Here is a 68,135-nt window from a genome sequence, read left to right as displayed (position 1 = left end):
GGCCGGAGAGTCTCACCTGCTGTGCGGAGCCCCTGGGCCCGGACGCTCGGGTCCCTTTATAGAGGAAGCGGCAGCGGCAGCGTGGCAGGCAGCGGGCGGGTTCTAGGTCGGGGCTGGGGCCTGGGGAAGCCCCCAGGGCTTAGACGATGCTGCTGTTTCAGTCAAAGGCAGGAAAGGCTGAGGCCTAGAAGAGAACCACAGGCTGGGGGTTCAGGCGACTGAATTCTGGGAAAGGGAGTCGGGTCAGGGGAATCGTGGGCTGGGAGGGCCAGGGAGTGGGGTCAGGCCTAGGAGTTCCAGAGAAGGGACGGTCAATTCGGGGAGGAGGAGGTTGAGCAGCTGGGGTGTGGGCTGGAGGCCCGGTTCCCTGAAGAGCAATCATATGTAACATCTCTGCACACTTGGCTGAGTACAGGCTTCTCTCTTTGCCCGTTTTCTTCTCTTGTCCCCTGTCCTTGTCCCAAACAACTGAAGTCATACTTGTTCCAGTATATGGACTTTCCAGCCCATCTGGCAGGTTTCACATCAAGAAGGTCCATTATATATCCCTTCATCGGGGACATTCTGGTGTTTGCCTCTTGTCCAGGTGAAAATATTAATGGAGCCCCTTCCATTCTTGAAACAGTCCTTGTTTGGAAGATAAATTTTTTGGTCCCCTTCCCCAGAGATGATGCTGGACACATCCTACTCCTGAAGGATACCCTCCATCTCGTCCTGACCTCAGGTGGCTTCCACAGATCAGATTTATATAACCCCAAATAAATACACACTCCAGGATCAATGCGGCGGACACCTTCCAAAGTTCTCTATAGGAGAAGTGTCAGAATTCCACTTGGGTGAGGCTTAAGGGTGGGGACTTGGGGTGGGGTGGACACAGCTAAGGGACTTGTCTTGAAGTTGCATTTGCAGAGCCAATACATTATTTTAAAGCTGCTCCAGGCTGGGTGTAGTGGCTCACACCGGTAATCCTAGCACTTTGGAGTCTGAGGTGGGCAGATTACTTGAGGTCAGAGGTCAGAATTTCGAGACCAGCCTGGCCAACATGGTGAAACTCTGTCTCTAAAAAAACACAAAAATTAGCCAGCGTGGTGGCGCACATCTGTAGTCCCAACTACTCGGGAGGCTGAGGCTGGAGAATCGTTTGAACTGGGGAGGCAGAGGCTGCAGTGAGCCAAGATCGCACCATTGCACTCCAGCCTGGGGAACAGAGCAAGATTCTGTCTCAAGAAAAAAAAAGTTCTGAATATTTTTTCCTTTTTATTGATATGTAACAGAGGTTTGAGGTGGACACCTCTTAAGTGTACAGCTGATGAATTTTTCCATCTGTTGGTAGCCATGTAGCCACCACCAAGCTCCACGTATTTTCAGGTCCCCAGTAGGTTCCCTCATACTCCTTCCCTGCTGATACCCTCCAAAGATAACCAACCACTCTCTGACCTTTATCCCCATAGATTAGTTCCTCCTGCTTTGGAGTATCATATAAATGAAATCATATAGAATCTACTCATTTCTCTTTGGCTTCTTTCAGTCAGCATTTTGTTTGTGAGATTCATCCATGTGGTTGCATGTATCAGTAGTGTTTTTTTTAAATTGTGATGTAAGATTCTATCATATCAATATACTCTAATATATTCTTCTGTTGATGGGCATTTGGTTTGTTTCTAGTTTTTGGCTAACACAAAAAACGTTGATACCAACATTCTCATACAGGAGCCCATTTTCACTTAGCTTGCAAACTACAAGGTTTAAAACAAAGCACAGTTTCTAAAGATGACTTTATTCACTTTTCCTAAGTTTGAGATAATACCAACTGGTCACCTCAAATATTATTACTGCTATAGGTGTGATTTTACTTGGACGGTGTTAGAGAGTTTGGAGCTGGGGCTGGTGGTGACCTGGGGTAAAGCCCACTGTTGCACGGGGCAGGCCGATTCTCTCCCCAGGCACAAGGTCCCTGAGGGGTCCTGGAGTAACATGGAAGGACAGGGAAGTAACATTCTGGGTGTGTATGAGCTATTTGTTCTGTTCTCCTTCTCTACTTGAAGCCCTGCACCTCTGCCTTTTATGCTTTACTAGTCTTAGCTATTATTTCTTTTTATTCTGTAGGGCAGAAAGGGGTGATTCCTTCCTGACTCATCACGAGGGTCATAGCCAATACTCCTGTAACAAAAGACAGGTTAACAGGAGAAAAGCATAATACATTTATTTAATCAAAGTTTTAAGTGACACGGGAGCCTTTGGAAATGAAGCCCTAAGGATCCAGGGAAAACTATTTTTATGCTTGGATTTGATGAAGAATGGACAACTGTACAGAAATGTAATTGAACAAAACAAGCATAATTTAATGGTAATAGACTGGGGTTGGGGGAACCCAACAAGGCCGGCCATACTCTTCTTGGTCTCTCTGTACGGCATTCCGTCCTTCCAGGTATAGGGCAGAACCTTTTCTGGAATGAGGGTTTTTTTTTTTTTTTTTTTTTGAGACAGAGTCTCGCTCGGTCACCCAGGCTGGAGTGCAGTGGCGAAATCTTGGCTTACCGCAACCTCCGCCTCCCGGGTTCAAGCGATTCTCCTGCCTCAGCCTTGAGTAGCTGGGATTACAGATGTGAGCCACTATGCCCTGCTGGAATGAGGCTCTTATAACCTACTATCAGGTGAGGTAGGTCAGAACATTTCTTTTCTTTTCTTTTTTTTTTTTTTTTTGAGACAGAATCTAGCTCTGTAGCCCAGGCTGGAGTGCAATGGCACGATCTCGGCTCACTGCAACGTCTGCCTCCCAGGTTCAAGCAATTCTCATGCCTCACCTCCTAAGTAGCTGGGACTACAGGCACCCACCACCTCTCTTCTCATTCTTTTAGCCTTATTATCTCTCGTGTCAGTGGTGATTTCCCTCTCAGCCCCTCCTCCTTTCTTTTTCTCTGCGTTGCCCTTTCTCTCAGGGGTCTTTTTGTTTCCTGTTGTCTCCTTCTGCTTCTCTAATGGTACGAGCTGATGGATTGAGACCCCAGCTGAGCTATATTAAAATATAAAGTGGTATTCCAAGGCTGGGTGTGGTGGCTGATACCTGTAATCCCAGCACTTTGGGAGGCCAAGGTGGGTGAATCATGAGGTCAGGAGATAGAGACTATCCTGGCTAACATGATGAAACCCCATCTCTACTAAAAATACAAAAAATGAGCTGGGCGTGGCTGCATGTTCCTGTTGTCCCAGCTACTGGGGAGGCTGAGGAGGGGAATCACTTGAACCCGGGAGGTGGAGGTTGCAGCTAGCCAAGGTCTCACCACTATACTCCAGCCTGGGTGACAGAGAGAGACTCCATCTAAAAAAAAAAAAAAAAAAAAAAAAAATTGCATTGCAATTGCAATTAATAGTGAGAGAGAGAAAGAGAGAAATTTAAATCAAAGTGGAAGAATGGGACATTGAGGGACAAAAAAGGGAAGCCAAGAAGGAGTGATGGGAGACATTAGAGACAGAGAGGAAGGAAGGGCAAGACTGGGCTGAGGCTCAGTGTCACGTGCATGTGAGATGTGCTGAAGGATGCTCCTTGAGATGGGCCAATCTTGGTTTCAATCTCAGTTTCGGAGGTTCTTTGAAATTTGGTTTCTTTCTTGGGCAGGCCAGCAGTTGGTTTGGGACTTTCCCTGGGTGGGAGAACTGATGACTGGAGACTTGTGCCCCAAACTCAGGAAAATACAGTCTTTATAGTGGTCTTTGTGGAGAAACTAGTGAAATCTCTGAGGCCTCCAGATGAGGCTGAAATGACATTAGCTTCAAACTTGAACTTAGCCTCAAAACCTAAATTGGGATTTAATACCAAATTCAACCCTAACCCAAATTTAACCTCAACCCAAATCACAACTCAAACCCAACTCCAACTGTAACTGTAACCTCAAATCTAAACACATCCCAATTAATAACCCCCCAAATAAAACTTCTCCTCTACACCAACCCAACCCTGTTTTTAGGGCTAATCTTGAAACCAGTTTACCACCACTGCTAACAGTAAACTTAAATCTGACTCTAAACATAAGTCCAATCTGAGCCACAAGCCTAAAGTTGAACTTTATCCTGCTTTATGAATTATTCATCCATCCCTCCATTTAATATCTGAGTGCCTACCACATGCTGGGCATTGTTCTAGGCAGGACGGACATAGAGGCAGAGGAATCAGAGAAGGTGCCGGCACCTGCGGGGCTTGAATTCCAGTGAGGCCAGACAGAAAAGAAAGAAACTGAAGAAGAAAGGAATAAGAATAAAAAATAATAATAATAAAAAGAAAAAAAAAGAAACTGAAGAAGAAATCGGTACATAGTGCTAAGAGAAAATAAAACAGGCTGATGTAATAAGAGTGGCAGGGAGCTACTTTTAAATACAGTAGTCAGCAAAATCTTCTTCGAGTGATTGCATGGTACTGGAGCTGAGACCCAAATGACAAGAAATTGACCAAGTAAAAGTTTGGGAGCCAAAAAAAAAAAGTCTGGGAGCAAAGCATTCCAGGTAAAGGGAGCAACTACTGCAAAGGCTGGAAGGCAGAACCAAGCTGGGGTGTTGAAGACAAACAGAAGGCCAGTGTGGCTGGAGCCGGTAAAAAGCTGGGAAAGGAGTGGGAGATGAGGTCAGAGAGGAGGGCAGGGGTCAGGTCCTGCAGGGCCATGCAAGGAGTGGGAAAGCCTCTGGATTTCATCCAGCCACAGGAAGCCTTCAGAGGTTGTCAGTATGTGCTTGTGTGTGTGTTTGCGGGGGAAAGAGAGGTGAGCCGAAATGACGGATTTGTTTTGTTTTGACATGGTGTCTTGATCTGTGGCCTAGGCTGGAGTACAGCGGCACCATCATAGCCCACTGCAACCTCAAAATCGTGGGCTCAAGTCATCCTTCCACCTCAGCTTCCCAGGCATTTAGGACTACGGGTGTGTCCCACTGTGCCTGGCTAAGAGACAGGGTCTCACTATGCTGCTCGGGCTGGTCTTGCACTCCTGAGCTGCTGTGTCAGCTTCCCAAAGTTTTTTTTTTTTTTTTTTTTTTGAGAGGGGGTTTCACTCTTGTTGCCCAGGTTGGAGTGCAATAGTGTTATCTTGGCTCACTGCAACCTCTACCTCCCGGGTTCAAGTGATTCTCCTGCCTCAGCCTCCCAAGTAGCTGGGATTAAAGGTGCAGGCCACCATGCCTGGCTATTTAGTAGAGATGGGGTTTCACCATGTTAGTCATGCCGGTCTCAAACTCCTGACCTCAGGTGATCCACCTGCCTTGGCCTCCCAAAGTGCTGGATTATGGGCATGAGCCACCGGCAGGCCGGCCTCCCTGGATTTTTCAGTTTTATTTTTTGATATGGAGCCTCACTCTGTCACCCAGGCTGGAGCACAATAGTGCGATCTCAGCTCACTGCAACCTCCGCTGCCTGGGTTGAAATGACTCTCCTGTCTGAGCCTCCTGAGTAGCTGGGGTTACATGTGCACACCACCATGCCTGGCTAATTTTTGTATTTTTAGTAGAGACAGGGTTTCACCATATTGGTCAGGCTGGTCTCAAACTCCTGACCTCAGGTAATCCACATGCCTCGGCCTTCCAAAGTGCTGAGATTACAGGCGTGAGCCACCATGCCTGGCCCTTTTTTTTTTTCTTTTAAGGCAGAGTCTTGCTCTGTCGCCCAGGCTGCAGTGCAGTGGCGCGATCTCGGCTCACTGCAAACTCCACCTCCTGGGTTCAAGTGATTCTTCCACCTCAGCCTCCCAAGTAGCTGGGACCACAGGTGAGTGCCACCACGCCTGGCTAATTTTTGTATTTTTAGTAGAAATGGGGTTTCATCATGTTGGCCAGGATGGTCTTGATCTCTTGACCTTGTGATCCGCCTGCCTCAGCCTCCCAAAGTGCTGGGATTACAGGCATGAGCCACCGCGCTTGGTCCCTTTTTTTGTGTTTTGAGACAAAGTCTTGCTCTGTCACCCAGGCTGGAATGCAGTGGTGTGATCTTGGCTCACTGAAGCTCGACCTCCTCCTGGGCTCAATTGATCCTCCCATGTCAGCCTCCTGAGTAGCTGGGACTATAAGTGCACGCCACCATGCCCAGCAAATTTTTTATTTTTATTTTGCAGAGATAGGGTTTTGCTATGTTGCTTAGGCAGGTCTTGAACTCCCGAGCTCAAGCGATCCGCCCCTCTTGGCCTCCCAAAGTGCTGGGATTACAGGCATGACCCACTGTGCCCAGCCTCCTACCACCATCTTCAATGACTTTAAAAGCCACACAGATCAGATCAATCTTACGGTCTGGCCTCTCAATTCTCCAACTTTCTCAAATCTACTGGTTTTACAGCCTCTTCCCTGCTCCACTTTAGCCACCCAGGAGTAAGGTTGTACCTTAAACCCCAGCATCACTTGGAAGAGTTATGCCTTCAAGATCTTGATCTCTGAATTACCCTTCTCATCACAGCCACTCACTTTTCATATCTCCCACTCTCTGCCTCCCTTTGAATCAGTTCTTTATTCTCACGAAGACTTCCAGCTGCTTCTGCTTTCCTGGTTTTCCTTGTTTATTTTACATGTACTGCATGGTCAACAACTTCAAATCCACTTTGTCTGCATTTTAGAATCTCTTACCACTGGGCACTGTGGCTCATGCCTGTAATCCCAGCACTTTGGGAAACTGAGGCAGGCAGATCACCTGAGGTCAGGAATTTGAGACCAGCCTGGCCAAACATGGTGAAACCCCATCTCTACTAAAAGTACAAAAATTAGCTGGGCATGGTGGCCGGCAGCTGTAATCCCAGCTACTTGGGGGGCTGAGGCAGGATAATTGCTTGAGCCCCGAGGTGAGGTTGCAGTGAACTGAGATTGTGCCATTGCACTCCAGCCTGGGCAACAAGAGCAAACTCCATCTCAAAAAACAAAACAAAACAAAACAAAAAACTCTTACCTACCTGATGTTCCACCAAGAAGACCCTGAAAAACTTCACTTGGGTAAACTAAGTGGTCTCATTCCTGGGGCTTTGTCTTAGCAGCCTAAGACAAAGCTGTCTCCAAGCATTGCAGGGACAGCTGAGTCACTATAAAAGGTTTACAACTAATCCTGGCCAGCTAATCTCAGAGAATCATCAGTGTTCCTGGACAACTTTTACTCAAGCTTTGTTGACTCCCCATTGTACTCCTGCGGGTGACGTTCTGAATCTCTGTGCCTCTGATGCCCTTCACGCTCATCTATTAATACTTCATCGAGCTTAAGGCCATCCAGTGTAGATCTCACTTCCCTCTTTTCCCTTCACTTCGTTATTTATATTTCATCTTTCCTTACATGTTGACTCACAGTATTTTTTGTTTCCAAGGCTGATCCTTTTATCTGTACTCTATCCCACTTCCTCTATCTTTACTATATTATCTCTCTACTTTTTTCTTCTTTTCACTATCTGTCTCTCTTTTTTTGAGACAGTCTTGCTCTGTTGCCCAGGCTGGAATGCAGTGGCGTGATCTCGGCTCATGAGACCACCACCTCCCAGGTTCAAGTGATTTTGTTGCCTCAGTCTCCTGAGTAGCTGGGATTACCGGCGTGTGCCACCACGCCCAGCTAATTTTTATATTTTTAGTAGAGACAGGGTATCACTATGTTGGCTAGGTTGGTCTTGAACTCCTGACATCTAGTGGTCTGCTTGCCTTGGCCTCCCAAAGCACTGGGATTACAAGCATGAGAACCTTTTTTCTTTTTTTTAAATTAATTTTTTTTTTTTAAAAGACGGGGTTTCACCATGTTGATCAGGTTGGTCTTGAACTCCTGACCTCAGGTGATCCGCCTGCCTTGGCTTCCAAAGTGCTTGGATTATAGGCGTGAGCCACCACGCCCGGCCTACCTTTTTTTTTTTTTTTTTTTTCTTGAGACTGAGTCTCGCTCTATCACCCAGACTGGAGTGCAGTGGTGTGATCTTGGCTAACTGCAACCTCTGCCTCCTGGGTTCAAGCGATTCTCCCACCTCAGTGCATAGCTGGAACCACAGGCACGTGCCAACACGCCTGGCTAATTTTTGTATTTTTCGTAGAGACGGGGTTTTGCCTTGTTGGCCAGGCTGGTCTTGAACCCCTGGCCCCAAGTGATCTGCCCACCTTGGCCTCTCACAGTGCTGGGATTATAGGTGTGGGCTACCGCACCTGGCTTATCTTTGTCTCTTTAAGCACCTTCATTTTACATTCGATTTTATTTCTTCAAAATAACACAAAAGATTCTTCCTTGAAATCTTTCACCCTCAAATGTCCAGTCCATCTCTCACCTTGCCTTTTCGTGTGATGTTTCAAAAGACTAGCCCCTTAACAAACCACTTTTTCAGGAACTGGTAAAATTTTCCTCATCTGTGAAATCTGTAGGTAGAACTAAGAGATGATTCTCAGTTATTCGGTGTTCACTTTGTGCCCACTACCTCCTTTTCCTCACCTCCCACTCGTTCCTCAACCTATGTAAAGTGATTTCTGCCCCTCTATTAAATGGAAACGGTTTTCTCAAAATTTGTAATCGTCTAGTTCCTGAACCCAACAATCTTCTCAACCCTCACTTACTAGATCTCTTTGAAGCCTCAGACATGGCTGCCCTGTCTCTGCCTGGCATCCCCCACCACCTGCTTCTCTGACTGCTCCCCAGTCTCTCCTTTATTGGTTCTCTTCCTTTGATCATCCTCAGGGCTCTTCTGGTCAACCCCCCTTGAAGATCCTCGAAGGCTCAACCTCTACTGGGAAAGGAATGATGCTCTCATCTATTCCTCCAGACCCAACTTCTCTTGAGCTCCAGACCTGCTAGCTGGAAAGCTCCACCTGAGTGTCATGCTGTTGCCTCCAACCTCCTTTGAGCACTTTATTACTGTTAAGCAGATACACCTCCCTTTACGTATATAACTATTTGTATATTGTCTCATTACACTGCAAGTTCTATGAAGACAGTGACTTTATCATTTATACCTATTGTCAGGCAGTGCCTTGCTCCTAACAGGTGTTTAATAATTTTTTTTTTTTTTTGAGATGGAGTTTCGCTCTTGTTGCCCAGGCTGGAGTGCAATGGTGGGATCTCAGCTTACCAAAACCTCCACCTCCCAGGTTCAAGCGATTCTCCTGCCTCAGCCTCCCGAGTAGCTCTCTAGAGCTGGCACCTGAGCAGAGCCTGACAAGCTAGAAAATGAAGTATGTTCAGGGAAAGGAGCGTCATGAGGCAGAAGCAGCACAGATGTGAGGGAACACGTGATGAAGAAAGGACCACAGAAAGTCAAGGTCAGAGGTTGTACTTCATCCTGTGGGCAGTGGCCCAGGTAACAATGGTGAAGAAGTGATGCTCTAGAGAGCAGAGATACACTTCCACCCACCCAGTGTTTCATGGCAGGCATTGTGTCACCCTTGGGAATCCCTGGCTCCCTCCCTGCCCCCTCCATGCTGGACAGGATGTCTGCTGCCTGCCCCAAGGGGTCAGAGGAAGCCAGGGCCTCTAGGGCTCAGTATTTTTATCAGCCTAGGAAACAGGAGACACAGAAGCGGAAACCATGTGGTCAGAGAAAGTGAACAGCCCTTATCTCAGGGGAACCCCCACCAGGGCTGGGGGCCAGACACCAGGGAGGGACGTTGAAAAGACAGTGGTCCGGGGGGCCCAGGTTTCAGGGCTTATTTTGCTTTGGTTTTATGTAACTCTTGCAGAAGGGGAAATGATGTGCTTAAAAACCAGTGAGACATCTCTTGGGTGGAGGAGCAAATTTGGTCAGCAGAGTTTTCCATGATTTCTCTCTCAACCCCCAGCTTGGGGATCCTAACCCCAACTCCCCCCAAGGCCAAACCTAGGCTCTTTGCATGCCACTTCCGAAAGCTCCGGCCTGTGAGAGGAACCGGACGCCAGGGTCACACACAGCTTGAAGTCTCTTCTCTGAATCACAGCAGCTTCCTCTCACAGGATCTTTCTCACCAGCCCTTCCCCCTCTTGCATCCTGAACATCTGCCTGGTCCTTTCAGAGGCCTTGGGACTCCTCCTAACATCGGGTTCTCTTCTTCAAGGATCTCACGCCTGCCCACCCATGTTCCCATGTTTCCAGAGGCTTGCCCTCCCTGCCCTCTACTGCCTTCCACTTCCACTCCTGGGGTTCTCCTGTAGAGACTGAAAAATAAGTTTCCGATTGATAAGATGCTGGCTCTGGTGTAGATATGCAGACTGCACTCACCAGCACATGCCTGTAATCTCCTTGCAGCCCTGTCCTTCCTTTCTGCTGAGTTCCCAGATGTGTCCTGAGTGATAGCAGTGGGGTCTGGTCTGCCATTTCCTATCCTAGTTTCCAGGGAGCCCCCCCCCACCTCTCTGTGGGCATCCCAGACTCTCTCCCTGCACCCCTCAGGACTTCAACCACTGGTTCTTGAAAAAGGAAATGTTTATAGGGAAGGCTATGCCTGGGCTGCCCAGAGATGAACTCAGGTTTAGGATGGGGCAGAAGCTGAATGGCGGAGATGAGGATTGGGGCCCTGGAGGAAGAGAGATACAACTGACAAGCTACAGGGCAGAGATAGATGGAGCCAGAAGCCTGGCTAGCCTTGGGTGTGGAGTTGCGGTTGCCCAAGAACAGACAACCCAGGTTACATAATTTTGCTCTTTCCACCTCCTTCCCCTGCTCCTAATTTTAGCAACTGAAATTCCACTCCCCCATAGGGCTTTTCCTCCAGCCATGCTGCTTGTATTCCCCATCCTCCCAGTCTCCTCATGGCCCCCCAGCCCTGGCTACCCCCAACTCGCTCATTCAGTGACTCAGCAAAGGGAAAGCCCTGTGTTGGGGGAAGGGGGTGTTAAGTGGGGAGGAGGATGTGGTTCAGCTTGGGGAGCCAGGGAGGGGAGGGAAACTGGTTTTGTTCCCCTTTTTGCCTCTGTTCACATCTATTTCTCCAGCCACAGACTGCAGGGTGAACAAGACCCCAGTGCAGGGAGCGGAGTGAGACTGGATGGCAAGCTGGGCCTTCTCAGGGCTGATCTGAGCGGGCATGCACAGGCTTCTCGCCTCCCACTGAGGGCCCGTGTTAGCGTGTGCGTGTGTTGCAGGTGTGTGGGAGCTGTGGGTTTCAGCAGGCGGGCGGGAAAGGAGATGTCATGGGTGATGAAAACCACAGCAATGGAAAAAGACAGAGGAGACACTGGGAGTGAGATGTGGAACCAGGTCTTATTAGGAAATGGAAGAGTCAAGGAGCAGTGGTGGCGGCCCGCACCCCCCACCCCCACTTGTTACAAGTTTCGCCCCCACCCATATCCTCTGCTGAGCAGCACCTGGCTCTTCCTTGTGGTCCCCATCCTCTCCCTTACCCTTCCTTCTGCCTCATCCTGAGGCTGCGGCCCCAAAGTTTCTTGCTTCTTCCCTAGGGTCACTTGAGGGCCTCTGCATGGCGATTCAGGGCCTGAGAAAGGGCTGTCACTGCTCCCATCACACGGCCCAGCTCCCAGGTCTCAATCTGGCTTCGGAATCGCTGCAGAAAGCGATCAGGGTGCCAGCGGACCTGCTGGACCCTCAAGTACCTCCTCAGAGCACCCTGCTCCTCCAAAGGGGGGGCCCCTGGCCACCAGGGCTGCAGCCATGGCCTCTGGGTCCCCTCCCCCAGGGCAGGGCCAGGGCACATCACCAAATCGCCAGAGGCTGCCCCTCCCTGCTCCTCTGGGGTGCTCTGCCCTAGGCCCAGCCCTGGCTGGTTTGGGCCCTCCGTCCCCTTGAGCCTCCTGCGCCCTCCTGGCTCGGCTCTCACGCAGTTCTTCCTCCTTGACCCGGGCTCGCTCTCTGAAGAGCCGCTGCTCTTCCTCCTGCTGTCGCCAGCTCTGACTGGAGCCCTCAGCCCGTGGGGGTCGACGGGATCCCTCTGCTTCTCGCTGCTGCTGCTGGCACTTCTGGGCATGTTCCCGGGCCAGGCGATCTGACCAGGCTGAGAAGGACTCAGGTTCCTGGGTCTCATGGGAGGCATCACCTGTTTGGGAGGGTGGGATGGGGGTAGTCGGAGAGAGACTGTGAGAAGGTGATGGGCCTCAAGAGGGAGGGAAGCACAGAGGAAGGGGCAGAGGAGCCTAGTATGATGCATTCATGCAGAAGGAAAGCAGCTAGCGGGGAAGGGCAGCTGTGGATGGCAGAGGGCTTCTCACCTTCAAATCTCCCCATGACTTCCTGCCACTCGTCCTCCAGCTCACCCTGGAGCTTCTGTCTCCATTCCCGCTCCTTGGAGGCATCATCTTCTTCCTCCTCTTCAGCAGAATCCCAGGGGGGTCCCCAGCCCAAAATTTGGCCAGGGGTCTCCCCATCCTTATTCTTTATTCCCATGGCAGAGGGACAGCGGCTCAGCAGTGGCAGGAAGAAATCGGTGTAGGCTGTTGGTGGGAGAGCAGGGAGCAGAAGTTAGCTGGGACTCCCACTCCTTGGCAGGGCTGCCATCTTGAATCCTGCTGCTCACCCACTCTCTTAGTCTTAGAGCAATGGAAGGGTGGCCCACATGGATGCCCCCTGGGTATCAGGAAATAACCATCACTGACAAATAGACTGATAGTTTACCACATGCATGATAAGTGTGGTAGTTTAAAATATTCTCACCTGTGTCTCTGCAAACTATTTCAGTGTCCTAGAAATTCTACTCTGCCAACAGACATTTTCTGACCTGCCTCCAGCCACCAAGGCAGTGCCAAAATTCTTTGACTATGTATTTCACTTTTGGCTTAAAAATACTGTCACTATATAAATCCCTTATTTTCTCACCTGAAACCATACACCAGACTGGTAAACAATCTGAACACTCTAGGCCATAAATACACAAATATATAATGCTTATCTTTTATTATCACTTATCAGTAAACTGAGTAAAGTAAATGTTTTCAGGGACATTTCTCTCAGCCATCCTTACTAGGGGATGATGGAAGAGGGGTGGGGAGGGGAACCAGCAACAAGTATGAGCCACAGAATGCGGGCAGCAGCAGAGCAAGCTCTTTCCAAATGACTGCTGACTGAGGGCAGGGGAAAGGGAGCAGAGTATGACAGAGGGTCTCACCCACGGGCTGAGAGAAAACAGGAGAGGAACTGACATTCCTCAACTCCCCTTTTCTTCAGTCCCAACCTCGCTGCATCCGGCCCAGGGTTAGTTGAGCGCCACACTACTTCCTTCACTGCCAACCCGGGCACCCTGTCCAGGGCCACGTGCTGTGGCTGCCAACCACCTCTTTCACTGGTGGGGAGGGTGGGGGGTAGAAGAAGGGGAGGGAGGCAGCCTTCCTTCCTGTGGACCTACTTTCTTTCCCCAGGGTTAGAGGAAATGGGCTAGCAGTCCTTAAATCTTTATTCGGTAGTGCTGGAAAGCACTGTTTACCTGGCAGAAAGCTCGAACAGGGGAAGGCACAGCCAGGAAGGCAGGAATACAGAATGACCCAGACTTGGCTGGCCAAGGACCACCATCCCTACCCAAACCACATCAGGGTGAGGGGAGGGGGACACTTCTCCCTAGTGCTGCTGTGACCTGTTATAGGCCCTCTGAACCTGTCCCACCCAGGGAGTACCTGGTCCTGTCTTTCAGTCACACATTCCCCATCTGAGCTCACTGCAGGTGTGAGCATGGTGGGTGCTAAGGCTTGCATGGGAGATTTATAGTCACAGGTTTTAAGGAGTAGGGCCTCCAACTATAAAAACATAAGTAAACTATGGCACAGAATATTAAACAGCCACTACAACTGAGGCATGTGTTTGAAAAATGCTAGCTACAAAACCGTAGAGAGGATGAGATCCTAACTGTCTGAAACAAGAGACCAAATCCTATGGCTAGAAAAAGAGGCCGGGTGTGGTGGCTCATACCTGTAATCCCAGCACCTTGGGAGGTCAAGGCAGGTGGATCACCTGAGGTCAGGAGTTCGAGACCAGCCTGGCCAACATGATGAAACCCTGTCTCTACTAAAAATACAAAACTTAGCCAGGAGTGGTGGCATGTGCCTGTAATCCCAGCTACTTGGGAGGCTGAGTCAGGAGAATCACTTGAACTGGAAGGCGGAGGTTGCAGTGAGCTGAGATCATGTCAGCCTGGGTGACAGAGTGAGACTCTGTCTCAAAAAAAAAAATAAATAAAAATAAATAAATAAATAAATAAACTGGCAAAAAATACGTACAATTTCTAGCCTATGGGTGGTGGGGCTGTGGGTGACTTTCCCCCCAATTTTATTTGACATTTTAATGTGAAAGGGATAAAGTTGAAATTTTCTTTTTAAAGAAAGAAGAAAAAAATGTGCTATTAACAGTGTACTGTCTTCCCTTCCAGTCCTGTCTTGGTGTACCTAAATGCATACATATGACACATTTATTCAGAGATATGTAACCATACTAAAATATTGCTTGTCAACTTGCTTCTTTCATTTAACATCTCATTTATATTATTTTCCACAGGAGTATACACAGTCTACCTCATTCTTTTTGATGACTGTATAGTTAGTGTTCCACTGTGTGTACAAAACAAATCTCCTCACCCCAATCTCCACAGACTTTGTTTCCAAAACTGTTCAGCCTCATGAGTACCTTTGTGGACTTGCTACAGTCTTTCTGTGGCGGTAGATTTTCATAAGTGGAATATCTGAGTCAAAAAACATGTATAATTTTGTCAAATTGCTCTCAATAAGTTTGTGCCAATATACAAGTGTGCCTATGTCTCCTTTACCAAAATTCAATATCATCAACCCTTTTAATTTCGTCAGTTGGGCAGATTGAAAAATGATTTTATTAATGATTTTTTTTTTTTTTTCATTTTTTTGGCTTTTTAAAAAAATTTTATTTATTTATTTTTTTTAAGACGGGGTTTCACCATGTTGGTCAGGCTGGTCTTGCACTCCCGACCTCAGGTGATCCGCCCGCCTTGGCCTCCAAAGTGTTTGGATTACAGGCGTGAGCCACTGCGCCCAGCTGGCTTTATTTATTTTTTGTGTGTGTGTGTGAATGAACTGCTCATAATCTTTGTCTGCTTTCTCTTTGGAAATTATACATATTCCCCGTCTTAAAAAAAAAAAAAAAGAAAAAAAAGGCCGGGCGTGGTGGCTCATGCCTGTAATCCTAGCACTTTGGGAGGCCGAGGCGGGCAGATCACGAGGTCAGAGTTTGAGACCATCCTGGCCAACATGGTGAAACCCTGTCTTAAAAAAAAAAAGGAAATTATACATATTGACATGAGAGTTCTATATATTGTATGTGTTATACATGTTATAAGTATTTTCCTCATCTGTGTTTAAAAACACTTCATTTTTTTTTTTTAAATTTGAGACAAGGTCTCGCTCTGTTGCCCAGGCCGGAGTGCAGTGGCATGATCTTGCTTACCGCAAACTCCACCCCACCTGGGCTCAAGTGATCCTCCCACCTCAGCCTCCTCAGTAGCTGTGACTACAAGACTACAGCCACGTACCACCATGCCTGGCTAATTCTGTATTTTCTGCAGAGGCCAGGTTTCACTGTGTTGCTCAGGCTGGTCTTGAACTCTTGGACTCAAGTGATACACCTACCTCAGCATCCCAAAGTGTCAGGATTACAGGTGTGAGCTGCCGAAAAATTTTCATGTAGTTAAATCTGTATCAACATATTATTTTCTGACTTTTTATTTCATTTCACTCTTAGGAAGGCTCTATTTTCAGATTATAAACCTTTCCCTGGTCGGGTGCGGTGGCTCACGCCTGTAATCCCAGCAATTTGGGAGGCTGAGGCAGGCAGATCATGATCAAGAGATCAAGACCATCCTGGCCAACATGGTGAAACCCCATCTCTACTAAAAATACAAAAATTAGCTGGGCATGGTGGCACGCGCCTGTGGTCCCAGCTACTTGTGAGGCTGAGGCGGAAGAACTGCGTGAACCCAGGAGGCGGAGGTTGCAGTGAGTTGAGATTGCACCACTGCACTCCAGCCTGGCGACACTCCATCTCAAAAAAACAAACAAACAAAACAAACAACTTTCCCTGCATTTTCTTCTACTACTTTAAATATATACTTACTTTTATTTTTAGAAATTTAAAAACTCAGCTGGGCGCAGTGGCTCACACCTGTAATCCCAGCACTTTGAGAGGCTAAGGTGGGTAGATCACGAGGTCAGGAGTTCAAGACCAGCCTAAGCAAGATGATGAAACCCTGTCTCTACTAAAAATACAAAAATTAGCTGGGCATGGTGGTGGGTGCCTGTAATCCCAGCTAGTCGGGAGGCTGAGGCAGAGAACTGCTTGAACCTGGGAGGCAGAGGTTGAAGTGAGCTGAGATCATGCCACTGCCCTCCAGCGTGTTGCTGTAGTGACAGAGCAAGACTCGGTCTCAAAAAAAAAAAAAAAAAAAAAAAAAAAGACATTAAAACTCAAAAAAGTACAAAGTATAATACAATACACACCCCTATTCCTACCACAGGGTTTGTTAATATACTGTCATGTTTGTAACATTGTTTATTTTAAAGAAATAAAATAATCACAGATAAGGGTAGTTTTCTGGATACTGCCTTCCAAGTTTCATTTCTCCCCAGACCATCCGTCCCATGAATTTGGTGTGTACCTTCCTGTCATATTCAGGTGTTTAATCTGCTAGAATTTACTTTTTGATTAGGTGTGAGGTAGGACTCTTGTTTTTCTCTAGAAGAGCCAAATGTTCCAACATGGTATATAAAATAATTCACCTGGCTGGGCGCGGTGGCTCACTCCTGTAATCCTAACACTTTGGGAGGCTGAAGCGGGCAAATTACGAGGTCTTAAGTTCAAGACCAGCCTGCTAACATGGTGAAACCCTTTCTCTGCTAAAAATACAAAAATTAGCCAGGCATGGTGGTGTGTGTCTGTCGTTCCAGCTACTCAGGAGGCTGAGGTGAAAGAATCGCTTGTACCCGGGAGGCAGTGATTGCAGTGAGCCGAGATCTGGCCACTGCACTCCAGCCTGGGTGACAGAGCGAGACTCCAATTAAAAAAAAAAAAAAAGTTCACCTGGTCGGGCACAGTGGCTCACGCCTGTAATCCGGCACTTTGGGAAGCGGAGGTGGGTAGATCACCTCAGGTCAGGAGTTCAAGAGCACCCTGGCCAATATAGTGAAACCCCATCTCTACAAAAACAAAAATTAGCCAGACACAATGGCAGGTATCTGTAATCCCAGCTACTTGGGAGGCTGAGGTAGAAGAATCACTTGAACCTGGGTGGCAGAGGTTGTAGCGAGCTGAGACTGTAGCACTGCACTCCAGCCTAGATGACAGAGTGAGACACTGTCTCAAAAAAAAAAAAAAAAAAAAGTTCACCTTTCTCCAGTATTAGAAATGCCCCCTTGATAGCAACTTAGCAGTATAGATCAACTATTCCCAATGCCCTTTAATATGTTGGACTTTCATACTGAGAAAAATAAATATAAAAAACATTTTAGCTGAGTGCAGTGGCTCATGCCTATAATCTCAGAATTTTGGGAGGCTGAGGCAGGCAGATGGATCACGAGTCAGGAGATCGAGATCATCCTGGCTAACATGGTGAAACCCTCTCTCTACTAAAAATACAAAAAATTAGCTGGGCATGGTGGCACACGCCTGTAGTCCCAACTACTCAGGAGGCAGAAGGCTGAGGCTTGAACTTGGGAGGTGGAAGTTGCAGTGAGCCAAGATCCCACCACTGCACTCCAGCTTGGGCAACAGAGCGAGACTCCGTTTCAAAAAAAAAAAAAAACCATTTTGTGGAATGGGTGCGGTGGCTCACGCCTGTAATTCCAGCATTCTGGGGGGCTGAGAAGGGCGGATCACTTGATGTCAGGAGTTCAAGACCAGCCTGGCCAACATGGTGAAACCCCATCTCTACAAAAAACACAAAAATTAGTCTGGGCACGGTGGCTCACGCCTGTAATCTCAGCACTTTGGGAAGTCGAGGTGGGTGGATCACCTGAGGTCAGGAGTTTGAGACCAGGCTGGCCAACATGGTGAAACCCCATCTCTACTAAAAATACAAAAAATTAGCCCTGTGTGTGGGGGGGTCCCCTGCAGTCCCAGCCACTTGGGAGGCTGAGGAAGGAGAATTGCTTGAATCCAGGAGGCAGAGGTTGCAGTGAGTCAAGATACCACCACTGCACTACAAATTGGGTGACAGAGGGAGACGCTGTCTCAAAAACAAACAAACAAACAATTAGATGGGCATGGTGGCGAGTGCCTGTAATCACAGTTACACAGTTACTTGGGAGGCTGAGGCAGGAGAACTGCTTGAACCCAGGAGGCAGAGGTTGTAGTGAGCTGAGATTGCACCACTGCACTCCAGCCTGGGCAACAAAGCGAGACCCTGTCTCAAAAAAAAAAAAAAAAAAAAAAAGCATTTTGTGGAGGAAAAATATACTTTGTTTTAGTGATGGAAGCATTGATCTTCTCTGACCTATTAGAAGACATGAGCTCTATCTGAAAAGAATGGACACACTATCTCTTTAAAAAACGGTCCTACCGCCGGTGCAGTGCCACGTGCCTGTAGTCCCAGCTACTCAGGAGGCTGAGGTGGGAGGATTGCTCGAGCCCAGGAGTTCTGGGCTGTAGTGTGCTAATGCTTAGTGCAGACACCAAGTTCAGCATCAATATGGCGACCTTCTGGGAGTGGGGGACCACCAGGTTGCCTCAGGAGGAGTGAACCGGCCCGGTCAGAAACTCCCATTCTGATCAGTAGCAGGATCGTGCCTGTGAATAGCCACTGCACTCCAGCATGGGCAATATAGCGAGACCCTGTCCCCCAAAAAACAAAACAGAAAAAACCCATTCCTTTTAGCTGGGTATGGTGGCATGTGCCTGTAGTCCCAACTACTCGGGAGGCTGAGTCAGGAGAATCACTTGAGCCCAGAAGGCGGAGGTTGCAGTGAGCTGAGATGGCACCATTGCACTCCAACCTGGAATGAGACTCCATCTCAAAAAAAAAAAAAATAAATAAAATAAAAATAAAACCATTCTTTTAAAAAATGTCAATATCAGCAGCTTATACTGATGACTGACTGATGCTCAGAGGAGGAACAGGAAACAGCAGGTGGGGTGGACAAAGGGGGCTTCAAGGAGATTGCCGCCAGGCGAGATGGCTCACGCCTATAATCCCAGCACTTTGGGAGGCCGAGGCGACTAGATCACGGGGTCGGGAGTTTGAGACCAGCCTGGCCAACACAGCAAAACTGCATCTCTACTAAAAGTACAAAAATTGGCCGGCTTGGTGGTGGGCACCTTTAATTCCAGCTACTCGGGAGGCTGAGGCAAGAGTATTGCTTCAACCTGCGAGGTAGAGGTTGCAGAGGGCCAAGATCGTGCCATTGCACTCCAGCCTGGGTGATAAGAGCTAGACTCTGTCTCAAAAACAGAAACAAAACAAAACAAAACAAACAAACAAAAAAAAAAAAAAAAAAAAAAAAAAAAAAAAAAAAGAGGTGGGGCTTCTGCTGGGCTGTGAAGGGAGAATGACTTTTAGCAAAGTGGAAATCAGCTGGAAGGGAAGGTGACAGGCTAGAGATGAGCAGGCTTGGCTCTGTGTATGTGTAGCACAAAGCAAGGCTGGAAAGCCAAATGGAACATAAATTGGATGGCCTCAGGCACTTTAAAGCAGGGCCACAGCCTACTTGTACTGTGCAAGAGTAGAGTGGGTGATGGGTGTTAAACGTCTAGTGTTGTGCTGGCACAGTGAAGAAGTGCAGTAAATGCTACATTTTAAAAAATTAAATAAAACGGCCGGGCGCAGTGGCTCAAGCCTGTAATCCCAGCACTATGGGAGGCCGAGGCGGGTGGATCACGAGGTCAAGAGATCGAGACCATCCTGGTCAACATGGTGAAACCCCGTCTCTACTAAAAATACAAAAAATCAGCTGGGCATGGTGGCGCGTGCCTGTAATCCCAGCTACTCAGGAGGCTGAGGCAGGAGAATTGCCTGAACCCGGGAGGCGGATGTTGCAGTGAGCCGAGATCGCGCCATTGCACTCCAGCCTGGGTAACAAGAGGGAAACTCCGTCTCAAAAAAAAAAAAAAAAAAAAAAAAAAAATTAAATAAAACATATTAAAAAACCAAAAACCCAAAAACCCAGATTGGCTTTGGGCTTTATTTTTTCTGCAAAAACTGTGAGAAAAAATACCCCTATTTCTCAGTTTTCGTTAACTCTGCTTTATGTAAAGGTTATTGTCTGACTGAGGTTTGTTTATACACAGTCTTTGACAGCTAAGACCTACTCCCCATGTTGGGCTGAGTTGGTGGTTCTAAAAAGAAGTCACCAAAAGCTTAAAAGGTAGGGGCCATTCATGATGTCTCATTGGCTGTGATAACCCAGCCCAGTCACTCCAATATGTGCTGGCACATCCTTCCTCACACCTAATGTAACAACCACCACCAGGGGATTCTGGGTCATTTAATCTGTTCAAAGAAGATATTTTAATTTTTCTAAGGCAGGGTAGTCTATAAAAAAGCTGGAAGCTTGACTCTGCAGAGAGCATAAAAAAAAAAAAATGCTGGAAGCTGAATGAGATGAGCCTTTCAATCAAGGAGTTAGAAGGCCATCTGGTGGCAGGGCTGGCAGGGGACCAGGAATAAATAAGGCCAGAGAGGACACAAAGATATGGGAGTGAAGGCCCTGAGCTGGGAAGACAATGACCTGAGAGCTGCGAGATTTCAACCAAGTTCCTGAACCTTCTGGGCTCTGCTTTCCTCATCTGTAAATGGGATACTAACACTCTCACAAGCTTCTTAAAATCCAGTACGATAGGATTGGGTGTGGTGGCTCATGCCTCTAGTCCCAGTACTTTGGGAGGCTGAGGTGAGGAGACTGCTTGAACTCAGGAGTTGGAGAACAGCCTGGATAACATAGCAAAACAGTCTCTACCAAAAATACAAAAAATTAGCTGGGCATGGTGGTGTGTGTTTGTAGTCCCAGCTACTAGGGAGGCTGAGGTGGGAGGACTGCTTGAGCCCAGGAGGTAGAGGCTGCAGTGAGGTAAGACTGCACCACTACACTCCAGCATGCGCAACAGAGTGAGGCCCTATCTCAAAAAAACAAAACAAAACAAACAAACAATAAAGGAAATTCCTACCACACTATCAGAGGCATTTTTACTACTCTAAAAGCCTTAGTTGGGGAATATAAAAATAAAAATAGCATACTTATTATTTGGCAAGTGTCAAAACTGCACTAAGTGCTTGCCTCATTTGCTCATTCAAAATCCCGTTTGTTTGGGAGGCCGAGGTGGATGGATCACCTGAGGTCAGGAGTTCGAGACCAGCCTGGCCAACTTGGTGAAACCCCGACTCTACTAAAAACACAAAAATTAGCCAGGCGTGGTGGCATGTGCCCGTAATCCCAGCTACTTGGGAGACTGAATCAGGAGAATCACTTGAACCTGGGAGGCCGAGGTTGCAGCGAGCTGAGATCATGCCACTGCACTCTACCCTGGGTGACAGGGTGAGCGACTCTGCCTCAAAAAAAAAAAATAAAATAAAAAAAGCTACTCTTTTGCCTTCCAGGGTTCTGCCTCTTACAATATGAGCTCTCAAGTTAGATGCCTATACTTGGTAAACTTAGTTTTACGTAAAAACAACAACTGAAGAAACAAATCTGATTATGCTAGCCTATGTCAGGTATGTTAAAGGAAATTTTTAAAAAGGGAGGTTTTTGGCCATATGGGGGAGGTTTCGGGGGAGGGGCCTTTTGTCTATACTTGAGCTGGGGGATGCTATGAGTAGCAAACTCAAATTGAGTTAGGATTGTTCATCCTGATCTAGAGGTTTTCCTCTAATGTTCTTACTCCAGAAGGAAATCTCTAGATGGGGAAAGGTTTTGCCTTTTATTCTAGTAAGAAGGGTTCTAACTCTAAAGAGCTGCTTCCACCACATTATAACATCACCAGGTTCCCCATCTAAATCCTTCAGTGTCAAATGTTTTTGGGACTTGATAGGGCTAACCTAAAAGTACACTTACTGTATATTAGGTAGCCCAGGAGGGCCTGGGCAGCCCCAAGAACCTAACACTTGAGTGTTTCTGCAGGGAAATGTATGAATATTGACATCAGTAGGATAAGAACAAATCATAGAAAGCTTACTTTAGTTCAGATTAGGTTTCTGTCCCCAAATGAATTTTGGTGGCAGCCTGATGAAAAATGTTTGGTTCTCAGAGTGTTTTTGAATTTAGAATTGTGGGTAAGGGAGCATGGACTTGTTGATAACACAAACAGGAACAAGGCCTGGCATAGCGGCTCATGCCTGTAATCCCAGCACTTTGAGAGGCTGAGGTGGGCGGATCGCTTGAGGTCAGGAGTTTGAAACCTGCCTGGCCAACACGGCGAAACCCCATCTCTACTAAAAATATAAAAATTAGCTGGGCATGGTGGCACACACCTGTAATCCCAGCTACCTGGGAGGATGAGACAGGAGAATCACTTGAACCCGGAAGGTGGAGTTGCAGTGAACCAGGATCGTACCACTGCACTCCAGCCCAGGTAAGAAGGGTGAAACTCCATATTAAACAAACAAAAAATGAAAAAGAAGCCGGGCGCGGTGGCTCACGCTTGTAATCCCAGCACTTTGGGAGGCCGAGGCGGGTGGATCACGAGGTCAAGAGATCGAGACCATCCTGGTTAACATGGTGAAACCCCGTCTCTACTAAAAAACTACAAAAAATTAGCTGGACATGGTGGCGCGTGCCTGTAATCCCAGCTACTCAGGAGGCTGAGGCAGGAGAATTGCCTGAATCCAGGAGGCGGAGGTTGCGGTGAGCAGAGATCGCGCCATTGCACTCCAGCCTGGGTAACAAGAGCGAAACTCCGTCTCCAAAAAAAAAAAAAAAAAAAAAAAAAAAAAAGAAAAAGAAAAACAGGAACAACAATCACCAGCATCTACCAATTGCTTATCTTGTGTGCCAGGTACTCTTATTATGTATCTTATTATCAGTTGATTCTCAAAACAAATATGGCACAACATGCGTACCTTGAACATGGGCACAATAACTGTACAATGCTATAAGGTATAACACAGGACAATGTAGCTGTTAAAAGCATGGACACTCTATCTAGGCCACCTGGGTTATAATCTCTGCTCTACAAGTGAATAACTGTAACTTTGGCAAACTTCTCTATGCCCTGTTTCCTCATCTGGGAAATAGGGGATAATATCAGTACTCACCTCGTAACATTGTTGTAAAGGTGTTACTTTATGAGAACTGCCTGGCACATAGCAAAGGTTATGATTTTCATTTTTGCACATGGGCAAACTAAGCCTCAGGTAACCTGTCCAAGAATACACAGCTATCAAGTGTGAAGCTGGGATTTGGAGTTGGGGTTTGAATCCAGGCAATCTAACTCCAGAGCCTACCTTCTATGCTACTATTTGGCTACAAGCAAACAACTTGTCAAGGAACAAAGTAGCTACTAAACTAGACAAGATGTGAGATTTTAAGACCAGTTGCTGTTTTGGAAATGTTGGGTTCTTCAGACAACGGTAGCTCAAGAATGTAATGGCACAAATGACAGTGACATGCCAACTTGGTTAACTCCTTCCCTAGGTACTGATGACCAAATAACTAGCTTATTTCTCGGCTATTGGTTGGCTTTCATTTCAGGTCTGGTCAGTTGCTCATGACCTTGTTCCCCACTGGACAGACTCACCATCTGGGCCCTGGCGGGCAGCAGCATGCAGTGCCGTGTCCCCATGGCGGTCCTGGTGGGCAGGGTCAGCCCCAAGCCGAAGAAGCAGGCACAGGGCAGGGGCATCGTGGCGGGCACAGGCCCGGTGCAGTGGTGGGGGCTGCCCAGCATCTACATCAAGGCCTGGGTGTCGCTGGAGGAGGGCTTGGGCCCGGACCAGCCGTCCTGCAGACAAGTAACGACGGAAGCGACGTTCTCGGCGTTGGCGACGGGAAATGGAGGCCATGGAACTCTTGGGCTGAGGAAGGAAAAAAGGCAGCAGTCAGGACTTCAGCCTTGGCTGGTGCTTCTCCCTCCATCTCTGACATCCCCTGTTGTTTCTCCCTTGGTTCCGTTTTTTTCTAACAACTTCAGCAAGAGATGAGGCCTATTCCAACCCTGATCCTTTATCAGATTATAGATTGGAAAAAAAATTTTGGGGGGGTGCTAGGATCAGAAATTTAATTTTTTAATGTCAAATTCGAGAAAAGGGTAAATAATTGGTTTAAGGCTCAGAAGCCCAGGTAAACTTTTAACAAAGAACTTTAAAAAACCCAACAAGGCCAGATGGGGAAAATTTTTATCAGCAGAATTCTGAGTTTTAAAAAGTCACAGATAATCTCCAATAATGATCTAGAAATTGAATATCATGTACCCGGCAGACAGATGTGGAGGCTTCTTCCTCTGGGACCTGGGGGGAGGGGTTACTCATCAGACCTGCCCCCGCCCCCCCCAGTACCCCCAGAGCTGTAGGCCCCAAGGCCTGTGTTTAAGACGCTCGGAGACTGGAGGCGGGAAGGGCGGAGACACTCCAGGATGGAGGAAATGGCGCAAGCTGAGACGCAGGTGGAGGGCGGAAGTGAACTGTGAGGGGCGTTACCGGATGTTGTTCCGCCCCGACAGGGTGGTTCTTGGTTAGCTGTCCCTGGGGAAACTAGGGAACTTAAGCTAAAAGGTCCGTCTGAAACCAGAAGACTGGACTAGAGGCGAGGAAAAGGAGGCGAGGGGAGGTCAGGGAGAAAAGAGAGCTATTTGGAGATTTTTTTACCCGCCTCCTCTAACTTGGCGGAGAGAGGAGATGGTTCCGTGATGGACAAAAAGATGAGAGAGAAAACGGGAGATAAAGACAGGATAAAAATCACATTAAATGTGGAAGACGAAAGCAAAAACCACCGTGGGCCAAGAACAGGGACAGATCAGAAAAAAGAGAAAACATACAGACAAAAGACGGAAGAAGACTAGCGTAGGACGGGGCAAGTGAGATGCAGAAATTTGGACTTAAGAAATATGTAGAGGCCGGGCGCGGTGGCTCAAGCCTGTAATCCCAGCACTTTGGGAGGCCGAGGCGGGTGGATCACGAGGTCGAGAGGTCGAGACCATGCTGGTCAACACGGTGAAACCCCGTCTCTACTAAAAATACAAAAAATTAGCTGGGCATGCTGGCGCGTGCCTGTAATCCCAGCTACTCGGGAGGCTGAGGCAGGAGAATTGCCTGAACCCAGGAGGCGGAGGTTGAGGTGAGCCGAGATCGCGCCATTGCACTCCAGCCTGGGTAACAAGAGCGAAACTCCGTTCCAAAAAAAAAAAAAAAAGAAATATGTAGAAAAAGATGGAGATGTTAACGGAGGCGGGGGAGGGGACGGGGGGTGGAGAAAGAGAGAAAGGGGGACTCTTCTCAACACACGTTGCACAACGATATCCTTACCTTTTCACCCCATTCACAACCCCTTGTGCTTCCTCTGATACCACCAATCAAGCTCTCTTTCTCTGACCCCAGTACTCCCCAACTCCGCCCCTGCCTCATCCCTAGACCTTTCCGACTGCGAAGGCTAACCTGTTGTAAATCCGCAGCTTTGGGCCTGGTCTCTGCTGCTCCCAAGCGGTCCCTTTGAGTACTGCCTGAGCGAGAAGTGCTGGAAAGGAGGACGAGTCATCAATGGGAGGATCAGATTGGGGGAGACACCCGGTGCAGGAGGCTGAGGGAGAAGGGGAGCACTAAGACCCAGGGGTGGTGGGGGACTGCAGCAACGAGCTGGAGGAGGAGAAGTAAGCGGTGGGGGTTGGAGCCATCTGGTACCTTGACTGTATTTCAAAACAGCATCGGCCATCACAACAGAAATGGCCAGTCAGTCCCAGGGTATCCAGCAGCTCCTGCAAGCTGAGAAGCGGGCAGCTGAGAAGGTGGCAGATGCCAGAAAGAGTGAGTCTCCTCTTTCCTCCCTTAGGAGTCTGGAAAGAAAATTGGGGGCGAGGGACAGCAAACATTTTGGGAAAACCCAAGGCTGGTGGGAAGAGAGCTAGGGTCTGGAGGCTGGTTAGGAGGGAAGAAATGGATAGATATTAGAATCTAGCACCTGGTTGGCCGAGAGAAGGCTGTATAACTTTCTGGAAGGGACTGACCCCTGCTATTACATTTTGTGTGGGGGGTCCATCCCCACCCACTGTCCTTTCTTCTGCCTCCAGGGAAGGCCCGGCGACTGAAGCAGGCAAAGGAGGAGGCACAGATGGAGGTGGAGCAATACCGCAGAGAGCGAGAGCAGGAATTCCAGAGCAAGCAGCAGGCGGTGAGTTGGGGCAGAGTTGGGATGAGACCCCGGTGCAAGTTGGTGGGTGCATCTAGTGAGGTGTGTATGGATGACTCAACAAGAAAATATGGTGGCAGCGGGCTGAGGCTGAGGGGACCCTGGCAGGGATCACGTCAGTGAAACTTTGTGATGATATGTAAGAGAGTCTAGGAGTTTTGAAGGATATGTAGAGCTGGTGAGGGAAATTGCCACAGTCTGCGTAAAGTATAACATCTATGTGGAGAATGATTAACATTTGTGGTGGAGGGTAGAGTTTTATGGCCACGGGTGGTGAGGTGGTGGGGATATTACAGTCTCTTTTAGGATGAAGCTGCATGTCAGGTCTAAGGGGAAAGGGAATTGTGTTGATCTCTCTTGTGTTGGGATATTTCTGTGGGATGGGGGTGGTTTCTGAGAGGGCCTTTCTTCCAGACTTTGCTTCACGATCTTTCCCTTCATATGCCTGGACCCTTGTCTCTCTGTTTCTGCTTTTCCCTCTCTTCCACCTCCCTCCCCATCCCCCAGGCCATGGGCTCCCAGGGGAACCTGTCGGCTGAGGTGGAGCAGGCTACAAGGCGCCAGGTGCAGGGCATGCAGAGCTCCCAGCAGAGAAACCGAGAGCGTGTCCTGGCCCAGCTTCTTGGCATGGTCTGCGACGTCAGGCCCCAGGTCCACCCCAACTACCGGATTTCTGCCTAGGACCACCGTAGGGCCTGACTCCTTCTGCCAGTTCCTTCCCTCAAAGAAATCCTCCAATCAAAATAAAAAATCACCTCCCACCATAATCCTTGTCTTCTTTCCACCCCCTAGAAATCCTGGGAGGCAGGATTCAGTAGTTTTCCTGTGAAACTTATAAATATCCTGCTCACATCTGAATCTCCCTGTTGTTCTTTAACCTTCACTGGGACTTTGTAAACTCTCAAGTCATTCTCACCTAACCCCTCTGTGAAATTTGTAACATGGGGAAGTAGGAATGTGGAAAACATCCTGACTTCAGCATCTGGCAGTATGGGTCCCACTCTTGACTCTGTCACTTGCTGGCTGTGAAACCAGGACAAGCTACTTAACTTGGTAGCCTCAATGTCCTCTCCTGTCAAACGGGGATGATAATAATGCCTACCCTGTGAGTGTTGCTTCAGTGATTATCATTCTGTAGAGTGTAGCATAGTTCCTCGCATGTAGTAGCAGTGATTCAATAAGTAGCAACCTTGTGATACTATTACCACCACCTGCACGCTGCCCAAAACCGACGCAGCTATTTCCTCACTTCTACCAGTGGCTCTCTAATTCCACATGTTCATTCTGTGACCTTAGTTATTTTCTGAATAACTGGTTCTTCTTTTTTCCCAGAGACCTTCTGATCTCCAAAAAGAGGAGATGATGACTTCATTTAGCTCCTCTCTTACAATTCCAGGTAGATAACTGCATTTTGTAGCCTGTCTTTGTTTTTCTTATGCTGATCTTTTTCTTTATTGGATTTTCCTCCTTTCCTATTTCCCCAAAGACTTATCAGATACTCACTGCTTTCTAAGATATAAAATGATACTGTGTCCCCTCATTTGCATGGCCTTCCTTTCTACATCCTTGACACCTTACTTTCCCATTGTAACAATAAAAAAAGTGTCAATAAAATAATTATTGGCAAATAAACTGGTGAGTTGAAGCAACCTCCTTTTGTCTCGTCATTTCTCATTTTTGGCCACTTTCTTTTTTTTTTTTTTTTTTTTTTGAGATGGAATTTTGCACTTGTTGCCCAGGCTGAAATACAGTGGTGCGATCTTGGCTCACTGCAACCTCTACCTCCAGGGTTCAAGTGATTCTCCTGCCTCAGCCTTCCAAGTAGCTGAGATTACGGGTGTGCGCCACCATGCCTGGCTAATTTTTGTATTTTTAGTAGAGATGTGGTTTCACCATGTTGGTCAGGCTGGTCTCAAACTCCTGACCTCAAGTGATCCACCTGCCTCAGCCTCCCAAAGTGCTGGGATTATAGCCATGAGCCACCACGCCCAGCCTTCAGTCACTTTCTTGTTCCTTGTTTACAAATTCCCTAAACAGCTCAAATGGCTATCCTTTGAAACCTGCTGGAGAAACAAGAACAAGCAAGTACTTTATTATTTCTCTAAACTGAGAAACGTGGTTCCTCATTTGGGAATCTGAGGACTATAGATGGCAACTGTAGAGAACAGCTGGAGTGTAGGAGCAAGTACTCTTTGTCCCCTTACTTTGCATTTTCTTCATAGCACTTACTGCTACTTGTTTTCTGAAACAAGATCCCGCTCTGTTGCCTATGCTGGAGTGCCAGCTCACTGCAGTCTTGACCTCCTGGACTCAAATGATCCTCCCACCTCAGCCTCCTAACTGAAACCACAGGCGAGTGCCACTATGCCTGGCTAATTTTAAAATTATTTTTGTAGAAACGGGGTCTCACTGTTGCCCAGGCTGGTCTCAAACTCCTGGGCTCAAGCAATCCGCCAGCCTCAGCTTCCCCAAGGGTTGGATTACAGGCATGAGCCACTGCACCCTGGCCACTTATTGATACTTGACATTGTATTTGTGTTTATGTGTTTTCTTCCGTTATGTAAACACTGTGAGAACAGGGTTGTTCACTGCTGTGTCCCCAGATCCTAGGACAGCACATGGCACAGGGTAGGCAGTTGGTAAATACTTTTGAATAAATTAAATGATACTTGGGAAAGCAGCCCTTCTATGACACCATTCTTGAATCAGTTACTTCATTTTATTACTGAAGATAAGCTTGCTTCACCAAGGATTTGAACCAATGAGGTAACCTGTAGTGTATTTAGCAATGGGATTCTTTGAGCAGGGAGGCAGAATACAATAGAGAATTAGAGGTGTTTGCATTCTGGCTGCAACCTCACCAGCCGAACTGCTTGGAACATGTTGCTTTGCCTCTGTCAATGAGATGGGAATAACGGTTCCTACTCCGTAGTATTAAATGATTAAACGTGCTAACAGGGAGAAGGCAAAACGTTTGTTATTTGTATTACACGGCGACAAAAATAAGACATAATCATACATCATGTCTTATTTTTGTAGCTCCCCATGTCAAAGACAGGGAAGTCAAATGTTTCATGCAGAAAAAAATATAGGCTGAACAATGGGACTGTTGGGGCGGGGCCAAAAACATCTGCTCAAATTAACAGTATTAATCGGCCAGGCGAGGTGGCTCACGCCTGTAATCCCAGCACTTTGGGAGGCCGAGGTGGGTGGAACATCTGAGGTCATACATATGTGAAACCCCATCTCTACTAAAAACACAAACATTTGCTGGGCGTGGTGGCGGGCGCCTGTAATTCCAGCTACTCGGGAGGCTGAGGCAGGAGAATCGCTCGAACCCGGCAGGCGGGGTTTGCGGTAAGCCGAGATCGCGCCATTGCACTCTAGCCTGGCCGAAAGAGCAAGATTCCGTCTCAAAACAAAAACAAAAACAGTATTAATGAAATGTAGTACAACCCTCAAGCCCTACTATTAACACTTGGGGCAGAATCCAGGCCCAGTCTCCCGCTCGGATTCAGAACATCTTCCGGACTCACTGGCCCTAGGGCATCAGCTACCTCGGACAGCATCGTTTTGTGAAAATACCGCCCACCAGCCCCACGACAGGGAAAGAGTCGGGCAACACCCATGAGCACGCCAGTTCCCTGAGACTTCCCTCAGCTAGGGTCCGCCGTTTCCTAGTGCGTGCACAGCCGCCCTCAGGTCACCTTCACTACAGGGCGAAGGACCCCGTGGGAACTCGCAGGCCTCGCCACTCGTTCCTCGCGCGTTCATGGAGGGGTGCCTAGAGAGAAGACCTGCGTGGCAAAAACCTAAACGAAGAGATGAGGGGCATGGAGAGGAGTAGAAAAAGACCAGAAACATAACAGTGGGAGGAGATGTTAGTTTCCTTTATAACTTTTGTTACTGGCGGTAGCAGGGAAGTTAGAAATGGTTTTAAAACAAATTTCAGACAGGCATTTTCCAAAGGCAAGCCTGGAGCGCGCGGATCTATACAACTGCGGAAGGCCCTGTTTCCGGTCCTTTGCGCCTGCGCTCTTGCAGCCAAGAAGGCGGGAGGCCACAGCAGAGAGAAGCCTGCAACCGGAAGTGAAGGCAGATTTCCCTCCTTCGTCGCTGTTGCTGCCGCCATACGCGCTCTCCCTGCTTAGGTAAGCTTTGGTCTTCGCTACAATCCGTTTTCATCTGCGCTTCTCCGCACCCATCCCGTCACATGGGTTCCTGATACCCTTTTCACAGGCGATGGTCTGATCGCTGGGGCCTAGTTGGTTCGTTATTTCTGTAGCCTGCATCCCTTTCGAGAGCAAATAGCTCCTGGGGGGAGGAAGGGTAGCTAAGGGGGGGCCCAATCCAAGATGGTGTCCTCGGCGCCATTGTGTTCGCTTTGCTCCCTTCATCCAGTGAGTTCTTCTCATATTGGAGGCCTCATCATCAATGAGAGGCGGCGCTAGGCGTCCCTTAGTCTTGGTATTTGCGGAGGGCGGGGCTCTTCTCACCTTCCTTGTCCTTTCTTGGGCCATTTCTCGGCCCACGGTGGGACTGGGAGGAGGAGCCGGTTTCTAGGCCCAGTTGGATTTTTCTCACTTCGACTTGCCCAGCCTAATTTGGAGTGCCTTCCAAGTGTTTACGATTGGTGTCATTGTATGTTTCTTCGAAAGGAGTCTCACCTTCATAGCGCAGCAGTGATGTGAGACCACTTGGTAAAGATTTTGTTGAAGCCTGGGTGGGGATTGCCTTTCTCTGTCAACTCTTAGCTTTCTTATTGTAGGGTGGAGACGTGAAATTTTTGTTGTTGTTGCCGAGCCATTTGTCTTGCACTGCCCCCCCCGCCATGCTAATTACACAAGGATATCTTAATGGAAGGGAGGGTACTGAGAAGTGGGAGGTGGACGGCGGCCATATGATGTTTTCATTTCGAAAGGTGAGCGCTTTGCGCAGTGATGACCCTCATCTATCACCCTTGACTGATGGCTGCTGAGTTAGGCATCTGCACGTTGGGATTATAATAGAGAAAGCACGGTCCTTTGAGGATTTTTCGGACTCTGTCATCTCCATTTTCCACTTCTCTGAATTATTAGTAATATTTTATCCTTTATTATCTATTCTGTTTCCTCCTTGTTAAAGATCAAGAATTTATAAGTTAGTCTTCCCGTTCCAATTATTCTGGTTTCTGCTACTAGGATTGCTAATCTTGTTGGGATCCTGTGTCCTAAGCACTTTCCCTGGGACTGCTTTTTCTATTCTGTTTGCTTTTCGCTCGTATGTTCTGTATCTGTTTTTCTTTCCAGTTAAAAGTTTCCTAGTTTAGGGAAGGTGGGAACTGGGAATGGAAAAGAGGAGGTGAAGGCTCTGCTCATGACTAAGTCTTGCTTCCCTCCCCCCCCCACCCCCCGCAGCACTTCTGTTAGAAACTAGTACTAGTATCTTTGCTTTCCTTTGCTGTTCCTCAACCCCCTAATTTTCACCCCTTGTTTTCACCTATTTTCCAAGAACCCATCCAGAGCCCCCTTCCCTTTTTCCCCTGCCGGCCCAGTTATGGCAGAGAACGATGTAGACAATGAACTCTTGGACTATGAAGATGATGAGGTGGAGACAGCAGCTGGGGGAGATGGGGCTGAGGCCCCTGCCAAGAAGGATGTCAAGGGCTCCTATGTCTCCATCCACAGCTCTGGCTTTCGTGACTTCCTGCTCAAGCCAGAGTTGCTCCGGGCCATTGTCGACTGTGGCTTTGAGCATCCATCAGAAGGTAAATTTTCTTTTGGGCATGTATGCTCATTAGGCTCTTTAAGGATAATAAAAAGATGCGTTCGTTGTTGCTCAGGTGGTAAAGGTTTATACTTAAGGATAGATCAGGGGCAGTTGCAGTGGCTCATTCCTGTAATCCCAGCACTATGGGAGGCCAAGGTAGGAGAGGGTCAGTTGAGCTCAAGAGTGCAGGAGAAACCTGGGAAACATAGGGACTCCTGTCTGTATAAAACGTTCAAAAATTAGCCAGGTGTGGTGGTGCACACATGGAGAGGTGTGGCAAGCCAGGGGAGGATTGCTTGGGCCCTGAAGGTTGGGGCTGTAGTGAACCATTATTGCACCACTGTACGCCAGCCTGGGTGACAGCGAGGGAAAAAATATCAGGAGATAAGTATCAAAAACAATTTTGGATATAGGAGGCTTATACAGGTTTATGGTTTCTTTTGTGATAGCAACAAAGGTTAGTGATCCAAGAGTAACTTACAGGTCTGCTATTCCTTCTTGTGACTGGCTTGTCTGTTTTTTTTTTTCCACCCCAAGACAGAGTCTTGCCCCGTCTCCAGGCTGGAGTGCAGTGGCGTGATCTTGGCTCACTGCACCCTCCGTCTCCTGGGTTCAAGTGATTTTCCTTCCTCAGCCTCTAGAGTAGCTGGGACTACAGGCGTGCACCACCATGCCTGGCTAATTTTTTGTATTTTAGTAGAGATAGGTTTCATCATGTTGTCCAGGATGGTCTCGATCTCTTGACTTCATGATCTGCCCACCTCGGGCTCCCAAAGTACTGGGATTAAGGCATGAGCCACTGGACCTGGCCTTGTCTGCTTATTTTTAATTTTGTCACTTCTAATTTGAAATTTCCAGAAAGCTCCTGGTTGGACCTGTAGGCCCCCTTTGTTGGGCCAGGCCACCTGTGGTCTCTGGAAGCCTCTATGACTGGTTTAAAGATGACTGGCTTCTGGGTCAGGTACCAAGTCCTTCATTTTGTTCAGGGTTGCAGTTAAGTGACCCAAAGTATGGCAGCCTAAGTAGGAAAAATGACCTGAGGCAGGTGTTCAAATGTCATGAATTGTTACAGATTAAGAAAAATAAGGACAGAGTCAGGAGCATTGAAGGTGATCAGTTGATAGATGCAAGGGAGTTGTTAGTAGGACTGGGAAGGCCTGGACCCAGAGGAGGTAAAGCTAGGAGGAATTAGGAGTGTCTGATTTTGAGGTGAATGTGGTTGAAGGAGCAGAGAGAGGTAGAAAGAGTCTGGAAGTTGGCAAGAACCAGGTAAATACTAGACTTTGAGAATTGAGTGGTAAGAAATGGGGTTGGCATGATGAAAAAGGTGGTACAGTTATCTGGAGACTGAAGTCTAATTTATCTTTCCTCCCCCCTTTTAGTCCAGCATGAGTGCATCCCTCAGGCCATTCTGGGAATGGATGTCCTGTGCCAGGCCAAGTCGGGCATGGGAAAGACAGCAGTGTTTGTGTTGGCCACACTGCAACAGCTGGAGCCAGTTACTGGGCAGGTACATTTGGGGAGAGTGCTGGGGAAGGGATTTTGGTTAGGATTATAAGGGAAGGGTGTTTTTGTCCTAGCTACATGATGCTTGCAGAGCCATGAGCACATAACCTCTGTTACCCTTGACAACCTGACAGCTGTGGGAAATGTTCTGTTGCAAGCATAGAGTTCATGATTTAGATCACAGAATTTAAGTCATTTATCATTGGCCAGGTGTATATTTTTGTGACAATCACTTCCCTAGAGGAGATAATGAAGGGCTGTACTTAAACTGTGTGTCTCCATCTGCTTCCTGCCTAAGGTGTCTGTGCTGGTGATGTGTCACACTCGGGAATTGGCTTTTCAGATCAGCAAGGAATATGAGCGCTTCTCTAAATATATGCCCAATGTCAAGGTAAGTCAAGGTAAAGAGACCTGAGAGTGAGGATGTGGCAAGTTGGAGAGATGAGAAACTTTTAATTTTGGAGAAACTATGGTTTGCCATGGTTTAACAGAGTGTTAAGATCCTGTGTAACAGGAGGATTCATAAGTGGGCTATGGATGATGCTCAAGACCACCCTTTTCTTACTACTTCATACTGAATTGAATCCTATCAGTTTGTTAATTTTGAGGTGTGTGTCAGAGAAAGCTGGAAACTTTAAAAACAGCTCCAGTGGTGTGAATTTTGAGGATTCTGGCCAAGCATGGTGGCTCATTCCTGTAATCTCAGTACTTTGGGATGGCAAGGTAGGTGGATCACTTGAGGTCAGGAGTCCGAGACCAGTCTGGCCAACATGATGAAATCCTGTGTATGAAAAATGCAAAAATTAGCCTGGCGTGGTGACTTGTACCTGTAGTCCCACCTACTTGGGAGGCTGAGGTGAGAGAATCGCTTGGACCCGGGAGGCAAAGTTTGCAGTGAGCTGAGCTTGTGCCACTGCACTCCAGCCTGGAGGACAGTGAGACTCGGTCTCAAAAAAAATTTTTTTTTTGAAGTTTAAGTTAAGCATTTTTGGCAAGAATGCCGTATCTCCTGTTACGCCACAAATCTGGTTGACCTATTTTTTTTTTTTTTTTTTGAGGCGGAGTTTTGCTCTTGTTACCCAGGCTGGAGTGCAATGGCGCGATCTCGGCTCACCGCAACCTCCGCCTCCTGGGTTCAGGCAATTCTCCTTCCTCAGCCTCCTGAGTAGCTGGGATTACAGGCACACGCCACCATGCCCAGCTAATTTTTTGTATTTTTAGTAGAGACGGGGTCTCACCATGTTGGTCAGGCTGGTCTTGATCTCTTGACTTCGTGATCCACCCGCCTCGGCCTCCCAAAGTGCTGGGATTATAGGCGTGAGCCATCGCGCCCGGCCTGACCTATATTTTTTACTTTATTTTCATTTTATTTCGAGATGGAGTCCTGCTCTGTCCCCCAGGCTGTGAGTGCAGTGGCGCGATCTTAGCTCACTGCAAACTGTGCCTCCCAGGTTCAAGTGATTCTCCTGCCTCAACCTCCCGAATAGTTGGGACTACGTAGTGCCATCACGCCCAGCTAATTTTTGTATTTTTAGTAGTGACAGGGTTTCGCCTTGTTGGCCAGGCCAACCTCGAACTCCTGATCTCAAGTGAGCCACCTGCCTTGGCCTCCTAAAGTGCTGGGATTACAGGCGCGAGCCATCGCGCCTGGCCTCGTTAGTGATTTTAGATTTACAGTAGGATTAGTGTCATGACAGTTTGATTACATGGCTGTTCTTTTCCCCCTTGAAACCAGAAAGTAGTTTCTGGTGTTACTTGATAGTGTACCAAGGCCCAGATGCCTAATTAACTGTTCACCTAATGCTTTTAACATGGTGTGATAATATTTAGCCCAAAGCAATAATTTCATGGGGTTTGTGTGGAGATTCTGGGTTTATTTAGGATAACTTGATGTTCTGTGTGTTTTTTGTGGTACTTTACACTCATGTGGTGATTTCTTGCTGTTGTTTATTTATTGCTATATTACTATTTGAGACAGAGTCTTGTTCTGTTACCCAGGCTGGAGTGCAGTGGCACGATCTGAGCTCACTGTAACCTCTGCCTCCTGGGTTCAAGTGATTCTTGCTGCCTCAGCCTCCCGAGTAGCACCCGCTACTGCGCCTGGCTAATTTTTGTATTTTTAGTAGACATGGGGTTTCTTCATCTTGGTCAGGCTTGTCTTGAACTCCTGACCTTGTGATCCATCCACGTTGACCTCCCAGAGTGCTGGGATTACAGGCGTTAGCCACTGCATCCAGCCTGTTTTTATTTTTTAATTATTTCCTGAGATGGAGTCTCGCTCTGTTGCCCAGCCTGGAGTGCAGTGGCTTGATCTCTCCTCACTGCAACTTCTGCCTCCCAGGTTCAAGCGATTCTCCTGCCTCAACCTCCTGGGTAATTTTTGTATTTTTAGTAGAGATGGGGTTTCACCATGTTGGCCAGGCTGGTCTTGAACTCCTGGCTTGAAGTGATCCGCCTGCCTCGGCCTCCCAAAGCGCTAGGATTACAGGTGTGAGCCACTGAGCCCAGCCTTATTTTTATTTTTATTTTTTGAGACGGAGTATCCCTCTTGTCACCCATGCTGGAGTACAGTGGTGAGATCTTGGCTCACCGCATCCTCTGCCTCCAGGTTCAAGTGATTCTCGTGCCTCAGCCTCCCGAGTAGCTGGGATTACAAGAAGTGCCACCATACCTGGCTCCTTGATTTTTTAAATGAAGCCTGGCCTCATAAATGAAGGAAGATGGTTAGATTAAGTCAGAAGAACTGAATTCTTGTCCTGACTGCTCTGAGTAGTCGTGTAACTTTAGGCAATCACTTTTGTTTATTAACTTCAGTGTTTGGTGGGGGGACATAAAATTTTTAAATTAGGTGACCTCTAAAAGTTTGTTGTAGTTTTGAAACATGCCAAAAATTGGTTTAGCTCAAACTGAGAGTGGGAACCCTGGGGGGATTAGACTCTTTCCTTCCTTGTTTTTGAAACTCTTTGCTCTTGGCTCGGTAGGTTGCTGTGTTTTTTGGTGGTCTGTCTATCAAGAAGGATGAAGAGGTGCTGAAGAAGAACTGCCCGCATATCGTCGTGGGGACTCCAGGCCGTATCCTAGCCCTGGCTCGAAATAAGAGCCTCAACCTGAAACACATTAAACACTTTATTTTGGATGAATGCGATAAAATGCTTGAACAGCTCGGTGAGTGGCAGTGCTGGGGCTTGGCTAATGCTGGGGAGTTGTTCTTTGGAGCCAAATGATGTTTATTTGAAACAGGAGCACCTCAGTGCAAGGACGACTCTTATCTATCACCCATGACTGATGGCTCTGGGTTCCCTGGTTTGTTTTTATTCTTTTAAGCACAGTAAAGGGTGTCATCTATCATCTTTCTACGATTTTTTTTTTTTAACCTTTGAGAATAGGGGACTTTGATAATTTTAGGCATACTTCGTCACCACCACTACCCTTTCCATTATAGATTTCTATACTGGGAGTCATAGGGGAGATTCTAAACTGAAGGGGAAGACCGTCTACCCTTACGGCATCTCCAGCACAACATACAGTCAGAATTTATACCTGAATAAGTTTCTAGACTCAGGTTTGGGATTAATGTAGAGAATGTTTGTAGGAGTTTGTGTGATGTGGTATTCTAGTGTGCTAAGTGGGGTTAATGAAGAAAGATTTTTCTGTCAGAAGTGAATCTTGGTGAATGAGAGTGGGGATGGACATAGGCTCCAGAGAAAAATTATTACAAATGATCTTTGGCAATTCAGTATGGCGAGCTATAAAGGCAGGCTCCAGGTAGAGATGTTATATTTGTCCAACTGGATAGAAAAGTGATCCAGAGGGTCATAGATGAACTTTGATAGCTGGAATGTAATACGTGCTTGATACTTGTAGTCTGCTGAAGGCTAGCCTGGGCTTGGGCAGGAAAGAGTTGGGCCTGTAAAGCATGTTTTAAAGGCCTTATGCCTGAGAGTGTCTGCACAGGGTTTTATCCCCATTTTACAGTTATGAACTTTGGGGTTTTTATCTTATTTCTTGCTTAGTTAAAACAAACAGTTGGAATATGATTCCAATGCTTAATTCCAAGTTCATTGCAGTCTTCACCTCACTGGGAAGTCTACCTTTAATCTGTATCATACCTGCTTATTTTCTCCTACAATTTTCTTTCTTGTTCTCGTAGACATGCGTCGGGATGTCCAGGAAATTTTTCGCATGACCCCCCACGAGAAGCAGGTCATGATGTTCAGTGCTACCTTGAGCAAAGAGATCCGACCAGTCTGCCGCAAGTTCATGCAAGATGTAAATACCCTTCTACCTTCTCTCCCTCCACTCCCCGCCCGCTGCCTCCTTCCCTTCCTCGCCCTCTTCCTCCAGACTCCCTTGTCATTCAAGTGCCAAGAAGGCGGCTTGTGCCCAGCTGGGAGTAATGACTCCTTGAAGAAACATACAGAAGCAGAGACAGCTAGTGTTAGGGTCTGCGCGGGTGCCAGGGAAACTCCGGAAGACTTGGTCGGGTTAATGTGAGAGCGGGTAGTGTTCGACTTTTTCTCAAAAATCACAACATTTTTGAACCTCTTCTCCCCTTGGGGGAGGGCAGGATTTTTCTGCCCTACCACCCACCCATCGTCTCTTACGTGCCCCCTACAGCCACGCACCCTCAAGGTGGCATCGAGCATACAGCTGGAGCCTTCTGCTCACCAAAACTCCTACTTCCCGGTGGCAGGAGAGCAAGAGAGGGACAGACAGATGGCAGGGCATGTCCAAAAGAAGAGCATCAGCACAAATGAATCCTCCCCTTCCCCACCTCCAGGGGTGGGGGCCTTTGGCACCTCAATCCCCGATACCCTACTCCTTCCACCCACATCTCCTTGCACCCATCCGGAACCTCGGTTGATGTGAGCCGGCAACAGAGAAGCACCGTGGCGCGGCGAGGGAATGCGGACGGCACCCAGCGGTGGATGGCGGCAGCGGAGGCCGCGGGGAAACCTGACCAGGAAGCTGAGGACCAAACCAGCCTCTTTTTCCGTTCCCGGTTTTTTTCCTGAACCCAACGCGTGCCGTGCCCCGTTTCCCCCCATATGTGTTGGGGAGGGGTGTCCTGAATGGGGTGGTAGATTTTTTTTTTCTTTTTCTTAAAAAATTTTTTTTTTAAAATACTCAGAGGAGAGGGACATAGGAAAGGTAAAGTGGATGTAATCGGGTGGGTGTTAGGGTTTGGGGCTAGGTGGGTCCGAATGCATAAGCAGTGGAGTGTGTTCTTCCCCTCCCTGCAGTGTTCCTTCCCGTGAGATAACTCTTTATCTGTATTTGGGGCTAGAATAAAATTTGAAGGAGGCCATGGAACTTGTCTTTAAAAAGCCTGCCTTGGCTGGGCATGGTGGCTCACCCCTAATCCCAGTGCTTTGGGAGGCCCAGGTGGGAAGATTACTTGAGCCCAATGAGACTAGCATAGGCAATGTAGTGAGACCTTGTCTCTACCAAAAAAGCTGGGTGTAGTGGCACATGCCTGTGGTCCCAGCTACTTGGGAGGCTGAAGCAGGAGGGTTTGCCTGAGCCCAGGATGTGGAGGCTGCAGTAAGCTGTAATGGTGCCATTGTACTCCAGCCTGGGTGATAGAGGCCCTGTATCAAAAAAAAAAGAAAAGAAAACCTGCCTTGTTTTTTTTCTATAACACTTGCATCATTTCCTATTTTGGCCTCTGGGTCGTCATGTTAACCATCTTCCCCAAGGTTGTATAAAAAGTGTTAGGAAGGCCGGGCGCGGTGGCTCAAGCCTGTAATCCCAGCACTTTGGGAGGCCGAGACGGGTGGATCACAAGGTCAAGAGATCGAGACCATCCTGGTCAACATGGTGAAACCCCGTCTCTACTAAAAATACAAAACATAGCTGGGCATGGTGGCGCGTGCCTGTAATCCCAGCTACTCAGGAGGCTGAGGCAGGAGAATTGCCTGAACCTAGGAGGCGGAGGTTGAGGTGAGCCGAGATTGCGCCATTGCACTCCAGCCTGGGTAACATGAGTGAAACTCCATCTCAAAAAAAAAAAAAAAAAAAAGTGTTAGGAAAGTTGGGTTTTGGAGTTGTGCTAATTTCTGTATGTTACTTTCCTCCCCTTCAGGGGGTCTTTGTTGTTTTAAAGATGAATGCAGTGAGGTGTGGTGGTATGTGCCTGCATTCCCAGCTATTCAGGAGACTGAAACAGGAGGATCACTTGAGCCCAGGAATTTGAGGCTATAGTGTGTTACGATTGTGGCTGCGAATAGTCACTGCACTCCAGCCTGGGCAACATACATCCTGTCCCTTTAAAAAATGCATATCTGCTGCTCTGAATTTGGTTTTTAATTCCACTTACTGATACCTTCCCTGTAAGCCTGTAGATGGTTTAATTCATAGTCAAGAGACAGTCTCATCTAAAACTACCCTGTTCTGGTCTGACAGCAAGTTACTCATCTTGAGTAATTTTTTGTTTCTCCGTAAGTGGCATTTTGACTGTCCATTTTAGCATTCGGATCTTAAAAGACATCCACTTTCCTAATGTACATGTGATTCTCTTAGTTGAAGTAGAAGAATCAAATGGAGCAGTCGTCCTCCCCCTCCACCCAATGTTCTTACAAGCAACTCTGATGAAATTATTCTGACCTTGAGTCATTGCCTCTCATCATTTCCCAGATGTTCGGGCCTTGCTCTCCCTTTGAGAGTCATCTCCCATTTTCTTTCTTCTCCCACCTCTATTTGAGGTAGTGGCATCTATGCCATTGGGTGGTTTCACTGCTCCTTTATGTCCTTTGCAAAGTTTCTTTCCCGTGATAGTTTTTGGGCAGTCTTAAAACTCATCTGATAGGAAGGAAATTAGATGTAATATGAGAAAGACCACAGTAAAATGTGGGTATTTTTGGGAATGGGGTGGGGTTTTCAATCTTCTCTTTCCTCCTCCCCATCCCCCCATGGGGTGTATTGGAGATCAACTTCCTCCACCCCCCCAGGTTTAACCCCCCCACTCTGCCCTCCTCCCGTTCCCCACCCCCTTCCTCCCCCCCCAGCCAATGGAGATCTTCGTGGATGATGAGACGAAGTTGACGCTGCATGGATTGCAGCAGTACTACGTGAAACTGAAGGACAACGAGAAGAACCGGAAGCTCTTTGATCTTCTGGATGTTCTTGAGTTCAACCAGGTCAGTTACACGTCTAGTAGGGGGATGAGCATTGGAGCACTCCAGCTGTAGCAGAAACCTGAGTCTTAAGTATACTTTTATTGAAACCACATGTGTGATGTGGCAGAGAATGGTGAGGGTATAAATAGAGAGGCTGAGCATGAGCAAGATGGAAGCTGCTTTTCTGTTCTGTGGCTGGCATGGATATGTCCTCAACCTCAAGGAAAATAAACTTCAAAAATTAAGATCCTTGGCCAGGCATGGTGGCTTATGTGTGTGATCCCAGCTTAGCACTTTGGGAAGCTGAGGGAGGTGGATCACTTGAGCCCAGGAGTTTGAGACCAGCCTGGGCAACGTGGTGAAACTTCATCACTACAAAAGAAGAAAAAAATTAGCCAGGTGTGGTGGTGTATGCCTGTAGTCCCAGATACTCCAGTGGCTGAGGTGGGAGGATAGCTTGAGCCCAGGAGATTGAGGGTGCAGTGAACTGTGATTACACCACTATGCTCCAGCTTGGGCAATAGAGGGAGACTGTCTCCAAAAAAAAAAAAAGTCCTTGAAAGGTTTTAGGAAGTTGTTAAAAGTCTTAAAACAACTTCTGGGGGACATGTTAGGGCTCTTAATTATTCAATTCTTCTAATACTGCTTAAAAGAAGCATTTCTGGCTTGGTGCAGGGCAGTGGCTCATGCCCATCATTCCAGTACTTTGGGAGGGAGAGGCTGAGGCAGGAGCATTGCCTGAGCCCAGGACTTCAGGACCAGTCTGGGTAACATAGGGAGAACCCCATCACTACAAATAGAGGGAAAAAAAATAGTAGCTGGGTGTGGTGGGTGGTATGCACCTGTGGTCCCAGCTGCTTGGGATGGTGAGGTGGAAGGATCTCTTGATCCCAGGAGGTGGAGGCTGCAGTGAACCACGATTGCACCACTGCAATCCAGCCTGGGTGACAGGGAGACACCATCTCAAAAAAACATTTCATTAATATACTTGTGAGTGGTCTATTTGCATTAAAAACTACTTTCTAGCCGGGCACGGTGGCTCAAGCCTGTAATCCCAGCACTTTGGGAGGCCGAGGCGGGTGGATCACGAGGTCAAGAGATCGAGACCATCCTGGTCAACATGGTGAAACCCCGTCTCTACCAAAAATACAAAAAAATTAGCTGGGCATGGTGGTGCATGCCTGTAATCCCAGCTACTCAGGAGGTTGAGGCAGGAGAATTGCCTGAACCCAGGAGGCGGAGGTTGCGGTGAGCCAAGATCGCGCCATTGCACTCCAGCCTGGGTAACAAGAGCGAAACTCCGTCTCAAAAAAAAAAAAAAAAAAAAAAAACTACTTTCTAGAATTAGGATAGCTCCCTTAGGTTTAGTATTTTGGTGAGCAGGAATATCAGTCACTCCTCCAGATCTTAATTCTAGTTTTTTACCACTTTTTCATGAGGCGACCTCATCCTTGCCACCTGCCATGTCTGGCAATTTTGGTTTCTGAACTCTGCTACCTCAGAGGACAGCCTCCTTAGGTAAAAATCAGTGCTGAGAAAAAGTTGTATTTCCTCTTCTGCTCTAAATACATAGTGGGGGAACAAGAGATGAAGAGGAATTCCTGAGAACACAATTACTGGAAACTCCCGTCTCCCACATAATGTCTCTCACACCATGGACCCCTATTCTCCAATTCCTGGTCCCCCTCCCCCCCACCCCGCAGGTGGTGATCTTTGTGAAGTCTGTGCAGCGGTGCATTGCCTTGGCCCAGCTGCTGGTGGAGCAGAACTTCCCAGCCATTGCCATCCACCGTGGGATGCCCCAGGAGGAGAGGTGAGTTGAAGATGGGAAAGATGTTTTATGTCCTTGGGAGAAAAAGACAATTGAGAGAAGGGAGTCTCAACATTTTTTAAATTTCCTTTCTCACAAAGGCTTTCTCGGTATCAGCAGTTTAAAGATTTTCAACGACGAATTCTTGTGGCTACCAACTTATTTGGCCGAGGCATGGACATCGAGCGGGTGAACATTGCTTTTAATTATGACATGCCTGAGGATTCTGACACCTACCTGCATCGGGTAAGCCCCACATGCTAAAGAAATCCTGTTCTCCCATTACCTTCTTTTCTATATCTTTTTGTGCATTACATCTTCATCCCTGCCTCTGGGAGTCTCTTTCCTCTTGGGTCCTCAGTACTACCCTCTGTCTCCTTTCCAGGTGGCCAGAGCAGGCCGGTTTGGCACCAAGGGCTTGGCGATCACATTTGTGTCTGATGAGAATGATGCCAAGATTCTCAATGATGTGCAGGATCGCTTTGAGGTCAATATTAGTGAGCTGCCTGATGAGATAGACATCTCCTCCTACAGTGAGTACTGATCTCATGAAACCCTTTAGATCTTCCCTATTCCTTAGTGTATTGGTCCTAAATCCCATCATCTAGGTCATGGGCACCTGATGTGTAATGGACACTTGACCGGTTCATGTCCCCTGGCCTTTGAAGCTGTGTTGGGATATTTTCCTGACCTGTGTGTGGGGTCTTTGTCTTCTCTCATATTACTTCCCTTCCCTCACCCGCATGTCTGTCCTCTGAACCCATACAGTACACCAGCATCTGCATGTGTACTGTGTGTTCCTGCCTTGCTTTCTCCCTTTTCTTGCCTTATTCTGACCATGCTACTTTTTTTCCTCAGTTGAACAGACACGGTAGAGGACTCGCCCATTCTGGAATGTGACTGTCTGGCCTTCAGGAGAGGACATCAGGGTGGGGGTGAAGGAGACACTACTGCCCCCATCCCTGACAGCCCCCACCCCATGGCTTCCGTCTTTTGCATCACCACCACTCCTGAACCCCCATTTCTGATTTGTCAGAATTTTTTTTTTAACAAAACTAAAAATGAAACACACGTGTCTGTGGTATCTGTAAGTGCTTCGTCCTTTTATTATATTTGGGGTGAGTTTATTTTAGGTCATGGTCCTAAATAAATTCCCTGTAAGGCCTGAGTGCCCTGCTGTAAGGTCAAAGGGAGATGGGACTAAGACTGCAGAGCCCTGGCTCCCCCACTACCTGCCAATTGCCTGTGCTTTGTGAGGGTCTCTTCTGCTTTCTCTGGTCTGAGAGAGGCTTGGATGTTTCTGATCCCGAAGCTCCAGGGGGGTGGCGCACAGTATTTCCAGTGCCAGAGGGTGCTGTGGGCACTGGGGAAAGCCTAGGCACTGCCTTCCAGGCTCTCTCGGTGCCGCCTCATCTGTTCCTTCAGCTTCTGGATCTTGAGCACCAGGGCTTGGGCCTCCCAGGCTCCTTCCTGCCCTTCCAGGAGCGCCTGGTATAGCTCCAGCTGCTGCTCCAGCAGCTGCTCAGCTTGGGCCAGCTCAGCTGTGCGGTGGGTCCCAGGGCCCTGGTAGGGGAAGTAGGGGAGGGAGCATCAGCCAGGGGAGGGGTCAGAGGCCCTGGGAAGTGAGAAATTCCACCCTCCCTATCTGTTTTTGACCCAGTAGCCTTTACTGAGAAGCCCAGGGAGCTCCCTCTCTTGGGCATAGGCCTCTGCAGGGCAGGTAGAGATCCCTGGCCCAGAGGCTGTAACCAGATGCCTTGAACAAGGATATGGGGTCACTGGAAAGGACTGGCTGCCCCTTTCTGCTAAGAAATAATTAACTGTTAGGTGAGGGGGAATTCCTGTTCAAGGACTTTGTGGACTGTGCTGCTGTGGATAGGGGTGGGGGAAGGGTGCTCAGAGTTCTGGGCTGGGGGAGGGGAGGAGAAGAGCTCGTAGCTGAACTAAAGAAGATGCAGGAGTAAGGGTGGTGCAGGGTGAGATTGACATTTTTTTCCCCCACCTCAGTACAAACTCAAACCCTCTGTCCCTACCCTTGGTGCCACTTACCCTGGGAGGGGACGTCATCTCATTGCCTCTGGAGCTGGTCTCTTCCATGCTTGCCTTGGAGCTTTGGGAGCAGCACCCACGGGAGCCCTGGGGTGGCAGGGACCAGGAGGGCAGGAGGAGACGAAGGAAATGGCACCGAGAGAGCCAGGACAGAGGGAGGACCATGGCGGGTGACCTGGCAGGGAGCTGTCTGAGCTGCCCAACAGCCACCAGGAACTGGTTCCCTCCAGGCCTTGGCCTCACTTCAGTGCCTGGCCCTGCCCAGGCCCCGTTCCCCAGCCCTGCCCCTGCCCCACTCTGCCCCCACCTCTCCCAGCCTACCCCCAGACAGAGTCCAGGAACACTTCCTGATGTGCAAAATGTTCCTGCTAGTTTAGGCAGAACTTGCTTTAGAGTGCCTGTGCCCAGCCTACCACAGGTTGTTTTTTTGTACTGTCCTAAAGTGTTTATTAGGTATGAATTTTACAAACATTATTTATATTAGTGGTAGCTGTGGAGCTGGAGAGGATTGTGCCTTCTCCAAGCTGCATGGCAAGAGCCACCAATAGCGTGGTAGAACTTCAGCCCTTTCCAAGACCACGGCTCTTTGGGCCTGCAGATGTCAGCACATGTGTCTTCTGTGCTTGTGGACTGCATTGGTGATCCACTGGGTGTCAGGTTTCCTTCTGATAGTGTTATGGAATGGATCAACTAGGATAACCCCCAAAAAATTTGTACATGAATCTTCAACCCAGTAAGAAGTACTCAGAGCTCCACAGTGGCATCCAGCTTGCTCCTCTGCAACAGACTGAAGACTGAGCAAACCAGCTGGTTAACTCCATGATAGGCTTGTAACTTGTGTTCTTTCTTTTTTTTTTTTTGAGATGGGAGTCTTGCTCTGTCGCCAGGCTGGAGTGCATGGCGCAATCTTGGCTCATTGCAACCTCTGCCTCCTGGGTTCAAGCAATTCTCTGCCCCAGCCTCTCTAGTAGCTGGGATTACAGGTGCCCACCACCACACCTGGCTAATTTTTGTATTTTTAGTAGAGATGGGGTTTCACCATGATGGCCAGGCTGGCCTTGAACTGACCTCGTGATTTACCCACCTCCGCCTCCCAAAGTGTTGGGATTACAGACATGAGCCACCATGCCTGGCAGCTTGTATTCTTAGGAACTGGGTTTTCGGCCACCAACAAACTTATGTATAATGTAACCTTGCTTGGCTGTAGCCCAGTAGTGTGCTTTATCAGACTGGGTGGGGATCCCTGTGGAGAGCAGAGAGCTGGTGGTACTGCCAGCAGCAGACCCTTAGAAGAAAGCGCATGAAATCAGACTGCTGCTTCTTCCAAAGCTCCTGGATGTACTTGTGTGCATCATCTTAGCTTACCCTGCTGCCAGACAGAAAGAAAGGCTACCGTAGGTCTTGTGTCTTTCTTAACACTCTTTTCTCACTTCTCCACTCTGCAAGATGGGAATTACATCACTGGTTCGCACCTGAGGAAATTGGCTCAGATGGTTTTGTTCGACACTCAATGGGCAAGTGTCTATTGGGGCCAGCTCTGGGCTAGATGTGCTTGAGGCTCCACAGCTGGTGGTTGGAAGGTCCTGGAGGGTTCATGTCCAGGTCCACCTGACTTGAAAACTCATCCTGACCTTGCTTAAGTGCTGATTCCCCTTTCGCCAATGCTACTCTTTTATTTTGCTTCCCTCTATTGTTCTTTGCAGACGCTGTTTTTATTTACATCAATCTGTAAATAAATGGGAGGTTTGTGGCAACCCTGTGTCAAACACATCAAGCAGGTCTGTTGGTGCAGTTTTTTCCAACGGCGGACAGACATGTATCTGTGTCACGCTGTGGTAATTCTCAAAACGTTTCAAGCTTTTTCATTATTATACCTGTTACAGTGAGCTGTAATTAGTTACTGAAGTTAACTATTGTGATTGTTTTGGAGCACCATGAGCCACACTCATATAAGACAGTGAACTTAATGGAAAAATGTGTGTGCTGTGACTGCGTCACCAACTGGTCATTCTCCCGGCTCTGCTTTCCCGGCCCTCCCTATTCCCTGAGGCACAACAGTATTGAAAGGAATAATCCATGAGGCAAATGGCAAACGTCATTGCCTTATTTTAAGAAGTTGTCAAAGCAGCCTTCAGCAACCACGCCCTGATCTATGGAGGCAAGACCCTCCCCCAGCAAAAAGAGGTTTAGCTGAAGCCTCAGGTGATTGTTAGCATTTGTTTAGTAATAAAATATTTTAAAATTAAAGTATATGGCTGGGCATGGTGGTTTATGCCTGTAATCCCAGGACTTTGGGAGGCTGAGGCGGGTGGATCACTTGAGGTCAGAAGTTCAAGATCAGCTTGGCCAACATGGTGAGATCCCATCTCTACTAAAAATACAAAAATTAGCTTAGCCACGTGTGGTGATGGGCTCCTGTAGTCCCAGCTACTGGAAGGCTAAGCAGGAGAATCGCTTGAACTCAGGAGACGGAAGTTGCAGTGAGCCAAGATTGTGCCACTGTACTCCAGCCTGGGCTACACAGTGAGACCCTGTCTTAAAGAAAGAAAAAAAAATTATACACAGTTTTTTTGTACACAATGTTACTGTACACTTAACAGACTGCAACATAGTGCAAACATAACTTTTAGACACAATAGGAAACTAGAAAGTTTGTGTGACTTGCTTTGTTGCCATGGTCTGGTGACAAATCTGCAGTATCTCTGAGGTATGCCTGTAATTTCCCTTTCCCTCTTCTTGCTAGCCCAGAATGACCTTGTTTCTTGTCCCTGTCTAGCCTACTCTGGTAGGTCTGGAAACTTTGTATCCCTGGTAACCTTGGCTCCTGGCATATGACACTGGTACAGGCCTCAAGCTCTGTTGGACTAATGAGGCTCCCCCCACACCTCTTGAAACTAGAACCAAAGTCCTGTGCACACACCGTGCATGTGTGAGCCTGTGCGGAGATGTCGGAGATGTCGCCTTCCTGCAGGGTGTTCTGAAGAGGTGTCCTGTTGTGACTGGAGGACACAGCCACTGGCCTGGAGGCAGAGGTGGCTCAGAAGGGAGTGGCTTGTTCCAATTGTGATCATCTGGAAACAGGAAGGTCTATAGAAAACCATGCGTCAGAAGACAGGATTGCTGGAGAGTGCACAACTGCTAGCCAGCTCGCTATCCAGGTATCACTCTGCACTGGGAGGGAAGGTGGCCTTTGCCATGGTGTAGAAGTCCAGGAACCAGGCAGGGAGGCTTTCCCAGTGGTCAGTGCTTCTCACAGTTGGGGGCCGAAGCACTTTAGATGAGGCCAAAGACTTCACATTCCTCATTAGCTGACTTTTCCCCACTTAAGTGGAAAAAGAACCCAGAACCTTTGTAAAACTTTTAGGGGAAAAGGGCTTTCCCTTTTGTCTCTTAGTGGTATGGTTATGCATGACTTATACTTTAATCGCAATGCGTACACAGCTTAAAAGTCTATTTTTTTTTTTTTTTGAGACAGAGTCTCAGCTTGTCACCCAGGCTGGAGTGCAGTGGCGTGATCTCAAGTCACTGCAACCTCTGCCTCCAGGGTTCAAGCTATTCTCCTGCTTCAGCTTCCTGAGTAGCTAGGATTACAGGTGTGCACCACCACATCCGGCTAATTTTTGTATTTTTAATAGAGACGGAGTTTCACCATGTTGGCCAGGCTGGTCTGGAAGTCCTTTACCTCAAGTAATCTACCCACCTCGGCCTCCCAAAGTGCTGGGATTACAGACGTGAACCACCACGCCTAGCCATTCCTTACTATCTGAAAACGCAAGTATGATCACACTATTTTTCTTAAAACTCACGTTGACATTTAATTGCTATCCTAGTGGTATGAAGATGTGGGATCTTTAGGAGTTGATTAGGTTGAATGGATTAATGCCATTGTATGGGATGATACAAAGTATCAGTTCAGCTTCTTTGCCCTCCCACCACTCACCAGGGATGATACTGCAGCCAGGCCCTCATAGGATGCCAATGCTATGCTCTTGGACTTCCCAGCCTCCAGATTTGTGGGAAATACATTTCTTTTCTTTATAAATAACCCAGTCTGTGCTGGGTGTGGTGACTCACGCCTGTAATTCCAGCACTTCGGGAGGCCAAGGTGGATGAAAGGCTTGAGCTCAGGAGTTTGAGACAGCCTGGGCAACATGGCAAAACCCCATCTCTACAAAAAATACAAAAATCAGCTGGGCGTGGTGGTGCACACCTGTGGGCCCAGTTACCTAGGAGGCTGAGGTGGGAGGATCATTTGAATCTGGGAGGTGGAGGTTGCAGTGAGTCCAGATTGTGCCACTGCACTGAAGTCTGAGAGACAGAGTGAGATCCTGTCTCAAAAAACAACAAAATAAATTAGCCGGTCTGTAATATTCTGGTATAGCAGCAGACAATGGACGAAGACACCTAGATTATGTTTTTTTTTTTTTTTTTTAATTGTTGTTTTTGTTATTCCTGAGTCTTGATAGAGTCTTAATCAGATGAACATTCTGGCCTGGCCTCTGCAGGAGGGACCTGTCTTCAGCCAGGGACAAGAGCGGATTAAGGCTAGCATCATCCATAGGGTCAAGGGGCTGCAGAGCCCCCTGAGGCCAGTGTGCTGATGAGCCCTTCAATACTGTATCCTACCTAGTGGATTGGCAGGACTGGGTGACTGATAGGAATCATTGTTGCCTCCATGGGAAAGTCTTATGGAGATGGTGGCTGAGGGATATTGAAGTTTAGCCATTACATTACAGTGAGAGAGATTATACTACTAAGTGTCAGAGACCTGCTGGGCACTTTCTGTTACTGCCACAGGTGGCTTTCACAGCAGCCTTTCAAGAGAGCTCTTTTTACTTTTCTTGCACATGGCTGTCCAGTTGTTCCAGCATCATTTGCTGAAAAGACTATCTTCTCTCTATTGTATTGTCTTTGCTCCTTTGTATTTATGTGGGACTATTTCTTGGCTGTCTATTCTGCTCAAGTGGATCAATTTGTCTATTCTTTGCCAATGCTACTCTTTCCTTCTAAAATTAATTTTTCAACCGACAAAAAGTGTATACATTTATGGTGTACATCGTGTTTATATATATATATAATACATACACATGCATACACACGTTGTGGAATGGATAAACCAAGCAATTTAATAACATGTACATTACCTCACATATTTTTTTTGTGTGTGATGAGAATGCTTAAAGCCATTCTCATTTTATTTTGAAATATACAATATGTTGTTATTAAGTTTAGTCACCATAAGGTATAATAGATCTCTTGAACTTATTCTTCCTAACTGAAATCTTGTGTTCTTTGGCTAACATCTCCCCAATTCCCCCACCTCCCAGACTCTCATAACCACCAGTTTACTCTCTATTTATGAGTCTGACTTTTTTCTATACTCCACATATAAGTGAGATTGTATTTGTCTTTCTCTGCCTGGCTTATTTCACTTAACATAATGTCTTCCAGTTTCATCCATGTTGTTACAAATGACAGGATTTTGTTTTTCAAGGCCGAATAGCATTCCATTGTGTATATATACCACATTTTCTTTATCCATTCACTGATGGACACTTAGGTGGATTCAATATCTTGGCTATTAAGAATAATGCCGCAGCTAGGTGCAGTGTCTCGTGCCTGGAATCCCAGCTACTTGAGAGGCTGATCGCTTGAGGCCAGGAGTTCAACAGAAGCCTGGGCAACATAGAGAGACTCTGTCTCTAAAGAAAAAAAAAGAATAATGATGCATTAAACACAGGAGTGCAAATACCTCTTCAACATATTGATTTCATATCCTTTGGACATACACTCATTAGTGGGATTGCTGGACCATATGGTATTTCCATTTAAAAAATTTTTACAGACTCTCCATACTGTTTCCAACAACGGCTATGCTATCCCCACCCTGTCTTGATTACTGTGGCTTTATAGGAAGTCTTGAAGTCAGGTATTGGTGGTACTTTGACTTTGTTTTTCTTCTATATTGTGTAGGCTAGGCCTTTGCTTCTCCATATAAAGTTTGAATCAGTTTGTTAATATCCACAAAATATCTTACTGAGGATTTTTATTGAGATTGCATTGATTCCACAGATCAAGTTGGAAAGAACAGATACGTTAATGATATTGAGTCTTCCTGACTATGAATATGGAATATCTCTCCATTTATTTAGTTCTTTGATTTCTTTTTTTTTTTTTTTTTTTGGGATGGAGTTTCGCTCTTGTTACCCAGGCTGGAGTGCAATGGCGCGATCTCGGCTCACCGCAACCTCCGCCTCCTGGGTTCAGGCAATTCTCCTGCCTCAGCCTCCTGAGTAGCTGGGATTACAGGCATGCACCACCATGCCCAGCCAATTTTTTTGTATTTTTGGTAGAGACGGGGTTTCACCATGTTGACCAGGGTGGTCTCGATCTCTTGACCTCGTGATCCACCAGCCTTGGCCTCCCAAAGTGCTGGGATTACAGGCTTGAGCCACCATGCCTGGCAGTTCTTTGATTTCTTTTGTCAGAGTTTTGTAGTTTTGTTCATATAGATCTTGTACATATTTTGTTAGATTTGTACCTAAGAGTTTTATTTTTGGGGGTGCTAATGTAAGTGGTATTGTGTTTTAAGTGGCGAACTCTGGGCCATGCGCAGTGGCTCATGCCTGTAATGCCAATACTTTGGGAGGCCGAGGTGGGTGGATCGCAAAGTCAGGAGTTTGAGATCAGCCTGGCCAACATGGTGAAACCCTGCCTCTACTAAAAATACAAAAATTAGCCGGGTATGGTGGTGTGTGCCTGTAATCCCGGCTACTTGGGAGGCTGAGGCAGGAGAATTTCTTGAAACTGGGAGGCAGAGGTTGCAGTGAGCTGAGATCGTGCCACTGCACTCCAGCCTCAGTGACGGAGCAAGACTCTGTCTTGGGAAAAAAAAAAGTAAATGGTAAATTCTACATGCTCATTGCTGGTACATAGAAAAGTGATTGGCTTTTACATATTAACTTCATATCCTGCATCCTTGCTATAATTGCTTGTGAGTTTCAGGAGTTTTTTATGTGTGGATTCTTTTTTATTTTCTACATAAACAATATCATCTGTGAACAAAGACAGTTTTATTTCTTCTTGCACATGTGTATACCTTTTAGTTCCTTTTCTTGTCTTATTGCATTAGCTAGGACTTCTAGTACCATGTTGGAAAGCTGTGTTGAGAGGGTCACTTCTGCCTTGTCCTGATCTTAGCAGGCAAGCGTTTAATTTCTCACCATTAAGTGTGATGTTAGCTGTGGATGTTTCATAGATTTTGTTTTTCAAGTTGAATAAGGTCTCTATTCCTAGCTTGCTAAGAGATTTTATTTTTTTTATCATCATGCATGGGTGTTGGCTGTTGTCAAATGCTTTTTCTGCCTCTATTGATATTACCATGTGATTTTCTTCTTCAGCCCATTGATGTAAAATCAACATTAATTGATTTTCAAATGTTGAAGTAACTTTGCATACCTGGGATAAATCCCACTTGGTCATGGTGTATTGTTCTTTTCACACATTGTGGATTTGATTTGCTAGCATTTTGCTGAGGATTTTTGCATCCACGTTCATGAGAGATATTGGTCTGTGCTTTTCTTTTTTTTGTAAAGTCTTCATCTGCTTTTGGTATTTGGCTAATGCTGGCCTCATGGAATGAGTTAGAAAGGATTCCCTCATGGAATCCTGGCCTCATGGAATGAGATAGGAAGTGTCTGTCTTAGCTTTGCCGAGGCTGCCGCCCCAAGCCCCTTACCATCAGCCCTGGTCAACCACATTGTGTTCAACGTCGCTGTTGGCAGTGAGCCCTTGGGCTGCGTCTTCTTCGAGCTGTTTGCAGACAAGCTTCCAAAGACAGCAGAAAACTTTCGTGCTCTGAGCACTGGAGAGAAAGGATTTGGTTATAAGGGTTCCTCCTTTCACAGAATTATTCCAGGGTTTCTGTGTCAGGGTGTTGACTTCTCATGCCATAATGTTACTGGTGGCAAGTTCATCTATGGGGAGAAATTTGATGATGAGAACTTCCTCCTAAAGCATACAGGTCCTGGCATCTTATCCATGGCAAATGCTGGACCCAACACAAATGATTCCCAGTTTTTCATCTGCACTGCCAAGACAGAGTGATTGGATGGCAAGCACATGGTCTTTGGCGAGGTGAAAGAAGGCATGGTTATTGTGGGCGCCATGGAGTGCTTTGGGTTCAGGAATGGCAAGACCATCAAGAAGATCACCATTGCTGACTGTGGACAACCCTCCTAAGTTTGGCTTGTGTTTTATCTTTTTTTTTTTTTTTTTCTTCTTTTTAGAGATGGAATTCACTCTTGTTGCCCAGGCTGGAGTGCAATGGCGAAATCTCAGTTCACTGCAACCTCCGCCTCCTGAGTTCAAGCGATTCTCCTGCCTCAGCCTTCCAAGTAACTGAGATTGCAGGCACCCACCACCACATCTGGCTAATTTTTGTATTTTCAGTAGAGATGGGGTTTTGCCATGTTGGCCAGGCTGGTTTCAAACTCCTGACTTCAGGTGATCTGCCCGCCTCAGCCTCCCAAAGTTAAATCTATCATTATTCAAAACAAATTTAATTAAAAGTGAAAGGAGACCAGGCACAGTAGCTCATGTTTGTAATCCAGCCCTTTGGGAGGCTGAGGCGGGAGGATTCCTTCAGCCCAGGAGTTTGAGAGAAGCCTGGGCAACTTAGTGAGACATTGTCTCTATAAAAAAAAAAATTAGCCGGGCGCGGTGGCTCAAGCCTGTAATCCCAGCACTTTGGGAGGCCGAGGCGGGTGGATCACGAGGTCAAGAGATCGAGACCATCCTGGTCAACATGGTGAAACCCCGTCTCTACTAAAAATACAAAAAATTAGCTGGGCATGGTGGCACATGCCTGTAATCCCAGCTACTCAGGAGGCTGAGGCAGGAGAATTGCCTGAACCCAGGAGGCGGAGGTTGCAGTGAGCCGAGATCGCGCCATTGCACTCCAGCCTGGGTAACAAGAGCGAAACTCCGTCTCAAAAAAAAAAAAAAATATATAAAAAGTGAAATGAATAGACATATATTAAAGAAATTAAATTGATAATTAATAACATTCAGAAACACAACATCACGCCAAATGGGTTTACTGATAAATTCTACCAAACATTTAAGGAAAAATGTTATACCAATTTTCTATAATCTCTTCCAGAAGACAGATACTCTCTTTGTTGTTGTTGTTATTTGGTTTTTATTTCATAATCATACACTTAATCATTTTATAATGATAAACTTTACTAAAAATACAAAAATTAGCTGGACGTGGTGGCATACACATATAATTCCAGCTACTCAGGAGGCTGAGGCAGGAGAATCGTTTGAACCCAGGAGGCGGAGGTTGCAGTGAGCTGAGATTGCACCATCTCTACTATTTTTAGTAGAGATGATGTTTCACCATGTTGGCCAGGCTGGTCTTGAACTCCTGACCTCAGGTGATCTGCCCACGTTGGCCTCCCGAAGTGCTGGGATTACGGGCATGAGCCACCACACCCAGCTGGTCCCTGGAACTCCTAAGCCCACACATAGGTAAGCTTGCAGTGTAGGGAGTGTCTGGGAGAGAGAAGGTAAATAAAGGTTAGAATTGCATTCCTATAGAGCTAAGTAAGAGGTGAACATACAGGGAAAAAGCAAAAAGATAAAGATAATTTTAAGGAAAATGGGGTATTCAGTTACAGGGCTGCCATAACAAAACCCCTCAGATTGGTGGCTTAAAAAACAGAAATTCGTTTCTCATAAATCTTGTGGCAGGAAGTCTGAGATCAGGGTGTCAGTATATTCAGTTCAGGCCAAGGGCCCTCTTCCTGCCTGGCAGACAGCTGCCTTCTTGCCATACCCTCATGTGGTGAAGAGAATGAGAGCGCCAGCCTCCTCCTCTACTTATAAGGACACTAATCCCATTGTGGGGTAATCTCTTGACCTCATCTGAATCCAATAACCTCCCAAAGGCCCAACTCTGAATCCCATCCTGGGAATTAGTGCTTTGACATATGAATTTGCCACACAAACATTCATTCCAAATCTTAAGATCAAAGTACTGGAAAATTTGGTTTCTGGTTCGTGAGGGCTCTCTGCCTGGCTTGTAGATGGCCACCTTCTCACTATGTGCTCCTGTGGCCTTTCCTCCGTGTGGATGCAGAAAGAGAGACATCTCTGTGTCTTCCTCTTAGAAACACCAGTCCCATCGGATTAGGGCCCCACCCTGGTGACCTTATTCAACTTTATCTCCTTTAAAGGTCCTATTTCCAAGTGCAGTCACAGTGGGGGATAGGGCATTTACATATGAATTCTCAGGGACACAATAATTCAGCCCACAAGGTGACTGTTGTGTGTGTGTGTCTGTGTTTGTGTGTATGTGTGTGGGTGTGTTTGTGTCTGGTGCCTACCAGTTGGTCTCAGTTTCCTGAGGCCCTCGAGAGAATGATGCTCAGCACTGCCCCAAACTCGTGGTCTAGCCACACCAGCACTGCAGCCCTGCATTCCCTGACCACCAACTCTGATATCACTTGGGCCCAGGAAGGGGGCATCTAGGTTGCAGGGTTATGGGCAGCTGCGGCCCAGGTGGCTGCTGTAGCCCGGCTGCAGTGTGGGGGCCTCTGGGGAACTCTCCACAGGCTTTGGAACCCCCAGTGTCCAGGTTCAGTCCTCAGGGTAGAAAGGAGATTTGGGGTCAGGGCTGTGGACCTCCTAAACTCTGGGGTTGGAGGTGGCAGAGACAGGGACCTGAGGGTCCAGACCCAGGTGCTTGGGTCACCAGAGAAGAAACAGGCAGCATCTCAGGATCTGTGGGCAGCTGTAGGGTCCAGCCCTACAGGGTCCCATGAGTCCCTCCCTGTAGGTGTGGAGATGAGAAACTGTGGAAATAAAAGACACAAGACATTGAGAAAGAGAAAACAGAGTTTGGGCCCAGGGGTCCACTGCCAACCAAAGTGCGAGTCCGGCAGTGGCCCCGAGTGCCTGGATGCTCAGACTTTCATTGAGTACAAAGCCGGGGGGAGGGTAGGTAAGGTGAGGTAATGGTGGTCAGTGATAGGGTCAGGTAAGTCACGTGTCTTCAAGATAGGGGCCCAGGACTTTCAAGTAACCAAGATGAGGAAAGAACCTAACATGTCAACACTTTTTCATACTTGTCAAGAAAGAACAATGACATTAAGATTTCTGTTACTATTACTGATTTTATCTTTTAAGAAAAGGAGGAACCAGGTGCAGAAGCGGAACATGACAGTTGACATGGTACGTGACCACTGAAGCACAGCACCACATAGAGACAGTTAAGCCCCTGGATGTCTGGGGGTTTCCCTGACAGCCGTCAGGCCTATCACAAGTGCTTGGAGGAGTGGAGTTTTCTCCTAGCTCCCCTGAGGGAGGAGATGTCTCGGACATTTTGTACATCTTCCTTAGCTGGCTAAACAGTGGGCGCTTTCCCAGCGCTGGCACTGCGGCACGGCTGAGGCGCCCTCCAGCAGCCCTTATGCGGGCCTGACAGAGGGCTTGGAGCATCTTGCCTTAGGGTCACTTTTTCACATTGTCACCTCAGTTCCATGCTTCATTAACCCGATAATCATTAGTAAGATTAAAAGAGTATATTGAGTATATATATTTCTGTAATTACATATGAATAACTATGTGATTATTTATGATTATATAGGAATAACTATGTAACTATATCTGTAATTCTTTTCTAGTTCTGTATTCATGTGGAAACAGGCTGAGGCTTCAAACCCTTGCGGTACTTGCAGGGTCTCCCACCCACAGGCATTGGGCTGCAGAGGGGACAGGGGCTGCCCTGGGAACCTGGGAAATGGGTATTTGTTGCCTGGGTCCTACCACAGGGTCCTTGTAGACCATGATGGAGTCCCATCTCGTGTGTCCAGCATATGGTCTTTGGGGCCTACTGGCCTGGCTCTAGCTGTCATCGGGGAGGAAGGAAGCAACCCTGACAGGGGCTTCTTAGTGCTGGGCTCGGGTATGGCTAAGATGTCCTAGGGCAGAAAGTGGGACTCTGGAACCCCAAGAATTTGGGACCCAGCCTAATCCCTACAGCTGTGGTACAGACACCTGCCCTTCCCTCTCCAAGAGCAGGAAAACCCTCTCCAAACACGGCCCCCCAGGAGTCCCCTACCCCAGCTCCTCCCTCTCCTCTCCTCTCCCCAACCCTCCCCTCCCCTTCCCTCCCCTCCCCTCCCCTCCCCTCCCCTCCTCTCCCCTCTCCTCTCCTCTCCTCTCACCTCTACCCCGTATGTCCCCCTTTCCTCCCTGTCTTTGCTTCTCCAAGAGCCTCTACCCCTCCCTGGACCTAAGGCCCCAAGGGCCCTTCCTCTTAGATCCTAGGGTCTGACTCCCTGGACTGAGTCCCAGGTGCAGGGTCTCCAGTCCCAAATGCAGCAGAGGGAACAAGTGACAGGGATTCGAGATTCCAAGAGCCCATCCCAGGAGACTGAGGGCACCCAGTATGTTTGTGGGGTCCACTCAAGACCTAGGAACCACCTGTTTTGACCTGGAGACCTTGCTCTGGCCTGAGGCCAGAGTCCACTGTCACTGAATGCGGCGGTAAATGCTGGAAGGGGAGGAAACGCCTCTGTCAGCATGGATTTTTGGAAACACCGTCAGATCCCAAATCTGACGTGGGATGGCGGCGCCCTCTTGTGTTCAGACCCCTGTCCTGCGGCTGGGAGCCCAGGGACACCCAGGGCAGGTCCTGGCTGAGCAGGCGAGGTGGGAGCTCAGGGCCACTGTCCTTAGCCCTGTGGGCACACGGGGGCGCCGCCACGCTGCTCTCAGATTCCCACTGAGCCGCGGGGAGGGGTCTGGGCTGGGTGAGGGGGACACCGCGGACCCGGGATGGGCGCGAGTGCGGGTGACGGAGCCTCCGAGGAGCCACTGACGGGGGCGGAGGAGAGGCGGGCTCAGAAGACTTGTGCGGTCCCTGAGGCCTCTGCCTCCTCCCTGCGGCCCCTCTCTCCGTGCCCTTCAGGGCGACAGTCTGGAAAACTGAAAGAAGAAACATTTTTTTCCTTTCTTTTTTTTTTTTTTTTTAAAGATAGGGTTTCTCCATGATGACCAGGTTGGTCTTGAACTCCTGACCTCAGGTGATCCACCCACCTCGGCCTCCCAAAGTGCTAGGATTACAGGCATGAACCACCACACCCGGCAGAAACATTTTTTTCTACTCTCTCTTTTGCTTTTTTCGGAGCTCCTTCCGATGGCAGTGGAGGGCGTCCAAAGCGCCGCTGCCACGGTGCCGGCTGCGGTGGGTGCGGGCGCGGGCAGGGGTTGTCGGGTGCTGACGTCGAGGCAAAGGGTCCCTGGGACGTGGCGCCCTGGGAGCAGCTGAGGCGGGGCGGGGCCGAGCCGCCCGCGGGGGGAGCTGTACAGTCGGCGCCGAGGCCTGGAGGCAGAGCGGGGCTCAGGGCGGCGCCGCGCCTGTGCACTGAGCGCGGGGGCTGGCCCGGAACGTGTAGCAGTGGCCGCGCTTCAGGGGCCGAGGGTGGGAAGCGGGAGTGGCGCAGCGCCAGCCCTGCCTAGGGCGCCAGGATCCTGGGGCTGGGCTGAAAGTTTAGTGAGGGGCTGCCCGAGGCTGCGTCCCCAGGATCCATCCGGCGTCGGGGTGGCCGCCTAGCCTGGCACTCTCAACAGCCGGGTCCAGGGTTCGCGATCGGCTCCCGGAGGCGCCCCCTGGCAGGGTTGCTAGCCAGGCGAGGGGGAGCCCCGGGTCGCCCCTGAGCGCCGGGGTCGCAGGGGGAACTTTTGGCGATGTCACCCCTGTCCCGGAATCCAGACCAGGCCGGCGAGGGCCTGGAGCCCCGTCCCAGGATGCAAGGAGGCCGACGGGGCAGCAGGAGAGGGTGTGGGAGCCGCAGTGGATCCTCTGTGTCCTTGTCCCCAAGGCAGCCGACTGTGCCGCCCCCACCCTCACACAGCCGGGCAGGACGCACTCCCAGGCCCGGAGGCTCCGCAGCAGCCTCGACCTTGCTCCCACTGTGCCTGGGAGCCCACAAGCGCCCCCCCAAAGGTGCAGCCGGGACTCACGGGACCGGCCGGGAGCGTCGGGTTGGTTTGTGCGGAGTTGGCAGGGGCCACCATACCACTTGTACCTCACCCTCTGCCACTGAGGAGAGGCGCAGAGAAGGGGTACCGTCGGTGCTGTACACTCTGCAGAGCCAGGGACAGGTGGGAGCCCCGCCCCTCCCGAGTTGGCAGGGTGGGAGCTCCCCAGGTGCAGCTGCAGCTGCCCAGGCCACCACTGCCAGGCGCCTGGACCTCCTGGTGGTCTCGGTGCAGGAGGGCCTGAAGGTTGGGGGCTGGGCTGCCAGATACGCAGACTGGAGTAGGGACTCGTGCCTTTTCCGGCTGCCCATGGACCAATGGGCACACACTTCCTTCCCTCTGAGGTCCATAAAAGCCCCAGGCTCAGCCAGAGCAGGGTAGAGGATGGAGAAACAGGATGACCAGCTGCAGAGAGCAGCTACCCGCTCTGCTGAGAGCTGAACACTGGAAAGGACACCTGCCTACAGAGAGAACTACCCACTGCCAGGCTCCTCTGAGCTGTTCTAACACTCAGGAAAGCTCCTCTTTGTCATGCTCACCGTCCACTTGTCTGCCTACCTGGAGGTAGGACAGAAGAACTCCAGCAAAGACCACAGGTTTCTGGCCAGAAAAGCAACACCCCAAAGATCCTGTAACACTTCTTGATGCAGCAACAATAACATGTGCATAACTATCTCAAGAAGGGCACATGAGACGCTGGGAATATGCTCGTCTCTGGCAGGGAACCTGTGGGCATGGGGTCTGGGAAGGGAGGAAAATTTTGTCTGTAAACGCTCTGGAATATCTTGAAGGTTTTTAAAATTTTATTTTATTTTGAGATGGAGTCTTGCTCTGTCACCCAGGCTGGAGTGCAATAGTGTGATCTTGGCTCACTGCAACCTCCACCTCCTGGGTTCAAGCCATTCTCCTTCCTCAGCCTCCCAAGTAGCTGGGATTACAGGCACCTGCCACCATGTCCAGCTTTTTTTTTTTGTATATATATATATATTTTTTGAGACAGAGTCTTGCACTGCTGCCAGGCGCCTGGCTGGAGTGCAGTTGCACAATCTCGGCTCACTGCAATCCCTGCCTCCTGGGTTCAAGCAATTCTCCTGCCTCAGCCTCCCGAGTAGCTGGGACTGCAGGCACGCGCCACCACGCCCAGCTAATTTTTGTATTTTTTTAGTAGAGACGGGGTTTCACCATATTGGCCAGGATGGTCTCAAACTCCTGACTTCAGGTGATCCACCCACCTCGGCCTACTGAAGTGGTGGGATTACAGTTATGAGTCATTGTGCCCAGCCAAAGGTTCTTTTTAAAACATGTTAACCTGGGGTGCGTGTGCTGGCTCACACCTGTAATCTCAGTACTTTGGGAGGCTAAGGCTGGTGGATTGCTTGAGCCCAGGACTTGAAGACCAGCCTGGGCAACAAGGTGAAACTCTGTCTCTACCACACACACACACACACACACAACCAAAAAACAAAAATTAGCTGAGTGTGGTGGCACACACCTGTACTCCCAGTTACACAGGAGGCTGAGGTGGGAGGATTGCTTGAGCCCAGGAGGTGGAGGTTGCAATGAACCTAGGTTGCATGCACTGTGGCACTCCAGCCTGGGTGACAGAGCCAGACCCTGTCTCAAAAACAAAAGAAAACATGGTACATGAAAAATCCCTCTCATTGGTAAAGCCCTCCCAGTGGCCCCAATTTACCCACACATGGAGGTGCAACGAGGTCCAGGCTCAGGCCCTCCTCAGGTCGCTCCTCCAGCATGCCCAGGTGCCCACACCTCAGAGCCTCTGTATGGCTGCTCCCCTGCCTGGAAACTCATCTCCAGGAGTTTCTCCTGGGGGTCCCACCAGAGGCCCTTCCTGGACAACTCACCTCCTGTGGCATCCACAGCCCTCCTCCACCCTGCTTTACTTTTGTTCACAACCCTTTCACTAACATTTAAAAATATATTTAATTGCTTATGGTCTCTCTGTCTCTCTCTCTCTCTCTCTCTCTCTTTTTTTTTTTTCCCAGAATACAAGTTTTATGTGGACAAGGACAAAGATTTTATTATTTTTTATTTTAATTTTTGAGATGGAATCTCGCTCTGTCCCCCAGATTGGAATGCAGTGGCACGATCTTGGCTTACTGCAATCTTCTCCTCTCCCCGAGTTCAAGTGATTCTCCTGCCTCAGTGGCCTGAACAGCTGGGATTATAGGCGCCTGCCACCATGCCTGGCTAATTTTGTATTTTAGTAGAGACAGGGTTTCATCATGTTGGGCAGGTGATCTGCCCGCCTGGGCCTCCCAAAATGCTGGGATTACAGGCATGAGCCACTGCACCTGGCCAGGACAAATATTTTAATTGCAGATGTATTTCTGTTGTCCTGAATAGTGCCTGATTGTTATATTTGTTGAGTGAATGAATGAATGGATGCAGGCACAGACTCAGACACCCCAGCAGAGAAACAAAGATGCTGCCACACACATGAACATGTTCTTACACAGATACTCTCCACACAATGACACTCACACCCAGAGCCCACACACACTGCCACTTTCTCATACAGATATTCTTCAGGCTTAATTTTTATTCAACATGATGTTGTAAACATTTCTCTTGTGACTCTGTATTATTAACTTTTAAATTTTCTCCAAATTACTGTAAAAAGTTGCAGTGTTAAAGTTTGAAAGAATATAATGGTCACCCTAGAGCTAATGCATTTATTATAATAAATTATTGTTTTTTCTTTTTCCTTTTTTTTTGAGACAGATTCTTGCTCTGTCACCTAGGTTTGGTGTAACCTTGGCTGACTGCAACCTCTACCTCTGAGCTCAAGCGATTCTCACCTCCGTCTCCCAAGTAGCTGGGATTACAGGCACATGCCACCAAGTCTGGCTAATTTTTCTGTTTTTAGTAGAGATGGGGTCTCGCCATGTTGGCCAGGCTGGTCTTGAACTCCTGGCCTCACGTGATCCATCTACCTTGGCTTCCAAAAGTGCTTGTATTACATGCGTGAGCTACCACACCCAACCCATAAATTATATTTCTACAATTTTTCTGAAATGCCTGAAAATAATTAGTCAACAGCGTGACCCTAATTCCTAATCACTTGTCAATAGCATGACCCTCCACCTCTTAAGAATAACATCTTTTGGGCTGGGTGCGGTGGCTCACGCCTATAATCCCAGCAGGAGGCCGAGACAGGGGTGGATCACCAGGTCAAGAGATCGAGACCATCCTGGTCAACATGGTGAAATCCCGTCTCTACTAAAAATACAAAAATTAGCTGGGCATGGTGGTGCGTGACTGTAGTCCCAGCTACTCGGGAGGCTGAGGCAGGAGAATTGCTTGAACCCAGGAGGCGGAGGTTGCCATGAGCCAAGATCGTGCCATTGCACTCCAGCCTGGGTAACAAGAGTGAAACTCTGTCTCAAAAAAACAAACAAACAAAAAGAATAACATCTTTTGGCTGGGCATTGTGGCTCACGCCTGTACTCCCAGCACTTTGAGAGGCTGAGGTAGGCAGGTTACGAGGTCAGGAGATCGAGACCATCCTGGCTAACACAGTTAAATCCCCTCTCTACTAAAAATACAAAAAATTAGCTGGGCCTCTACTAAAAATACAAAAAATTAGCCGGGCGTGGTGGCTCCCATCTGTAGTCCCAGCTACTCAGGAGGCTGAGGATAGGAGAATTGCTTGAACCAGGGAGGCGGAGGTTGCAGTAGCCAAGATTGCACCACTGCACTCCAGCCTGGGCGACAGAGCCAGACTGGATATCTGCATGCAAAAGAATCATGTTGGACAAAAGTTGTAGCCTTTCCTACAACATACTCAACAATTAACTCGGAAAGGATCAAACAATTAAACTTAAGAGTCAAACCTGTAAAAGGCTTATAAGAAAACATTGAGGAAAGTCTTGTGGACATGTGATTCAGTAGCAGTTTCTTGGCTGGATGACCCAAAGCACAAGCAATTAAAGAAAAATGGTAAATGAGACCTCATCAAAATTTAAAAACCTTTTGCATCAAAAGACATTATTAAGAAAGTGGAAAGAAATTGCACAGAATAGGAGGAGTTCCACCTTTTGGCTATTGAGAATAATGGTGCTGTGAGCCAAGTGTACAAGTATCTATTTGAGTTCCTGCTTTCAATTCTTTTTGCATGTGCTTTTTGCATCCACTTTGTGTCTGTTTCCTCATCCCAATTATATATCTGATGAGGAATTAATATTCAAAATACATACAAACTACGACTTATCAATTAAAAAAAATCCCTATTTAAGAATGGGTAATGGACATGAAGAGATAATTCACTAAAGAAGAAACACAAATGGCCAATAGACTCATGAAACGTGCTCAGCTTCGCTAGGCTGACTTGGTGATGAGGTGGAGAAATTGAAATCCTTGTTGTACTGCTGGTGGGAATGTACAATGTTTCAGCACCATGGAAAGCAGTATAGTAATTCCTCAAGAAAGTAACAATGGGATTACCATATGATCCAGCAATTCCACTTCTGGTCATATAACAAAAAGAACTGAAAGGAGGTACTCAGGTTCTCAAACAGACATTTGTACACTTGGGCTCATAGCAGCATTGTTTTCAATAGCCAAAAGGTGGAAGCAAGCCAAGTGTCCATAAATGGATGAATGGATTAAGAAATATGGTATATACACATGGACTATTACTCAGCCTTAAAATGAGTGAAATTCTGACACATGCCACGACACAGATGAATCTTGAAAACATTATGATCAGTGAAATAAGCCAGAAACAAAAGCTCAAATATTATATGATTTCACTTACATAGAATAGGCAAATTCATAGAAACAGAAAGTAAATGGAAGTTACCAGGGGCTGAGAGTGGGGAGAATGTAGAGATATTTTAGTGGGTACAGAGTTTCTGCTTGAGATGATGACAAAGTTCTAGAAATGGATATTTGTGGTGGTGGCTTTAGAACACTTACAATGTTGTGCTTTGTAAAGACACCTACAAAAATGTGCTTAATGCCAATGAATTGTACCCTCAAAAATGATTAAAAAGTAAATTTTATGCTGTGTATGTTTAATCAAAATTAAAAACAAATATGAACAGTAAACTCAATCACTTCTCATTCCTCTACGGCCTCCACCCCAGAACCATCCTCCCTAGGATAGTAAACCGGAAGGGCCTTCCAACTGGGCTGCCTGCTGCCTCTTACACAGCTGCCATTACCCACACAACAAAGGCACAGTGAGCCTTTCAAATGGGAATTAGAGCACATCCTGACCACCACATCCCACAGACACTCCAGCTTCTTCCCTTCTTAGCACAATGAAACTCCAATCTCTCACCATTTCCTACAAGCCCTCAACACAGGGCCCCTCTGGCAACTCTGGCCTCATCCCACCCCTCTCAGCAACAGCTCACTCGTCTCCACTCACAGCAGCCTCTTGTCACTGCTCTGTCCTGTCCCTGCCACCTGCCCCTGCTGTGACTCCCATATGTACCTGCTCCCCAGCAATCCACATGGCTCACTCCTCACATGATTCAGGTCTCTGCTCAGATAGCCAGTGATCAAGTTCTCAGAAACATCTTGTTCAATGACCTTGTCTAAACTACATCCCCTGCTACCCTACCACCACCAATCTTCTGGCCTAGGCATATCTTTCTCCATGGCAATTATCAGTAATACTAGATTTTATTTGGTTACTGGCCATTGGTGTATCAGCGTTCCCCAGAGAGAGACAACCAACTGGATAGGTAGATACAGCACAGAGAGAAGAGAGGATTTATTAGTAGAACTGAATTACACAATTATGGAGGCTGTGAAGTCCCATCATAAGCCATCAGGAATCTGAAGAACCAGGGAAGGCAGTAGCGTAGTTAGAAGGTAAGAAGGCCCCGTTGGTGCAGGTGTCAGAGTCCGAAACCATAGAACCTGGAGTTCTGATGTCCAAGAGCAGGAGAAGAAGGGTGTCCCAGCTCCAGAGTGAGTCAATGAGACTTACCTCTGCTTTTTTGTTCTATTTGCAACCCCAGGTGATTGGATGATGCCTTCCTACATTGAGAGAGGATCTTCCCCACTCAGTCCACCAACTCACACATCAATCTCCTCCAGAAGCACCCTCACAGATGCACCAATCAATAATGTTTTGCCAGCTGTCTACATATCCCTTAACACAGTCAAGTTGACACCAAAAATTAACCATCACAGTTAGTATTATATATGTTCTTTGAACAAGGACTCTTGTCCCTATATCCCCAATGTCATCATTTGTAAAGAATTAGGGTTCAATAGTACTTATCTATTAAATGCATGAACAGGTCGGCACAACAATTTAGAGACGAGTTTGGCAATGTGTATGAAAAGGCTTTAACATGTTCAGTCTTTGGCCTAATATTTATCATTTGAGCAATCTACGAATATTTTCAAATCCCAAACATAGAAGAACCTTTATGTACAAATATGCTCTCAAAACATTGTTTACAAGAAGACACGATGAAAGCAAATGGATCCAACAGAAGTTAAGTTATGTCTCCTTGTTTGAAGTGAGATATAGTTTATGCAGACTTTGTAACATGAAAACTACTTGTGTAATAATATACTCAACAAGAATCATTCAAGACAACCATAACACATGAATGCAACTTTGTCAATTGAAAGCATATATAAAAATATGAGGACAGGCCGGGCGCGGTGGTTCAAGCCTGTAATCCCAGCACTTTGGGAGGCCGAGGCGGGTGGATCATGAGGTCAAGAGATCGAGACCATCCTGGTCAACATGGTGAAACCCGTCTCTACTAAAAATACAAAACATTAGCTGGGCATGGTGGCGCGTGCCTGTAATCCCAGCTACTCAGGAAGCTGAGGCAGGAGAATTGCTTGAACCCAGGAGGCGGAGGTTGCGGTGGACCGAGATCGCGCCATTGCACTCCAGCCTGGGTAACGAGAGCGAAACTCCGTCCCCCCCCAAAAAAAAATATGAGGACGAAACTCTGATTTTTTAATCTTGCCCAAATTCCTATCTAAGGGGTCTGGGGAGTCAGGGCCTACAAACCATACAGCCTCATCAGATGGGTTTTATTTAACCCTATATATTGTGACTTAGTTTCTAAACTGCCCCTGGCATAACATTGTGAGACAAGGAAGAAAATAAAAATTTTTTACCCTCAAAACATGTTCCTTTGTCACATTTTGAAATGGCCCTGCAAGCTGTCCTTTGTGGGAGAAAATTCACATCTGCAAAGAATCCCTATTAGCATAGCTAGACCGGCTGGGCATGGTGACTCACGACTGTAATCCCAGTACTTTGGGAGGCAGAGGCAGGTGGATCACCTGAGGTCAGGAGTTCAAGACCAGCCTGAGCAACATGGTGAAACCCCATCTCTGCAAAAATACAAAAATTAGCTGGGCATGATTGCAGGTGTCTGTAATCCCAGCTACTTGGGAGGCTGAGGCAGGAGAGTTACTTGAACCCTTGAGGCAGAGGTTGCAGTGAGCCGATATCGTGCCATTGTACTCCAGCCTGGGTGAGACTCCATCTCAAAAAAACAAAAAGCAACAAACAAACAAACAAAACATAGTTAGATTATTTCCTTCCAGGCCCCTCCAATTCTGAATAGATTAACTGAGTGTCTAGCACCTTTTAAAATGTCTGAATTGGAAACATTTGTCATTCATTGTCTCTAAGAGCAGCAGCTGTGAGACTTCAAAAGAACCTTGGTCTCTACAATCTTTTATATAACTTGAACATTTCCTTTCTTTTTTTTTTCTTAAATTTGAGATGGAGTCTTGCTCTGCCACCCAGGCTGGAGTGCAGTGGTGCCATCTTGGATCACTGCAACCTCTACCTCCAGGGTTCAAGCGATTCTCCTGCCTCAGCCTTCCTGGGATTACAGGGATGCACCACCATGCCCAGCTAATTTTTGTATGTTTGTAGAGATGCAGTTTCACCATGTTGGCCAGGCTGTTTTCAAACTCCCGACCTCAAGTAATCCTCCCACCTCAGCCTCCCAAAGTGCTGGGATTACAGACATGAGCCACCACATCCAGCTGAACATTTTCTTTCTATTGATCCAAGGTCCTTAGCAAAAACTCGATTGTCTACCACAAAGTGTTCAAATTTACCTATAATCTGGAAGCCCACTCCCCACCTGCTTTAAGTGGTCTCATCTTTCTGGAACAAACCAGTGTATCCCTTAAATGTATTTGAGTGATGTCTCATGCCTCCCTAAAATGTATGAAACCAAACTGCACAGCAACCACCTTGGGCACATGTTCTCAGGACCTCCTGAGGGCTGTGTCATGGGCCATGGTCACTCATATTTGGCTCAGAATAAATATCTATAAATATCTTCCAGAGTTTGACTCTTTTTTGTCAACATGTATATGTACATAGAAAACAACAGAATGAAAATCAGCACCGTTGTATAGGACAGCTCCAGGGACCACCACTCACACTGCAGTCTAAGAAAGTTCAGTAACATGGTTGTTGGGATTTTCTAAGTGGAGATTTAAGTGGTATTTGTATCTTTCTTCTGAACATTTTCAGGTCTTCTGTGACCAAATAGATTCTGAGTCTTATACTCTAAAAATCATATATTTTAAACTTTCAAAATAAAATACTTGAAGCAAAATAACAATAAGTGGCCAGGGGCAGTGGTGCATGGCTGTAGTCCCAGCTATTTGGGAGGCTGAGGCGGGAAGATGGTTTCCGCCAGGAGGTTGAAGCTGCAGTATGTTATGATCGTGGTTGTGAATAGCGACTGCTCTCCAGCCTGGACAATATAGCAAGGCCCATCTGTAAAGTAATAATCACAATAAAAGCAAGTCCAGATCTCCTTCCTACACCTTCCTAAAGCAAATTTCTCATTTGCATTACACAGGGCAGAAATGCCTATTGATGAGTCCTTCAGAGAGAAAAAATGAATTATTCCTCCACACTCCATGATCCACCCTTTCGTTATGGAGTTCAGCTGGGCAATCAATGCAACACTAAGAACGCCATCAACTTATAGATTACTATTTAAATATATATAATTCCCACCATACCTGAGAGAGGGAGATGGATTCTTCCCTCCTGCAGATGAAAAGCTGAGTCACTGAGAGCCTGAAGAGTTGGTCTGGGATTGCTGAAAATGTTGGCCTTGAGACTGAGGGGACACTCATCCTCCTGCAGGTCCACCTGGGCATAAACCACATCAATGGAGACTCCACAACAGCAGAAGGAGCAACTGAGACCCAGGAACGTTCCCACCTGTAGAGAGTCCACACCCAGTGGAATGCAGCTGAAGGATGGGCCAAGATTAGAGTCCAGCTTTTTCCTTCAGCTGGGGAGGAAGTTGAGGGGGTCAGTCAGCTGCATGTGACATGTATGGTGGAACCTAGAGCTATAGTTAGTTCCTCTGCTGAGAACTTTACCCTACAGAGAAAAAACTCTACACTCACTGGTAAGCAGTTCTTTCCAGAATTGTGGATTCTTTTTAGAAATGCAAACATGACTCCCTTAACATTAATGTCAACTATTGGTCCTCTTACTAATCATCTTAATTAAGTAATCTCCAAACTCCCGCTGAAAATTAGCCCCAGAGTTGCATCTGAGCATTTGGATCCAAGACAGGAAGTCATTTTGAGGTTTGGACCTGGCTGATCTGGGACTGTCTTCTAAAAGGAGGCTTTTTACTTGCAGAGGAGCAAGGATGAGCTCTGTTTTGAGGAGAAAAGACAG

The 68,135-nt window shown here is 47.6% G+C and overlaps 5 protein-coding genes, 2 non-coding genes and 1 pseudogene across 9 annotated transcripts in view; 5 read left to right on the top strand and 3 right to left on the bottom strand.

The window, feature by feature from the left end:
• The window catches only part of LTA (lymphotoxin alpha), a 2,991-nt gene extending 2,009 nt beyond the window's left edge, over positions 1-982 (bottom strand). Inside the window, exon 1 of the mRNA XM_032269074.1 lies at positions 1-982. This exon is cut by the window's left edge and continues 127 nt beyond it. The gene's annotated coding sequence lies outside the window, so the exon portion shown is untranslated.
• Positions 983-11,125: 10,143 nt separating this feature from the next.
• On the bottom strand, positions 11,126-24,431 carry NFKBIL1 (NFKB inhibitor like 1). The gene is given in 5 exon segments (XM_032269070.1): positions 11,126-11,526; positions 11,528-11,934; positions 12,107-12,328; positions 23,565-23,841; positions 24,238-24,431. Coding segments are annotated over 5 exon segments (1,146 nt in total). The 5' UTR covers positions 24,295-24,431; the 3' UTR covers positions 11,126-11,343.
• A 985-nt stretch (positions 24,432-25,416) lies between these two features.
• Positions 25,417-27,809, top strand: ATP6V1G2 (ATPase H+ transporting V1 subunit G2). Of its 2 annotated transcripts, none has more exons than XM_032269072.1 (3): positions 25,417-25,628; positions 26,046-26,146; positions 26,672-27,809. In XM_032269072.1, exons 2-3 carry the CDS (start codon positions 26,087-26,089, stop codon positions 26,843-26,845), a joined length of 234 nt encoding a protein of 77 aa, XP_032124963.1. In that variant the 5' UTR covers positions 25,417-25,628; positions 26,046-26,086; the 3' UTR covers positions 26,846-27,809. The 2 variants fall into 2 exon arrangements, with proteins under 2 accessions (XP_032124963.1, XP_032124962.1); XM_032269071.1 differs by having other exon boundaries at positions 25,421-25,782.
• Positions 27,810-29,809: 2,000 nt separating this feature from the next.
• On the top strand, positions 29,810-43,433 carry DDX39B (DExD-box helicase 39B). 2 transcript variants are annotated; one of them, XM_032269068.1, is made up of 11 exons: positions 29,810-30,315; positions 31,655-31,910; positions 33,295-33,422; positions 33,717-33,809; positions 36,400-36,583; positions 37,569-37,687; positions 40,426-40,557; positions 42,240-42,349; positions 42,448-42,592; positions 42,732-42,879; positions 43,205-43,433. In XM_032269068.1, exons 2-11 carry the CDS (start codon positions 31,700-31,702, stop codon positions 43,219-43,221), a joined length of 1,287 nt encoding a protein of 428 aa, XP_032124959.1. In that variant the 5' UTR covers positions 29,810-30,315; positions 31,655-31,699; the 3' UTR covers positions 43,222-43,433. The 2 variants fall into 2 exon arrangements, with proteins under 2 accessions (XP_032124959.1, XP_032124958.1); XM_032269067.1 differs by having other exon boundaries at positions 31,561-31,910.
• On the top strand, positions 31,060-31,137 carry LOC116543514. The gene has a single exon (XR_004265596.1). It is a non-coding gene; the product is annotated as a small nucleolar RNA SNORD83 (small nucleolar RNA).
• Positions 36,634-36,709, top strand: LOC116543515. Its single transcript, XR_004265597.1, has one exon. It is a non-coding gene; the product is annotated as a small nucleolar RNA SNORD83 (small nucleolar RNA).
• Positions 43,424-44,607, bottom strand: MCCD1 (mitochondrial coiled-coil domain 1). Its single transcript, XM_032269069.1, has 2 exons — positions 44,396-44,607; positions 43,424-43,909 (listed from the first exon to the last, which is right to left on the bottom strand). The coding sequence occupies exons 1-2, from the start codon at positions 44,558-44,560 to the stop codon at positions 43,721-43,723; spliced, it is 354 nt and encodes a 117-aa protein (XP_032124960.1). The 5' UTR covers positions 44,561-44,607; the 3' UTR covers positions 43,424-43,720.
• Positions 44,608-48,873: 4,266 nt separating this feature from the next.
• LOC116543465 lies at positions 48,874-52,636 on the top strand (annotated as a pseudogene).
• The last annotated feature ends 15,499 nt before the right edge of the window (positions 52,637-68,135 follow it).

This window comes from Sapajus apella, unplaced genomic scaffold, assembly GCF_009761245.1.
Source record: "Sapajus apella isolate SASKATOON/1434 unplaced genomic scaffold, GSC_monkey_1.0 scaffold188, whole genome shotgun sequence".
Classification (NCBI taxonomy): Eukaryota; Metazoa; Chordata; class Mammalia; order Primates; family Cebidae; genus Sapajus; species Sapajus apella.
The sequence above is the reverse complement of the archived record's forward strand: the minus strand, read 5'-3'. Positions and strand labels throughout refer to the sequence as shown.

What these genes read in the sequence shown, in the direction of transcription:
- ATP6V1G2 (XM_032269071.1), top strand. Translation starts at nt 25,701, where the DNA reads ATGGCCAGTCAGTCCCAGGGTATCCAGCAGCTCCTGCAAGCTGAGAAG. An exon ending in GGTGGCAGATGCCAGAAAGA is followed by an intron (nt 25,783 to 26,045) that starts GTGAGTCTCCTC and finishes TTCTGCCTCCAG; the next exon opens with GGAAGGCCCGGCGACTGAAG. An exon ending in TCCAGAGCAAGCAGCAGGCG is followed by an intron (nt 26,147 to 26,671) that starts GTGAGTTGGGGC and finishes CCCATCCCCCAG; the next exon opens with GCCATGGGCTCCCAGGGGAA.
- DDX39B (XM_032269068.1), top strand. Translation starts at nt 31,700, where the DNA reads ATGGCAGAGAACGATGTAGACAATGAACTCTTGGACTATGAAGATGAT. An exon ending in CTTTGAGCATCCATCAGAAG is followed by an intron (nt 31,911 to 33,294) that starts GTAAATTTTCTT and finishes CCCCCCTTTTAG; the next exon opens with TCCAGCATGAGTGCATCCCT. An exon ending in AATATATGCCCAATGTCAAG is followed by an intron (nt 33,810 to 36,399) that starts GTAAGTCAAGGT and finishes TTGGCTCGGTAG; the next exon opens with GTTGCTGTGTTTTTTGGTGG.
- MCCD1 (XM_032269069.1), bottom strand. Translation starts at nt 44,560, where the DNA reads ATGGTCCTCCCTCTGTCCTGGCTCTCTCGGTGCCATTTCCTTCGTCTC. An exon ending in AGATGACGTCCCCTCCCAGG is followed by an intron (nt 43,910 to 44,395) that starts GTAAGTGGCACC and finishes TTCCCCTACCAG; the next exon opens with GGCCCTGGGACCCACCGCAC.